The following is a 72089-nucleotide window of genomic DNA, read 5'->3' on the forward strand; positions in this document are numbered from 1 at the left end:
AGACATGGAACTTGAAGAGGTAGATCCCTATCCCACAACACACAAAGAAAATTCAAGCTCCAATGCACTCTCCCTGTCTCTCTCTCAAAATGCCAACAGCAACTGTCTCTCCCTCTCTGTCTGCAAAACCAGAACTGGGAGCCCCCTTCCCCCATGGTCTTTGCTTCCTTGTAACAAATTTGGAGCTCCACACTTGAAAGGAAGACCTGCCTATCAAGCTAAATTGGGCTTAGATTGGGGTTTCCAGGGCCACAGCAGGAGTTCAGACAGAGTTCAGGCAGTACCTGCCTCCAGTTTCCAAGGGAATTGATTGCAGGAGCCAGATTGTCTGGCTTGACGAATAGCAATGAACAGCAACGAATGAGGCTTGCAACGACCACCTGTTCGTTTAGAATGGGGCCTCACGAACACCTTGTTCGCGAACAGCAGATTGGACTGTTTGTGGGGTTTTTTTAGTTCGTATTGCTGTTTGTGCCCATCTCTATTCCTGACACAGCTTAGTAAAAGATAAGTTTATTAATTAAGGAGTGTCTCCAAAACCATGAAGCATACTTACTCAGGCAACAAGCATTAAACGAAGAAATCTTTACTGTTGCTTTATTCTAAAACTGCCTATCTGAAACGTGAGAGCTAGCTACCTAAACATCTCTAAGTGGTTTCCATTGTTGCATATCTCATCCATCCATTAGAAAGTGAGCCTTCTCTCATGCCTAGTTGGTTTGGCATAAGGACATGCTGATGTGATAGAATAGCATGCCACTTCCAGCTTCTCTCTGGCATGCTCTCATCATAATGAAAAACTAGTCGAGGGGACTGAGTGAGCTGAGAAGCCATCTTTCCAGGTCTTAATCACCCAGCAACCCCAAAACCAATCAGGCCTAAGCTGTTAATTGGCATTATAGCCGTATGAATCAACACAGAGATCTCTGAGAACAGTCTCTCCAAGGTCGACTATCTGGGGAGCTTACAGACTGCTCCACAGTGTTTCCAATCAGCTCTGTAAACACATTTCTGAGCTAGGCCGCACCTATAGTCCTGAACCTAAATTCAGCAATTTTCTCTCAATGACCTAATCTCAGGTTAGCAACTTTCATACAGGCAGTACTCACTGAAGGTATGATCTTTGTGCGCACACTCTCCCGGGCCCCAGCATGAAGACATAACTTCTGGAAGTGATGTCATTGAGTTGCCTCAGGAAGTACTCTTGCAGCCAGTGGTAATGACGTCACTTCAGGAACTGATGTTGCACCTTACTAGGAACGTGCCCACTGTGTGGTTGTCCAGGTTGTCTTCCAGTGGTGGGCAATTGCCAAGTGGTGTGACACCTCCCACCAATCACCAGCAATCAGCAGGCAATTTGCCCACCAGGCACCTAGCAACCCTGCTGGTGTAAGTGTTAGGGTTGTCCACCCAGTTATTACACCCTGAAGGAGATTGGGGGGAGACTTCCTGATTGGCATCTCGCCAAAACCACACTACTTTTGGTTTGCACTGGAAGTGACATCTTCACTTTGGCATAATGCTCAAGGATTTATTTGGGGTGAATTCTAGAGTGTCACAGCAACACAATAATATTAGTTCTAGTTCACATTGGAAATGATATTGCAGCAGCAGCAGCAGGATGCCGCCACCACCCCGCCAAAAAAAAAATTTCCCCACCATCCTATCAAGCAATGTCGGGGAATGTGGGAGCTGTATGTACCCCTTTGCTCCTATCTCTTAAGCAATAAGCAAAGGCAACATCTATGGGTCTTCTCCTCCTTACTCAACATGCCTATATCATTACACATAACATATCTGCATAAGTGACAGGGCATATAATTTTCCATTTTTTGAGGTGGAGGATGTCTGAACTATCTGCATGTATCATTCAACTCTGCAAGTCCTGTTCTGTACTGAAAGGTGGAACTACTAATTATGAGGGATATAATTGGGCTCCTAATGCTGTTGTCCTTATAAGGTAAATGCTGATGTGGGGTAAGGACTGTTAGGGAGAATTGCTTGAAGGGGTTCTTAACCTTTCTCCAATATAAATACCCAGCCAGCCATTCGAACTGTTTGCTTTACTCCAGCTGGTTCTAAAATGGGAAGCAAATCCAGCTGAACGAGAACCTGGTGGTCCAGGTTTGAATCTCCACTTTGCCATCGAAGCTTGCTGGGTGACCTTGAGCCAGTCACCTACTCTCAGCATGACCGACCTTGCAGGATTGTTGTAAGGAAATATGGAGGAGAGGAGCTGCTTTGAGTCCTCATTGGGAAGTAAAGTGGTCTATAAATGAAACCTTCGCCAACATGATCCAGACAACATGTCTGCTTTAGTTCCACCCTAATTCACACCACATTGTGTCAGATCTAGTCAGTTTTATCTCACAATCTTCCCCAGGTCCTCTCTTTATTACAATTTCTGCCTGTCATGCTAAAGGGGTATCAAACAGGCCTCCAGATATCAAGTTTTTTGACCAAGCCCTGGAAAAGGGGATCTCTTCTTAAGAAGAAGAGTGCCTTAAAGCTGGCAGAGTATAGCCATTTGCTCAAACTGTAACCCTGTGATGGAGAAATGGATGTTTTTGTAGTCTTTTTGTCCATCATAAAAAACAGCTCTGTGGTCTACATGCCAAGAGGGCAGCCTGGCCATAGAGTCTGGGGAAGCTGGTACTAACTCCCAAGGAGGAAGAGAGGCTACCCCTCTCTGAAGAGAGTGTTTAAAAGGCTCTGTAGTAGAGATGGGCACGAACTGGAAAAAAAACAAACCATGCGGTTCATGGTTTGTTGCATTTCACAAACCACGAACCGGTTTGTTTGGTTTGTGAAAATGTCACATTCATGTCAGAAAATCATCACTTCCAGGTCAGTATAAGGTCACTTCTGGGACAGGAGAAGGCCACTTCCAGATCAGCAGAAAGTCTGCAGGAAGCCCATCCCCTGTTGCCTAGGAAACTGATTGATCAGCGCCAGGCTGTCTGCAGTGACGAACCAAAAAATGAACCAAACGAACCAGCCTAAAGTTCATGGTGGTTCATCAGAAATGAGCTCTGATGAACTGCCAGTTTGCAAACCACGAACCAACCCGGTTCATCATGAACTTTGGTTTGTATTTCGGTTTGTGCCCATCTCTACTCTACAGCCTTGTGTGTGTGTGGCTCATCTGTCTTGGCAAAAGGGGGGAGGTAAAGGAAGATTGTCTCTACCCCTGGAGCCCCTAATCTGATGTGTACCTACCCTGAAGGAATGCTAAGGTTTCTCTGTAACTCTCTAGTGCTTTAGGTAGACATTAGTAACTGCTAGCCTAGTGTGATATATCTTCCTACATACTGTGTGCTCTCTGTATTTTATATTCTCCTGTAGTACAATAAAGGTCTTTCTTTGGTTAAGAACAAGCTGCATCCAAAACGTGTTCTCACCTATGGGTTTAATGCTCAGCCGTTTGCTAGTACTTTGTGCATGTTTAGAGGTTCACAAGTATCCAAACAGCTGGTGAGAGTAGGAACCTAAAGATGTTTGATAGTGGCAGGGGAAACAAAAGGTCTATGACTGGGGGAGACTAATAACAACAACAACATTCTATTTATATACCACCCTTCAGGACAACTTAATGTCACACACAGAGTGGTTTGTAAAATATGTCATTTTATCTTCACCACAATTACCTGTGAGGTGGGTGGGGCTGAAAGAGCACCAAAGAGCTGTGACTGATTCAAGGTCACCCAGCTGGCTTCAAGTGGAAGAGTGGGGAATCAAACCCCCTTCTCCAGATTAGAGTCCTGCTGCTCTTAACCACTACACCACACTGGCTAAGCCCCCCTCTTGGTCGTAATACTGCCCCATGTAGCTTTTCACCTGTGGAAGAAGAGCTGGCTGGATCCAACCCATAATTCACTGATATAAAAAATTAGGGATCCCCAATGTGGCACTCATAGGCACCATGACGCCTGCCAACACCCTTCTTGGTGCATACCAATTTTTTAGAGTGGTCTCTGGGGGCAGGTCGGGCTTTTGCAGGACTTCTGATTAGTCATTGGAGATCTGATTGACTGTGAAGATTTTTTAAAAGTTGCTTTGGCAGCAGCTGCCAGCACAGCACAAAGATCTTCACTGTGTGAATGAAGATAAACAATGCGTATACAAGGAAATAAGAACATGGTCATTTTAAAGGCATCCTGTTAAACAGAACTGCAAATGTCCTGGAGTTACTTTCATAGTTATGCATGACCTCTTTCCCTGACTAGAGGTGTGCACAGCCTGGAAAATGGACCAAAATTTTACATGGACCAGCCTGGTTCAGTGTTTGTGAACCGGCGGGTCACAGAGATGCCATTTTCCATGGACCTCATGACTTTTGGGTAGGTCCGTGGTCCATTGCTCTGTAATTCCAGATATCCCGGAGCCCTCCCCGGGGGAAGCTTCTAACCCCCCCTTGTGGCACGGGGAGTACTTTAAAGTTTAAATCCCCCCTTGCTCCAGCTGACTGGTGGAGCCCCGTGAACTGGGGTGGGTCTGTAAAAAATCTGTGGTCCATGGTCCATATAACATGATGAACCATGGAGCAACAGCCCGTGGGTTTTTCCCGGTCCATGGCTGTCAGATCTGTGGCTAAATAATAGTTGTATCCAGACTACCTTCTGCAATCAGACAAGAGTCCATTGTTTTCAAAAGATTTACTGAAAAAAGCAACCATTATAGTCCACTAACCCAGATGCAATATCTGGGCTGGTACACGTGTATTGTTACAAATGAGAGGCAAAGAACAAGGTACAAAGTATCAAGACCCAGCAGGCCCAACCTCCCCACATAGTTCTCAAAACAATCCTTTTGAAGCTGAGAAAGTGAAAGTTTCCCAGGGCTGGAAAAGCTGTAGTCAAAACATTCCTCTTCTGTGAGATAGCTGCTAGGGAACTTCTTGGCACCTGTGAAGAAAGCACTCAGAACACTAAAAGAATTAAAATGGAGTCTCTTTGGTTATAGCATACAGGGAAGCATTCTGAACCTGACATTTCTGCTCCCTCTAAAACACTCCTCCCCCTGGTTTATGCGGATAGCGGGTATGGAATGCTTTCACTAATCTAGGAGCATGAACATGCACAGAGTTCACCCATTCATCAAACCCAGAGTCAAAGTCCTTCCATCTGATAAGATAAAACAGCTGATTTCTTTTAAGTTTAGAGTCCAAAATTTGTTGCACTTCATAATGGGTCTGATCATCAATCAAAGTTGGGATAGGAGGGGCATGGGTGTGCCATTGATTTGCTGGGGGAACCTTTTTTAAGAGGCTGACATGGAATGTATCATGTACATGGCGCAGGTTTTTTGGTAAATCCAGGGCTACAGTCACTTTATTGATTATTTTACGAATAGGAAAAGGTCCCAGAAATTTCAATGTTAGTTTTCGGCTGGTTTGAGTAACTTTCAAATTTTTTGTGGATAGATAAACAAGGTCTCCAGGTTGTAAGTCCCATTCGGCCACACGATGGCGATCAGCATATTTTTTGTAGTCCTGTTTGGTTTTGTCGAGATGCTTTTTAATTAGAGTCCATTGCTGAGCTGCTTCCCCCCACCATTCTGAAACATCTCTGGACGCCGAAGTAGGAGGGGGGAGCGCTTCAAACGGGAAGGGTTTGAAGTGGAAGCCATATACTACTTTGAAGGGAGTTTCTCCAGTGGAGGCATGCACGCTGTTATTGTACGTAAATTCCACTAAGGGAAGCAAATCGATCCAGTTGTCTTGTTGAAAATTGATATAACAGCGGAGGAATTGTTCCAATATTTGATTAGTTTTTTCGGACTGCCCGTCGGTTTGAGGATGATGACTGGAACTTAAACCTTGCTCAATTCCCATAATTTGTAGAAGCTCCAGCCAGACGTTGGCAACAAACTGTCCGCCACGGTCCGAAATCACCTTTGACGGAAAAGAATGCAGTTTAACAATGTGTTTTAGGAAGATATCTGCTAGTTTTCGGGCCGAAGGTATAGTGGTGCAAGGTATGAAATGAGCTTGTTTGGAGAACAGATCCACTACGACCAAAATGCAAGTGTGGCCCTTGGAGGGGGGGAGGTCTGTAATAAAATCCATGGATATGGTTTCCCATGGTCTGCTTGGCGTTTCTAAAGGTTGTAAAAGTCCGGGTGGCTTGCCTTTGCGTGACTTGGCACTGAGACAGATGGGGCATGACGCTATATACTGGGAAATGTCTTTGCGCATGCCTTGCCACCAAAATTGCCGTTGTACTAGATGGAGTGTTTTTAAGTACCCATAGTGGCCAGCCGTAGGGGCGTCGTGACAGCATTGTAACACACAAGATCACAAGATCTATTTGTTCTTCTTCAGATTCTGAATAAATTAAAATGTCATCTAGATGCACCACTACTCCTTTGTACAAAAAGTCATGCAATACTTCATTGATCATGGACATGAAAACAGAAGGTGCCCCGGCCAAGCCAAAAGGCATGACTAAGTATTCGTACTGGCCGAGGGGCATATTGAATGCGGTTTTCCATTCATTGCCTTCCCTTATACGAACGTGGAAGTAAGCATCTTTTAAATCCAATTTCGTAAAGATCTTACCTTGTGCCACGACATTGAGTAGATCCCGGATAAGTGGGATGGAGTAGGCGTTGCTGGAGGAGACTGCATTAAGTCATCTAAAGTCTGTGCAAGGTCTCAATCCCCCATCCTTTTTTTTTGACAAATAGCACTGGAGCAGCATGCGGGCTATTTGCGGGTCGGATGAATCCTCTTTGAAGATTAGTGTCAATGAATTTGCGGAGCTCCTCCCGCTCATTTGGGCTCATGGGATACAGTCTGCCTTTGGGTAAAGATGCACCCGGTAAAATTTCCACGGCACAGTCCATCCTCCGGTGGGGAGGTAGGGAGTTGGCTTCTTCTTCGGTGAAGGCTTGGACATAGGCTCTGTACTGTTTAGGTATTTGGTTAAGTTCCTCTTGAGTTAACAGGGCTTGTTCAATGAGGGTAGGGTTGTTACCCCAGTTTTGATTCCAACGATGATTTTAACATTTATCATGGGAAAAGGTAATGCTTCCTACTGTCCGGTCTATATAGGGGTTGTGATCCCACAATCATCTGCTTCCCAAGATTAAAGGGTACTTTGCTGTAGTACTAATTACGAATGATCTTGTCTCCCAATGTTGTCCCATACCTGTGATGACAGGTATTGTTTTGGTAGTGACAGGATTCATATTAGTGCCATCCATTTGTTCAAAAATGACTGGAGTTTCCAGTTCTTTTATAGGGAGTACTAATCCATTTACTAAGGCTGGTGCAATAATGTCTCTAGAGCAGCCAGAGTCTATGAGGGCTTGCACACGAATATGTGTTTTTCTTTCTGGATTAACTAACGTTACTGGTATGAATAGTATGGACCCATGAGGTCTTTCCGGAATTGGAACTGACTGATTTTTGATCTGCCGCTTGGGTCCTTTTACGACAGATCCATCTCGTTTCCCGAGGCAGGACTTTCGGGGTTTTCCTCACCGATTAGAGCTGTTGAATCATAGTCCATAATTTCTTCAAGCTCTAAGCCCTTTTCAGGAGGATTTCTGTGGAAAGTCCCTCTGCCTCTCGACGCTCTGGGAGCGGGTGTCGGGCGGGCTGGCATGGGCTGAGAGGTGGGGGCTGGATGCCTTGGTAGGAACGGATTTCTTTGCATAGGCCGGAACGGACATTGTGCCGCAAAGTGACCGCTTTGGCCACACTGTAGACACAATCCTTGTTGCCATCTAGCATCTCTCGCTCCTCTAGTTGCATATCCAGCACCCCTGCTCCCTCTCACAAGTACAGATGAGCGCCGGTGCCCAGTGGTTTGTTGCTGTTCGACCAAGCGTACTTCTTGCATACGATTTTCCACTTCACAAGCTAATTGAATCCACCCCAAGAGTGTGGGGGGATTATCTTGCATAAGGGCCCTGTCCAATAGTCTGGGATTCATGCCCTGTTTGAACAGAATTATTTTGGTGGACTCCTCACACCTTGGACATTTGGCGGCCAGCTGTCGGAATTTTGTAACATAGTCTCTAGCCGACATGCTGCCTTGTCTAATAGATTGTAATTCGGTTCAAGCTCTACTTTCTTCCAAAGGGTCTTCGTATTGGGCGCGAAGCGCATCTACAAGACCTTGTAATGTGTTTAATTCAGGGGCCCCCAATTCATAAAGGGCTACATACCATTCTGCTGCTTTTCCTTGTAGGCGAGACCCCAAGTGTTCGATCTGGCTGGCTTCATCTCCGAACAAATGTCCCCAACGGTTAAAGAATTGTAAAGCTTGTACTAGGAAAAATCCTAATTTGGAAAGGTCTCCATCAAACGTGGCTTCCAGTTTTACCCACCCCATCAGCAATTCCTGGGGTCTGGCGACCGGCCCAGGCAGTGGGTAATATTCTATAGGCACTTGTTGAGGTCTCCCATCAGGGTACTGCGGAGGAGGTTGTACAGGAGGAGGTTGTATCGGAGGTTGCTGGGGCCTCGGTTGAGGTTGTAATGGAGGAGGGGGTCCTCTCGGCACTGGCTGAACTGGCGGAGGGGGTCCTCTTGGTACTGGTTGGGCTGGCGGAGGGGGTCCTCTCGGCACTGGCTGTAGTGGCGGAGGAGGTCCCCTCGGAACTGGTTGTAGCGGCGGCGGAGGTCCTCTCGGAACAGGCTGTATAGGTGGAGGGGGTCCCCTCGGTCCTGGCTGCAGTAGCAGCTGGGGTGTGGTGCCCCATCCTATCGATCCCATCAGCGGGTATTGCCGAGGAGTGGTGCCCCGTGTAATCGGTGCTACAAGTCTTGGCAGAAACGGCTGTCCTTGCTGCACGGTCATGGTTGGGGGGGGGGGAGCTGGTTGTCCTTGCGGCAGAAGTGGTGTAGGCGTGAGGACCAGAGCTTCCCCCTGTGGTGTACCCCCGGGTTGTGGCGGAGTTCTCATCGGCTCCTCTCGCGGTTGCCCCCCTCCTCCTGCTTCTTCTTCTTCTTCTTCTTCTTCTTCTTCTTCTTCTTCTTCTTCTTCTTCGGTGTCGTTCGATTTCTCATTGACTGGCCCTGGTGTGGGGTTCAGTGGCTATACAGGTTGTTGCGAATCGTCAGCTAACAGAAGTTGCAGATCTTGTACCACGGTTTCTGTCCGCGGAATAATTCTTTGTAAAGTTGACAAGCTCTGACTAATACTCTGTACGCCTGAAGCCGTCTCTTGGTTCCCATCTGATCCTCCGACCACCAACACGGAGAGCAAATGGACTGCATGGGCCAAACTCTCTTCCATACTAGACAGTCTCTCCTCTAGGACTTGTACCCGACTCGAGTCCACCGTGGCGGTTTCGGTTTCTGCATACTTCTGGGGAGGTTTATTAGGGACTTGTGTAGTCTCTAAGTACTCTGCATAGGATTCTGCGTAGGCTGCCCCAGGCCAAGGTCTTATTTCTCCCATGCCCTGGGCCCCGGTACCTTGCTCTTCATGCGATCTCCCTGCCAGGATTCCTTTTGCTAATCCTGTAACCGCCGAAATTCCGGCATCTACTGCTATGGTTCGGCTTTGTAATTGTATCCATGTGTGCTCATTCGGATCTTGTTGCCCCGTCCACGGAGCAACTTCCGCATAATCCCAACTCATCACATCGCGGCGGGACATTTCCCATGTTTGGGTACTCTCCAAACCTCTTCGATCCCATTCCAACTGGTCGGCCTCACGGTTCCAATAATACCAAGGTTGGCTACTGGAATGCTCCGCAATCACACCTAAGCTCCGTTGGCCTTCCATTGGGGGCTGCACGAACACAGTACTCGCTCTCCTTTCCCTCGCATCTCTAGGCCTCGATCCCCACTGTGTCGGCATCGGTAAGGATATCAGTGGGTCAGCTACTACTGTGGGCTGGGTATCCGTTCTGCTTGGAGTGAGGGTATATATCGTAGTAACGGAAGACCCTGTTCCCCTTTGAATGGGTCCTTGAGGTTCCAGTCCTTCCGAACCGGGAGAGGCATAGGGATCGAACAAAGGGTCCCTGTCGGGATCGACTTTGGTATCCGGCTGCCCCGGCTTAGGCATTGGAACAGATGTGATTCGTAACAAAATGTCAGATCTGTGGCTAAATAATAGTTGTATCCAGACTACCTTCTGCAATCAGACAAGAGTCCATTGTTTTCAAAAGATTTACTGAAAAAAGCAACCATTATAGTCCACTGACCCAGATGCAATATCTGGGCTGGTACACGTGTATTGTTACGAATGAGAGGCAAAGAACAAGGTACAAAGTATCAAGACCAAGCAGGCCCAACCTCCCCCCATAGTTCTCAAAACAATCCTTTTGAAGCTGAGAAAGTGGAAGTTTCCCAGGGCTGAAAAAGCTGTAGTCAAAACATTCCTCTTCTGTGAGATAGCTGCTAGGGAACTTCTTGGCACCTGTGAAGAAAGCACTCAGAACACTAAAAGAATTAAAATGGAGTCTCTTTGGTTATAGCATACAGGGAAGCATTCTGAACCTGACACATGCCCACCTCTATCCCTGACATTTTGTGGTTGGTTCCACCTCTTAAGACAGCCATTTTGTTACTGATTTCACCTCCTATGGAATGTGTTTTGTTGTTACTTCCAGCACCATGTATCAGAATTCCAAAAGTACCCATGGGCTCAAAAAGTTTGATGACCTCTGTAATAGATTACATAGTGAAATGCAATGATACATGCGGTTGAAAGACATAGTGACTGACTGACTGTATTATGAGATGTGAGCATGCTTAGCTACAGCACACATCAGGTTATATGAGCAAGGATATTGACTTAGAATCTTTTAAGGTAAAGTAACCAATGCCAATCTTCTTTATTACAGGATGGGGGAGAATGTCCCTCCAGCAAGGCAAAATGGACTCTAGGTGTGATATATATTCATAATTAATTGGAAACAACCTCAATATAAATGTGAGCTAGTTTAGCAGAAGTAACGATTCTGCATAAAGTAGTCTCCTAGATAATTGATAGCACAGCCTTTCTGTACCCCTGGGTATGCAACTGAAGGAATTCTCCTAAAAGAAGGAATAAAAAGGTGATCATTTCTCTCTAGAGCTAATGCATTAGGCTTGCATAATGAATGGAGAAAGGAACTTAGGGAAAAAAAGTTCGTCTTTTAAGAGAGTAGGTATGTTTTTTGATGTGCTTATAACAATAACAGCTAACGGATGAAGGTATTCTCTGTTTTTTAATGCACCTGCTTATTCTTCTGTTAATTAAAATCTGTGTTAGCCACGACAATCTTTGCATAACAGATATATGCTGCTTCAGAAGTGGCACCATTTCAAAGAAACTGTGCACAAACTATACAAGTTATTAAAAGTAAGTTTGAAAAGGAATCACACATATATTTGTGACTTGCTGCTTCTAAAAAAGCTTGTTTGTTGGTACAGATGCACCTAGAGGGGTTCAAGATAAACCCTTCCATATTGTTCCTGTGCCTTTTCATTCTGGAAATGAATTAATAATTACATTGTGAGAGTCACTGCCACTGGATGTAGTGAGGGCTTCAAGCATAGATGGCTTTGGAAGGGGATTAGGCAGATCCATGGAGAAAAGGTCCATCAAAGTCTTCGAGCCATGGTGAGTAGAGAGAATTTTTATATACAGAGGCTGCAAACCTCTGGCCTCAAGGGAAGCTTTTATGCCCTGTTTGTTGGTTCTCCAAGGTAACTGGTGGCACTTTGAGACACAGGAGGCCAGCCGAGATGGACCATGGTTCTGATCCAGCAGGGTACCTCATTTATTCTAATGGATTAAAGGGCAGCCCAGGAGAGCAGCTAGCTGTGTATCTTTTACTTAGCTGGAGACAAAGCCAAGAAGCGGTCAGAATAATTGCTCAAATAACAGCTTATAATACAAAAACACTTCAATACCCAAAGTAATATACACAGTCTGGTGCTTTTATTGGTCATTGGGTTTCAGTTAAAGTCCTCCCCCACTACTGGTAGCCTTTTTGAAAAAGTCTTGCAGGGTAACAAGATTATTGTATGTATACAAGCCATTTCATTGGCCATTGGGAAGACTAAGAACAAGTTGGTGTCGTGGTTAAGAGCACGGGAGTCTAATCTGGAGAACAAGGTTGGATTTCCCACTCCTCCACTTGAAGCCATCTGGGTTACCTTGGATCAGTCACAGCTCTCTGGAGGTCTCTCAGTCCCACCTACCTCACAGGGTGATTGTTGTGGGGATAATAATGACATACTTTGTACACCACTCTGAGTGGGTGCTAAGTTGTCCTGAAAGGCGGAATATAAATCGAATGTTGTTGTTTTTGTTATATTTAAATAGCACACTAGTCCCTATATTGTCCTGTCCTATGGTACATTTCTACAAGAGCCTAATCGTTTACTCAGTCTAGGGACCAAACTCCTTTAGAAACCTTTGGATCCCACCACCGTCAGTCTTCGCACCCAAAAGTTAATACCTTATACTTTCTCTAGGTGCCTTTCTAGATATTTTTCATTTAATGGCAGTACTGGCAGCATTCTCTGTTTGTTGTCATGTGGGATTTTTCATTATAAACTGGTGAGTGCTGTCAAGTCATAGCTGACTTATGGCAACCTCTGGTGGGTTTTTCATGGCAGGAGACTAACAGATTTAGTTTGCCATTGCAACGTGGGTGTTCTTTGTAGGTCTCTCAACCAATTACTAATCAAGGGTGATCCTGCTTAGCTTCTGATATCTGAAGAGACAGGACTTGCCTGGGCTATCCAGGTCACTGAGAAGGCATTAAGGCTGAGAAAGTTAGCCAGAACAGCAGCCAGTACATAAAAGCCAGAAGGTCACATAACAAGTAGCAGTGAGAATTAGGAACAAAGAATGGGCTGTCCGATAAAAGAGATGCTGCTCTCTGAAAGATACTGGGGTTAGGTCATTTGGGTAAAAGTGTGTGAACTGTCTGTACCATCATGTCCATATATTGCTGATTCACCTGGTTGGGTAGCTCTTTCTTATTCACCAAGTTCACACACGAGTGAAAGAAATTGTAGAAGAATCCCATATATTCCAGAAGACTGACTTCACTACACCTTCTGACTTCACTGCTCTGCTAAGGGCAGTTTCTCCTCCTAAGGTCAGAAACCATTCCATAGGACTTCTAGTTTATTTTTCTCTGTATTATATAAAGCCTTCCGGTGGTGCCTTCTAGCAACATGGAATACATCCTTCTCATCTCCCCCAATGTCCTTTCAATTTCTGCCCCCCCTTTCCTTCTGGTTCTGCTCCTTCTTGAACTTCCCGTTCATTCACTAATGCATTCAGATATGTACTATTTTCCCAGGTTTGGGTGGGGAAGGGGGATCCTTTAACCATTCTTTTCCTTTAACTGATTTCTACCCTTTGCCACTTTGTCCAACTCTCTCCTCCTGGCTTCTACTCTACACACTATACAAAAGCCATTACTACAACCCTCTCTTCACTGCAATCTCTGTTCTATTCTCATCTACCTTTGAAACCCTCACCTTATCATGCTTTATTCTCTAGACTCCCATGACCACCCATCTATTTGATTGCTGATTCAATATTTTCACAAATGACAACTCCACTTCTGATTCTCTGTTTCCAATTACAGCCCCTCCAAAACTGTTCTTGGCCATCTGCTATATTTTCTCTACAAGTCTGTCCATGTATGGTATCTTCAAAGCAATGTGACTTATACACTCATGATTCTCAACTTTGTCTTTCTAACTCAGAACATTCTACCTTCATACCAAACCTGCATCTCCTTAGACTATCAGAGGTTTCTACTTAGACATTTCATCACCATCTCAGATTCAACATATCCAAGACCAGGCTTCTTATCTTTTGCTCTAAACCTTCTTTTATCATGATTCACCTGGTCAGGTAGCTCTTTTGTATTCACCAAGTCCACGTACAAGTGAAAGAAATTGTAGAAGAATCCCATAAATTCCAGAAGACTGACTTCACTACACCTTTTGACTCCACTGCTCTGCCAAGGGCAGTTTCTCCTCCTAAGGTCAGAAACCATTCCCTAGGACTTCTAGTCTATGTCATGTCTGTACCCATACATCCATGCCATTGTCTAATGTTGGCCTGATATTTTTAACCATTACTGTTGCTGTACCCCAATATCATATCGCTAACGCCATAGCTTGCTTTCACGGGGCCTCTGCAGCTGCAGCTGTCTTATCTAACGCTTTGAAGTTCTGAGTGCTTGTGACCTTGTACACTGCTCACTCCCATGAATTACTGTGTTTCAGTTTTAATCTTATGCCTTTTTATGTCTAGACTCAATAGGTAAAATATGTGAAAAGTTCTCAGGACTGGTTTACTATTGGGAGGGGGAAAGGAGTAATTGTGTTCTATAATAGAAAGATTTTCACACATCTTGAGTATTCTTGTCAACCTGCTGTTACTGCTTAGTTGTTTACCTTGCTTCTAAGTAATCCTATGGACATATATGTGGAAATGATCTGATTCCAGAATAAAACCTTTTAACCAAGAACCTGGATTTCTTGCTTTAACGGTACAGGGGTCTCTCTGCCATAGCCTGTCATCATAGCCTGACACTTTTTAGATATTTTCAATGTGATCATCTACCAAGGTTGTTCAGATACAATGCATTAATTGTGCCTTTGATTCTTTCATCAAGGCCTGCTACTTTTTTTCCTCTGTGACTTTCCTTCTCTCCATCCCTTAATGATAACTCTAGCTCACACTTAGGGCATCTCCCATTTGGTTACAGAAACTTCTCTGGCTTACTGTTACCATATCTTAGGCTGCTCACCTTTACCCACAACTCAGACACCCAAAATCATTCATTCTCTTATAACTTAGACCTTGTGATGCCCCTGATTTAATATCTACTCTGGCTTCCTACTTTCATATTCAGCAGAAACTTTTCATCCTTCTTTTCAAAGCCATCTACGGCCATAGCTCTGGCCTCATCTGATATATCTCTGAGATTCTAATATATCCCTGCTCCCTTGCTACACTGGATCCAACCCTGAAAATAGTATACAAATTTGAATAGTGTTATTCCATTGCTGCTTTTGTGATTGTATCCACTTCCAAGTAAGGATGCACAAGATCATAGCACTGGAGTTTTGTTTTTCCCACCTTTGCTAATCAAATTTGGTATTTCATGTTATATTGGCAGATTTCTGAACATATTACAGAACATAAAGAATTACCATAAAATATTAATGACTATAGGAAAATAATAACATTGTAGAATTGGCTGGTTTAAATTTCAATGTGAATTTGTGATGATCATAAAGTGCACCCTTATTAATGAAAAATCAGGAGGAAAGAAATATTGGGAAGCACATAAATGAGGTGATTTTCCTCCCCTGCAGCTTTGCATTAGTAAATTCGTATATAAACCCTGCACCACACTTTAGAATGTGTGAATGTTGTCAAAGCAACACATTTTAAAAAATGAAATAACTTCCTATTTAAACAATTTATGAACTACATTTCAGTAAACGTACGCATTTTGTTGTTTGGTCAAATGTTAATGAACCCTACCTTGAATTCAGAAAGCTGGGAAATACTGAATTAGCTTCTCATAGCCAATTGAAAAACACAGAGGTCCCCGTCCATCAAAAGTGATTCAAGCACAGAAATAAACTTCTGTACACATCATTTCAGGTCATGGTCTAGGTACAAAAATACATCCAACATCCAGAGATGTAGGTATGATGGAGGTTGGTCCTGCCAGCTGTGATACCTTTAATTTACTGTTGCAGAGCAGGATAGAAAAACTGCCTTCAGCACCTTGGCTTTTTTCCTCCACCTCCACAACTCCATTGAGTATCAGCTGTCAAAAATGGTGTAGTGGTTAAGAGGGCAGGACTCTGGAGTAGACTTAGGCATGAATAAAAAAAAATGAACCACGTGATTCTTGGTTCATCACGTTCTACCCCATGCCAGCTTCAGGTGATTGGCTGAACCCAGCATGGGGTGTGTGAAAGTGACAGCCCCCTTTTCCTGCTGCTTGTGGGCAGCAGGAGAACAAGGCTGTCAGTTTCACACACCCCATGTGGGAATTAATGGATCAGCGGCGCCAGCCTGTCTGGCTTCACAAGCTGCTCACAACTCTCACGAACCGGGGCAAAAAAGTCGCAGAGTTCGTGGAAAATGCGGCCCCATGAGCTGCATATTCATGAACCATGAACCACCCCGGTTCATGCTTTTTTAAAATTTGTATTATGATTCGTGCCCACCTCTACTCTGGAGAACCGGGTTTGATTCCCCACTCCTCTGCTTGAAGCCAGCTTGGGTCAGTCACAGCTCCTAGGAGCTCTCTCTGCCCCACCCACCTCACAGGGTGTTTGTTGTTGTGGGGATAATAATAACATACTTTGTAAACCGCTTTGAGTGGGTGTTAAGTCATCCTGAAGGGTGGTATATAAATCGAATGTTGTTATTATGATTTTTCTAGTGTGAAGGCTATAGCTTGCTCCTGCCTTCCCATTACAAATGGTGAAAATCTGCCATTCGAATGTTAATTTAAATGTCTCACTCCTCTTCTTTTCATTCAGTTAGGCTGACTGCATTTTTTAAACATATGAACTAATAATTTAAATGGACATCCACTTAAAAAATCAGTAGAAAATCTCCAGGAAATGGATGGGACCTTCTGACATCAGAGAAGGCAGCCAATCACTGCTCTGCATCAAACAATAAGAAATATGAACCATTTTCTCTTGAGCTTGATTGTGAGGGAAAGAATCCACATCCCTTATTAAAAAACAAAAAACAAATGGGCTTCCATGGCAGGCTTACCACTCAGATTATGCCTGGTATGCATTCTTTCAGTATACATTCTTTCTATCTTATATACACAGTTATTTACAGAGAAACATATTTCAGGCTCCTCACTAAGAATTCTAATATTTCTGTGTTCCCAAAAGTCTGTTAAAATCATCGCGTCTCTTTTACCATTCCCATTTGAGCCAGTGCCAGGAGTTCTTCAGCCCATGCGCTCCATCCTGATCCTGGGATCATGTTCGATGTGAAGCCATATTGGCCATTTTCACATATCTTACTGGCTGTGCAAAATTGCGTAAAACTCCTAGAACAATGGCGTCTTCCTGGCATGAATTCCCATCATGACTCTGGTTTGTGATGTGATTCGTGCCACAAACTGGAGTCATGGCGGGAAATTATGTCAGAATGACGCTGTCATTCCAGGAGTTTTGCGCAATTTTGTTGGATTCACAGGGCCAAACTAGACTATATGTTTGACGCAAGTTGTGTTGTAGTTGCGCTCATACATGCTGTCAGGGAACGAACGTTCCCAAGCATACCAGGGTCTAATTCTGCTCCGGGGACTTCAACCTTCCCTCCTATGCCATTTTCCTCTTTGTCTTGCTTTGGGGCTCCACATGTTCAGTCAGTACACATGCAGCTCTACAGCAGGACAAACTGGGCACCATGGCCATTTCTGCTTAGCTAAACGTCAAGCCCCCTGCCCCAAACCATGCTCCCAAGCCAAAGTGGGTTCCAGTGCACTTGGGAATCATAGTTCCATGATGGCATTTATGGCTGCAAATTGGGTTGGAGGAACTGGGAAAACCCAACTCAACTCATGACAAATATATTATCAAGTTTGGCCTGCAGGATAGGGCTGATCTGTTGACTCCTACCACAATTACGCAGGTATCAGGGGGTTGACAAATGGGGGCATCTTCCTAAATGGCAAAAACCCGTTAACAAAATCATGGATATCTCAGAACCAATTTTCAGATAAAGGAAAATATGTGAGTGCTCCCCTGCCCCCCGCACATTTCATGACATATCCATGTCATATCAAATGATTTTTCCGGTAAATTTTAGCAGTGGAGAAGTCAACTAGGGGAAGGCCAGAAAGAGAAAGGTGAGGGGAAAATGGGATGAAGCGGGTCTGATTCTTGGAAAGGACAATTCACGATCTGCCTCACAGTATCAGAGGGCAAGGTATAGTTTCTGTGGTGGATCAAATAAAAGCTTTTAGAGCTAGGCTTTGCTGGATGTCCTGTTTCATAATAGACAAGACTGGTAAATTGGCCTAATCAGTCAAATTAAAGAGCTGTGCTCCTTCCTTGTTGAATCTCCCCTAATGCTCCTGAATTTTCTAAGGAAAAAATTAATAAAAATGGCTTATCATAGATCAATACTTGAAAGTGATGGACTTACCAGCCGTGAATTTAAATGAGCCTGCAAGTCTGGAATCAAACATTCTCTTCTAGGCTTTGGGATTAGCTTGGTTTTCTGTCTGTTATCTCTAGTGATTATTTTAAAGTATTGTGTTTAAGTTCATTAACCTGCAAAATTATCTTTAAAGTGAAATGACACAGGCAGGGGATACATCAGACAAGGAAGGCAGATTTTCTGTGGTATGAACCTGTGCGAAATAAGAAACACACACATACACAGAAAAGTCCCCAGTTAAGGAGAGCTGCCCATCAAAATTGGGATAATCTCCTGGTGTAACCCCTCCTTACAAAAAAAGCTTGCAAATAGATGCAAGATGGAAGCAATTTCCATTAATATACAGACCTGTTTTAGGAACACAATGCAAACATTGTGTCCATGGCTATATCCCATATTACCCAGGGAGCCAACTTCAAAAGAATGCGACTCTCTACCATCTGCACCAAATGTATTCTTGCACAGAGTGCAAAGAGCCAAGAATGGAATCCACTTTGCACAAATGCAACTTCTGAAAAGCAGCTTATTAAACCAATTACTGTGTCCCTTGTTAACTATTTAATGCCTTGTTTTTAATTAGAGTGAGGGTAAAAGAAACAGTTCAGAAGCACCACTTAAAATTCAGGTTGGCGAGCCTTTTTCCCCCTTTTGGATACATTCTTCTTCCCTACACAAATACCCTTCTGTAGTCATTGGTGACCTCTTGCAAAGAAAGGACTGAGTTTATTAATTCCTGAAGTAGTTGTGTCTGACAAAGGTGGTGCTGGGGGGAGACCCTCAACTGGCTTTAATGAAAGAAGCTCTGGTTAGGGTTAGCTTTGAACAGAGACTAACAGTTTGAACATCTGGTAGAGATTTGAATAGATACGTTGCAGTGAATGTCCAGAACAGAGTAAATGTAGATATTCCAATTTGAATGTGGATAACTCCAGACACATTTCGTGTGTCCAAAATTTGAGAGAGACACCAAAGAGAGGTAAGAGCAGTCACTTAAAGTGATGGTCAGCATTTGTGTCTAAAAAGCAGAGAATTTTGTGGGACGTTCACACATTTAAGCAGGAATTGTCTGAACTTGTTTGTGAATGCCAAAACGTACCAGATTTTTAATATTCAATGTAACACATTAAAAACATAAAGCTGGAAGGGACCCTAGATGTCATCTAGTCCAACCGCTTGTACCATGCAGGGAATTCACAGCTACATCAGTTGAAGACCATTACAGCACAATCCTACGGACACTTTTGCACAAGTAAGGCCCACTGAATAGATCTGAGTAGGATCCTGAGCAGACTAGCTTTAGGACTGAAAACATTTGCGCACAGTTGTTTCTCAACTACCAAGATTAATGCCCATATGGAATCCTAGCCATAAACTGATGCACACCTGCATATTGGGGAATAGGACCTGGCATAATTTTGTGCCTTGCATTTATACATTGATAATGATATATATTTAATGATGATCATAAAGTGCACTTCCAGATTTCTGTGACATAAATTGCAAATAGGCTGTGCTTAGCATGAAAGTTTTATCACTTCATTTAATCCCTGCATTACTTGGGTAGATCTCTCTCCCACCAGGCTAGGTATGGAACTGAGTGAACCAGGCTCCAAGCAAACACCATGGAAATTAGTGGTAGAAAATCTTCCACCAGCATCGTTTGGAACTGGTCTTGGTAAAACCTGTTATTTTCCCATCGATAGATGGAGAGAGATTTCTACAAGCCCAATTCTGAAATCTGGAAATTCTACCAGGCTCCCAGATGGTGTGTCCTTAATGCTACATATCAGAATAAGGAACCAGCAGCATTTTAAATGGCAGCACACTTTTAATAACTCAGGTTCTTTCTCTGTGCAGAGCTGCAGTAACAGCAACTTCCTTTCCCCTCTCTTCCTGCCCACACTGATTCCTGAGACAGGTTCCCTGCATTTTAATCCTATGTCTGCTGACTCCATTTTTAACTGATTTGTATTTTTTTTAACATAGAGCCACAATGCCTTCCTCCAGAATAGGCGTGCAGCAAGTAGTGTTGCCATTCTGCAGGTAGGATCTGGAGCTCATCAACAGATCTCTAGGCCATAGAGATCAGCTCCCCTTGAGAAAATGGATGCCTTGGAGGGTGGACTCTGTCGCATTATATCCTGCTGAGTTCCCTTCCTAAAACTGCCTTCCCCAAGTATCACTCCCTAGATCTCCAGAAATTTCCCAACATGGAGCTTTCAACCCTAGCAGCAGGGCAGCCCTAATCTCATAGGTGTGCTTTCATCTTGCTCTGGCCTCCTGGCTGGCATCTCCCTGCTGTTAACTATACCCACCAAACACAGGGTTCCCAGGTGCCCACCAGTGGCAGGCAATCTCTTGGGGGTTTGTCCCTTTGCCGCTAATTGTTGGAAAATGCCCCCCCCCCCCAAAAGCAGGCACCTCAAGAACATGCATAGTGTGTGTGCTCCCAGCAAGCATGACATTTTCAAGCCACCCATGGGAGTGCTGCTGGGCTTTGTGCTGGGAGCATGCACATGCATGTGAAAAAGATCCATGCCAGAAGCATGAGGTAAGTGCCAGCCCCCCCCCTCCTTCCGCCAGGAGGGTATAGAGATATGACAACACTAAAATGTGTTCAAGGAGCAAGAGACTGCCAGGCCCTTCACTGTGCCTGGGGATGTTACTTGGCAATCCTCACTGTGTACACAAATGAACATATTTTGTATTATGAGCTGCCTTGTATTTCTTTCTTTTGAAAGGCAGGGTCAAAGTGTTCCTTGGGAATAGCACAGAGTGATTCATGAACACTTAACTGTCCTGGAGAGGGTGGGGTACCTTGTAGAATTGCCCAGAAGGAAGTACGGATTCTGCCCAGCATACAGGCCCTGCACAGGGTGTTAGCAATAGATTTAGGGAAATTCCAAACTGGAAAGAGCCAGGATGAGCGGGGGGAGGGGGGAGGAAATAGATGCCTCCAGTTCCTTGTGCCTGCTGAAGTCCAGCATGCCTGCCCTGCTCTCCCTGTCTCTGTCCCCTTTGCAAAGAAGCATCACTGAAGCTGAGTCCTAGCCTTCTCCTCTCTCCATGCTAGGCTGAGAAAGTGGGGGGCAAGGCAGGCAGGATCTGTCTAAGAGCCCTTGCTTCTCTCTCCCCCACCCTTTTAAAAAATTAATTTATTAAGAAGAACTGCACAGCATGGAGTCAAAACCACTCAATGCAAACAACAACAACAACATGCACAACCCCCGAATCCCCTCAAACCCTCATTATTGCTAAATAAACATTGGACAGGCATTTAGGGAAATCCCAGATGTCAGAAAACATCACCTCTCAAAAGTATGATTTTGCTCGTTCATGGAATACAGAATGTTAGCATGAAGTATGGCAGGAAGGGCAGTTTTGTTAAAGCAGTAATATGGACCATGACACCCTGAGAAAATTGCATTTCCCATAATTCATAATGCCTGGGATGATGATGTTCCAGTAACATCAGGGTGGGACATTGTCATCAGTGCAAATTATTGTCCAAAATGGAAAAGGCAGGTGCTCAGTTTGGAATATTGTTGAGGGTTACGAACTGTGGAATCCAAATTTTGTGATAAAGCAAATTGAAATTGGGTGGGGTGGGGTGAGCATCAACATCAGTGGTCCAGATCTGGGACCCACAAAGCATGAAACAGGAAGTCTCATGACAGGAAGATGGGATACAGGGTTATGACATTAGCAATGTCAGGGCCAGGACTATGGGAAGTTGACCAAGAGAACTGAGGACAGGAAACAAAAGGAGGTGTAACACAATAAGGAATGAGTCAACAGTCAGTGCCATTAAGGAATCCACTCCACTGTCCTGGCCTTGTTGTCCTGTTGATATTTTCAATATGCAAGCAAAGTAACAGAAGCTGGCACCCTCAGTCTCTGTTCATGCTTGTTAGCAGCAGGTGCTTCCGAAGGAAACAAAAAAGTTCTGTATGGGAGTGTAACCCAGAAGATAGGCCTCCACAGTTCACCTGAGAGCATAGTCACATGGACTGAAGATTAATGGTCTACATGAATTCAAACATAGTGAACTATGAGTAAAAATATCTACTGCTGTAAAATATGAACTGAAACAAGTTGGGCTTATTCACTGTGCAATCTTATAGGGAGTTTCTAGTGCTTCTTCCAGAATAGTCTCATTGTATTCTATAGGATTACTCTAAAAACCAATTCTAAAAACCATTCTAGTGCTAGTATATGGGGGAATCACCACAGAGCTCATAGGGCTGTCACCTCCACTCTTCCCATTGATTATCAGGAATGGGGCATTCACCAACCCCATGTAGCAAATTAACTTGTGAGTGAATACAACAAACTTCTATTTGTCCATATGCACGCGGATGCACGCTGTCCATAGCAGGTTAGATGATGACATAATAAATACTTTAAAACATTTTGAAATACTTTTTAAAAACTGGTTTTTAAAGAATGTTGACTGTCAACATTTTAATTTTTCCCATATCAAAACTGATCTGTTTCCCAAAGATAATATGAGTATGCAGGTTAGCAGAAAAATAGTATTAACTGTTTAGGAATCGGAAGTTTCATTAGATACGGACTTTAGAGAAGATACCTCACAACGGGCTGATCAAACTTTTAACTCTACAGAAGAAGACTTTAAAGTCCAATATATTTCTGCATGCTAAAATGGCACGTCCCAATAGATTACGTTTTATTTATTCATTGATAATTCTGAAAAAATCTCCGACTTTGAGTCTGGTTATAAGTTCCTCATAGTTACCAGGGAAGTCTCTATTTTTCTGATACTTTGATGAATTCCTGTCCCTATTTTGCTCTTGGATCAGATTTTCAGAATGGTGTAGTGGTTTGAGTATTGGACTGTGAGTGGGGGAGAGCCAGTTTCCAAACTCCCATGCAGTCAACAATCTCACTGGGTGACCAGCCGCATTCTTTCAGCCTTGTTGACTTCACACAGTTGTTCCAACTCCCAACTCCTATCCGTTTACCCTGGACTCCTTAGATAAAGAGTGGGATAAAATATGGTAGAGTTCAGGGTGTCTTGCTCATTCCATAAGTGCACCACCCATTGTGAGACTGAGCAGGCATTAGACAACTTAACCCCCTGTTTTTTAAAAAAGCAGAGGCATCAATGCAAATATAACTAAATAAAAAGGAAATAATGGCAGTTGGTTTATTTGTGTACCTACCTCGGGCAAGAGCAGCTTGTAGCTTGTACCCTTCCACTGTTTAGAGTATTTGGTGTAGCTTGGGCACAGATTCTTAGTATGAAAACAGGACACAGATAAATACCCAGAAGTGTTCCTACTTCCATCTGTGGAAAGTTCAAGGTGATTATTTACTGTTCTCTTGGCAACAGCACAACCTTGGGAAACACTGTTCATGCTAAATACGGATACTAGAAAGGGTTAAGCACCACTTAGAATGTAATCGGCAGTCCTTTCGGAAACTGAATGAAGTGTATTGCTTTATTTCCCTGCCGATGGTTCTTTCTGCTTTCCTAACAATGACATATTCTTTTCCCTCACACAGGGAGAAATCTCCACTGAGTTAAAGTCTGGTCGAATCAACAGTGAGAAGATTACCACAATTCCTTGTGGGTTTTCTTCGTGTGACCAAATGTGCTGGGCTCATTCAGAACACCCCCAACACTTTCCTAAAGAACAAGCCCATATTGATGAGAATATTTTCCCTTGTATTGGGAGAGGGAAAAGCAGCCGTGACAGGCAGCAAGTACCAGGTCTGGAATTGCATCCGTGATTAAAACCCACAAAAGCACAGGCACAAGGCTACAGAAACATGGCACACAGTGACACAGGTTGTCCTTTAAGGAAAACATTTAATGTCTTCAGGAGAGATGGGAACGAAAAGCTGCCAGAGCATCAAATTTTCTGAAAGAGATGGTTGAAGTGTCAGCATTTCTGTCCTTCCCTTGCGTTCTTTTTCTCTGTCATTTTTAATGTAGTTTTTTTCCCTCTTTTGTTTTGACTGGAATAATAAAAAAGGCCAAGAGGATATATTTACACTGCAAACATCCAAGCACTCTCTGTGCTTAACGGGCATTTGTGGATATAGATCCCAAAAGCTGACAATGCAAATGAAAAGCTGAATCCCATTTTTCTGCAAGAATATGAATGAATTGTTGTTGTTGCTATACACTTTACACTTAACAAATTAAAGAGCCCTGCCAATATCCTGGCTCAGTATGAAGGTGCTTCGGGTTGCTTTCATGAGTTGTGTAGTCACATGCTTCTTAAGTTTGGAGGGGTGCAGTCCTAAGCAGAGTTATTCCCTTCAAAGTTCATTGAATCCAATTGTCTTAGAAGGGTACAACTTTGCATAGGATTACACTATTAGGCAGTTACTCTCAAATCCCAATTTTCACATGGCTAAGAGCTCTTTCCCATATTATGTTTTTATTATACGTTATTATAAAGATATAAAATATTAAGATGTAAAAATTTCCCCGACATTTCAAAAGATTAAGAAATGAATTAATCCATTTAAACCTTTGACTTTATCATTCCGAGCTGTTATAAACAGGGAGGATTTAATCACGGGATGGTGGCCACATCAAGTGATGGCTTTCATGGGGAGAAGAGAGGATAACTGATACAATGTCACAGTTAGAACGTGCCTGTCTTCTCAAATATCATCTTTTCCCAGTGGAATCAGTTCACACATTCAGCAGATAGTCACTCAGGCTGCTTTAAGACTCGTTGAATAAAATGAGACTTACTTCACGGTGGACCTAGTAGGACTGTACCATAAGTTACTTTAATCAAATAAAGAAAAGTGAAATACCTGCACATGTGAACCAATCCCAGCTCTAGGCATTTGATCTAAAACCACGTCACAAATAGTAGGCAGCCTTATGACAAGTATTAGGTAGCAATATCCAGCGGCGTAGCATAGGTTAAGAGTGCCCTGTGTAAAGCAAGTATCCTGCCTTTTCTTTTTTGATCTCCCTTGTGTGTGCAAAGCGGATGCATGCTCCCAGGCCTGTCCGACGATGTCACTTCCGGTGATGTCATCGTGCAGGATGCAGGATGCAGAGACTTTGGCCATTTTCACACTGCTTACCGGCTACAGAACACCGTGCCAAGCTCCCAGAACAACAGCGTCTTCCTGGCACAATTTTGCGCAAAATCTCACCAGGAAGATGCTACCGTTCCAGGATCTCGGTGAGATGTTCCGTGGCCTGTAAGCAGTGTGAAAACGGCCACTTAAGGAAGGGAAAGAGAAAATAGTAAAGGAGGGGAAATGAGATTTCCATCCACCCCCTGCAAGTCCTTCTGGGTCCCCACTTGTTTCTTTATATTTGTTGACAGTTCTCCACATTTCATTGTGGGTTTGTAGAGCTGTTTGACTACTGTTTGCATATTGTACAGTTTTTTGATAATATACCGTATAATTTGTATCCCACTGTTTCTCCTAGGAGGTAAAATCTGTTCACATAGTCATCTGCTTCCACTCTTACTTTCACAACAGCCCTGTGAAGGAAGCTAGGCTGAAAGAGGGAGGGAGTGATCTAAGAGAGGTCACCCAGTGAGCTTCATGGCAGAATGGAGATTTGAATCTAGGTCTTCCCAGATGTACTGCAGCAATTCCAGCACTCTGATCCTAACCACACTGTCATTCTTGTATGTGTTAATGTATGTACTGTAGCTTCTTACACTTACAAGGAACATTATTTATACATATTGTATAAGGTCTATTCTTATATTATGTTGCTTTAGGGAGACATAAATAATGTTTAAAAAAACTGATAGTTGTACAGGAAAAAAATCAGTACAGGAAACAGAAAATGTGTAAATAAAGAGACGAAAGGGGGGAAAAACACTTGAGATGGGAATTTTCAGAGAGGCTAGTGAAGAGGAACTTCCATGTTCAGTAGCTGAACACTTCAGAATACCAGATCATGGAGACAAAGAATATTCCCAAGTAATACACATAAGATAGTGCCCCATTATAGCTAAGGCTGGCACAGTGCTCAATTGACTTGTCAAACATTTTCAATCACCTTGTTGCTTGCCCACCAATTCTTTGATACATGAATGCCACTGAATGGTAGCTTATCCATTTTATTTCACAACTAGCTTGATACCTGTGCTTCGCTACAGTATTTAACTACTTTAAATCCAGTTAAATCCAGAAGAGATTTTTAAAGGGAAAAGATCGTAGTGCAATAAATAAAGTGAAAAGTATGTAAAACCGGGTTTTTTCTACTAAAGGACCTCTTTGTAGACCACATTGGTGGTTTCCCCCTCAGGTGCTAGGATCACCAAGCTGCTGGGTGAGCTCACTCTGCATCAGGCCACATAGAACTGCCCATGTGAGAAGCTGTCTTCCCTCAAGCCAATTCCTTCCACCTTCAGTGTCTGACCCTGGGACTTGTTCATCATCATAGCAAAGCAGACCTTGAGGTGAAACTGCAGTCTCTTGAACTATAAGAGATTATCTGAAGGTATGAATGGTATGCATGGTATGAACACCAACTCCCCACCAAGCACTGCTGGTGAACAATGTATCCCTGATGATGTGCCTATGGAAGGCTTTCACTCATATTCTGGTGCCATTGCAGAGTTTAGGTGGGCTGAGGTTCTGGAGCAGCATCACTGGAGCCCCCACTTTGAGGAGAAACTTGTGGGCTGGGAAGCCAGGAGAGTTGAGCGTGTTCAGGAACTCCATGGGGTAGTGGACCCCATCATCCATTTGCACCACTGAGTCCACAGATCTGTACTTCATTTCTGCTCCTTCAAGGGAGTTAAGTTGTGTTTCATTAATGCTGGCAGCCTTGTGATTCTTGGGGGTCAGAATGGTATGCTTGCACAGCAGTCCATGGACTTCTCCATGATAGTGACGATATCAGGGTCTATCTTGGCTGTTAGATCTGCTAGGGTCGTCACTACTGTGCCCATCGTACTCCTGCTCAGTGCACTGCAGGAGTACGATGTGCATATTTCTTTGCCACATCTCTAAGTTGCTTCCTACTTTTAGCATTGGTGTATCTTGCACAATGTCTGCCAGGAGGCTTCTTGGGGGCAGTAAGAGGTGATGGCTGCAAGAGGTGTGAGGTGGAGTTGGACTGAGGGAGAGGTGGTGAGGTGGGCGCTTCGGCAAGTTCATGTGAGAAGTTCACATTGAAATGGCCCCTAGATTAGATCAAATGGTACTACAGGGCTGAACACAGCAGGCAGGAGTTCAGTATTACAGAAGACAGCAAACCAGGGTCCAGGAGTCAGGCCAGGTGTCAGGGTCAGGCTATCAGTCAGAGAGAGAGGGGGGCAGGCAGAAGAGTAGTCAGTAGGCAGGCCAAGGTCAAAGTCCAAGCAAGCAGTAGAGCAGGGTACACAAACGTCCAGGTAGCAAGGAGTGGCGAGCTGAGTTGCTTCCATGCTTGGTTTCTTCAGCGTCTTCCTTTATTGCTGTCCTAATGAGGGATAGCTGTTGCCTCTCCCTCGAACAGCTCAGCTCGGCGTTGTGCTTGCAGACGGCCACTCCTACGCCTCTCCAGCAGCGCTGCCTTATCTCTAAGTTTCCTCCTTTCAGCTGGCCCCAGAGGCGCAGATTTCGCTCTTGCCCTGGGGGATTCTTTGTCTCTTACAGCCTCTGTGGAGGTTTCTGGCTGTTCCTCGTCCCTGACAGTCTCTGCAGAAGCTCCAGGCTGTTCTTGCTGAATTCCCTCAGGAGCAGCAGCAGTGGTTTCTGACTGCTCCTCCTCTCCCATAGCTTCTGCAGGGGCTTCCGACTCTAGAGGAGATCCTGCTGGCCCTTCCTGCTCATCTTCTGAGGAGAACTCTGAGGAGGACTCTGAGGCACTAGGTAAGGTGGCCAGTCGGGGCTGGGGCTGACTCATGACAGGGAGATTGGAAAACCAGAGGGGAAGACTGGGAGGTGTATTTTTACCTCAGGACACATTCAATGACTCCCACAGCAACCACATACTCTTTAGAATGTCGGGGTGATCACCAATCAGGCCCCATATGCAAATGACCTCAGGGAAGAGTGGCTGAACTGGCCATTGGTGGGGGGAGGGGAAGAGAAGCCTGCTAGCCACACAGGGAAGCTGTATCCCTATATGGAAAACAAATTTTACCCCTTTTTACCCCCTTAGGGGATGGATTTGTTAAAATACCTTCTTAGTGAGCCTCTACATCATGAAAGGAATGTTCTCTCCCAAATTTCATGTTTCTAGGTCCAGGGGTTTGGACTGGGCATTGATGAGTCAGTCAGGACACTTATCTTTATAGATAATCAGAAGCTGACTAACCATTGAACTTATAGGGAAATTTCCTGGTGGGCTGCTGCCCTGAATCGCCACTGGCAGCCAAGAGCAAGCAAAATCAAGGCTCTGCCAGTGCCACAGGGCCACTCAGCTCGGAATCTCTGGTAGCCAAATTGATTAGTGGCAGTTCACCAATTATCTTGTAGAATTGCCTTCTACTGCACTACTAGTAGTTTGTGGGAAGAAATAATGGATCAGCCAATACTCGTTGGTGCCATAGGGGCTGATCAACTTGGTTTGCCCTTGACCCATTTGATGTTCCCAGTCCACCCTGAAGTATTCAGATTTGCAGAAACTTGGACCCAACTATGATGACTCAGAACCACAGGTAATTTCTGCATGCAGAATGGATTTCCATCTGCAGAGAGTGACTTCCTTATTCCCCTCACCTGCTGCATTTCAAAATGCCCCGCAAATGCTACTTCTGAGGGACATGGGAACCCCCCAGGGACAGCTTCAGGGCTGCTTCATTAGAAGACTGCAGTTGAAGGATGAAGTCTGAAAAAACTGTCCTCTCCTTCCATCTGTGGAACCCAATCCATTGTCATTGCCGCATAAGCTAACTAATTAGCTAAGCAGCAAATCTATTGATGATGAAAATATTTTTTTTGCTAAAAACAATTCTTTTTAAAAGACTTAAGCATCATTTGATTGACCAATATTTGTTTAACTCATTCTTTTTAATCAGTCAAATGCCCAACCCTAATTGTATCACACAATTTCTTCCCTCTTTCAGGATAGCAAAAAATGTTTGCACATTCTAGCAGGTGGTCTTGCAATTTCAAATAATTGCCAAAGTATAGAGGAGAATATGGATGGGTTTGCAATGCATGTGGAGCAGGAAATTATAGCAAAGGAAAAGACAGAATTTATAAAATAGATTGAAGCACAAATCTTGTTCTAGAACTAGGATATAGATTTTCTTTCATGAGGCAATATTCTGACACCGTTTGCAATGATTTACCATCTGTTTCCTGGAAGCTGTTTTTAAAATGTCCTTGGTGTTACCACTACAAAACTACAAAACAGAGGTCTGCACAAATAATTATATGGAATGGAAAAGGGTAAGGAAAAAAAATACCGAGCGATAGGGAGTCGGTTAAAATAATTCAGGAAAAAATGACATTGTAAAATCAATCACACACACATTTAGAGTGGAAAGCTCCTGCAATCAACTCATAGAAACAGGAAAATAGCTACAGATTTAAAATGCTGAACTTCTCCATTCTGTATAACTATCTTGTGCCACATACTAGAAGAGCAACCGAGGGGGTTTTCCACACATTTTTTTTTTTACATCAGTTCCACCCCGTACTGCTTCAGTTTATCCCCTGATTTCTGCACACATTTTTGCTTGGGCTTTTTTGGGTTTTCCTCATTTTTTTTATTCTTTTGAGACCACTTTTACTGCAATCTTTTTTTCTGGAAGCTGAATTTGAGTTGCCTTTTTCCTCGTTTGTCCTGCCCACTCCCATCCACCTCCAACCCACATTTGGAGGATCGGCAGTTCATCATAAGTGAACCGCTCCCCCGCCACCTTCCTTTCCCTCCCTCCTGGTTTTGTTTTCTTTTTTAACCACCATTTTCATAGCATTATATCAACCTACTATTGTAACAATACATGCTACAGATTCTCTGAATTCCCAGCTTTCATTTTTTAAAAATTCTCTAGCTAGTTCCATTGTTGGAAATTCAGAAAATCTGCTGTATGTATAGTTAAAATGGCAGGTCGATATAATGTGATGAGAATGATTGTTTTAAAAAGATGCAAAAGCCCTGGGGGCCCAAGGTGTGTGTGTGGGGGGGGAGGAGAATGGCCACTTCTGGTGCCAGTGGTATGGGTGGCAGAGCTGCTCCCTCTTTTAGGCTTCCCCATGCAAAGAGTTGCCCATATGTTTAATTTCAATTTTTTAAAAAATTCAGCTCTTATATTTATATAATGTTATAAACATGCATAAAAAATAAAAAGGGAGGATGTTGTGATGTCACCAGTGATGCCACTGATGACGACAGTACCCTCGCTTGAAAAGCCTGATTATTTAAAGCATGTACAGAACAAAGTAAACCAACTCCACAACTGTAAAAATGGAAGGGGGGCAGATGTGTGGAAGATCTGTACCCAAACTGATTCCAATGCTTGAGGATTGACTAAGAAAATCAGGAATAATTGAGTGTGCGGAAAATCCCTAAGAATGATACTGGGAGCAAATCAGTCTTCCCAAGCTGCCAAAAGACATCCTGCATTGTCATTCAAAGAAGAGTTACACCCTTGTATGTACATCGAAGTCAATGGGCTTAGACCTCTGTTTAAGGTTGCACTATCAGGCACCATTCACCTGCACAGTAAGCAGTATAAAGACCACCTTCACATGATGCAATCCCATTTTTAAATGGTGTACATGTAAATGATATCAACAAGGCAGAGTAGATCTCAGGGAGGTATCTATTGAGGCAAATCATTGGCTCATTTAGACCCATATTGTTTGGTAGGAGTTCTCTAGCCGAACTCTAGCCAAACTACTGGCATAGAGGGAAAAGGCAAGTCCAAACACTTGTACTTGTGATTTCTGACAGTATGTTAATTGTAGTTGGGGAGGGGGGGCATCTGAAATCATGGAAGAGGCATAGGAGGAAAGGATTAAATACACTCTCACCTTGTATCCCTTCTCTAGTCTTCAAAGAGGCTAGGTATTTAAGTATCTGCGGAGGGAGAATTAATCAGGGATGTTTTGTGCTTTTCTAGTTTGGCCCTAAGATCACTGGCAGAGATCCATGCTACCCAGAACCCTACAGATCATGAAATCAAGGCACCTGATAGTTACAAATCATGCACACAATACACATGCAATGTGCTAGTTAACTGTGTGCTGCTGATGGACAGCTAGTGTTATATCTTTCTGGAAGTGTTGTCAATAGAAAACTGCCTAACAAATTGCACAGAAAGATAAAAATATACCAGAAATGAAATTCAGATAGGTGGGTATGTGTCAGGCTATGTCATTACAGACCTGGTAGTCTGCCTCACTCCCTTCTGCAAGAAGACAAGGTCTTTTGATTTCATAAGGTTTATTGTGAAAGACAGCATTCAAGTCCAGATGTACATAATCCAGGATTAGAGATCCTGGCCGACCAAAGTGTTGATAGGAATGAATCATAAAACGAAAGTGGTTACATTTCACACTCCCCAAGCCCAGCCTCCCTCCTGAGTTCGCACAGCAAAGCTTTTCAGAGGAACGTGGAGCTGGCCAAGGTTGAGCAGATAGATAAGGCAGCTTCCTTGCCCATGGATTCGGCTCCTTGCAGGTGCTGGGGCCTAGAGGGAAAGAAGACTAAATACTACAGGATTAAACATGGCTGTACACAGGTTAAACAGACTTTGACATTTTGCTCCCCTTAAGACCCCTCTCCCCCTGTTTGTTCGGATAGGCTTGATGGAATTGTTTGAGCAGTTGGGGGGCTTTCACGTGGATTGATTCTACTCATTCCCAGTATCCTTCCTCAAAGTCTTTCCAGCGAATTAAGTAAAAAAGCTTATTAGACCTGACCTTAGAGTCCAATATTTCTTCAATTTCATAGTGAACTTGATCATTGATCATGGTGGGAATGGGAGTGGTTGGAGACAGATGCCACTTGTTTGGTGCAGGGGCTTTCTTTAGTAGACTGACATGGAATGTTGGGTGGACATGACGTAGGTTCTTTGGTAGAGTAATTTCTACAGTCACTTGGTTAATTACTCTCTTGACAGGAAACGGCCCCAAATATTTTAACGCGAGTTTTTTACTGGCTTGATCCATTCTAAGGTTTTTTGTCGAGATATATACTTTGTCTCCTGGGTGCAATTCCCATTGTTTCGCACGGTGGCAATCTGCATATTTCTTGTAGTCTGCTTTTGCTTTGTTTAGGGTGATTTGTATAGCTGTCCATTGATTGCTCAGAGCGGTCCACCATTGCTGAAGGTCTCTCACGGGTTGTTTTCCCTGAGGTAGTTCAAAGGGAAATGCTTTACCAGCGTATCCATGTACAATTTTAAAGGGGGTTTCACCTGTTGAACTGTGCACTGCGTTGTTATATGCGTACTCTGTGAAATGAAGAAGCTCCACCCAGTTGTCTTGTTGAAAATTGATATAACAGCGGAGGAACTGTTCTAATATTTGATTAGTTTTTTCTGATTGCCCGTCACTTTGTGGGTGGAATGTGGAACTGATTCCTTGTTCCATTCCAGTCAATTGTAGTAGCTCCTTCCAAAAATTGGCAATAAATTGTCCGCCGCAATCCGATATTAACTTGGAAGGAAAAGAGTGTAACTTGACAATGTGTTTCATAAATATATCCGCTAGTTTCTTGGCGGTGGGTATGGTTATGCAAGGGATGAAGTGTGCTTGTTTGAAAAACAAATCCACAACCACTAAAATACAAGAACAACTCTTAGAGGGCGGTAAGTCTGTAATAAAGTCCAGAGAAATCACTTCCCAAGGTCTATTGGGAGTTTCTAACGGCTGCAAAAGTCCCGGAGGTTTTCCCTTCCTGGTTTTGGCACTTATACAGGTTGGGCATGATGACACATATTGGGATACATCTTTTTGAATTCCAGGCCACCAAAATTGTCTCTGTACTAGGTGGAGGGTTTTAAGATAGGCGAAATGACCCGTGGTACAGGCATCGTGACAACATTGTAGAATTTCTTTTCTCAGACTGGCTGGTATATACAATCGATCATCTTTAACCCAGTCTCCCTCCGCCGTCTGAGACATTTTTGCTTTGGGCACTCCCTCCCCTTCTTTTTCCACCTCGCTCTTTACTGTTGCTCTCCACCCCTTTTCCTCTGCTCGAGTCTGCGCAGTTTGACTTCGAGTTGTAACTATGCCTCCTAGTTGGTTTGGAGTAAACACTGTGTCAATAGTCTCCTCCTCTTGCTCTGATGTTGGGGCATGCGTGATAGAGCATCCACTAGGAAGTTAGTTTTTCCTGGTAAAAAGTTGAGGGTGAAGTTAAATTTGGAAAAGAATTCTGCCCATCTGAGTTGTTTGGCGTTAAGGCATCTCGGGCTTTTTAGTGCTTCTAAGTTTTTATGATCTGTCCAAACTTCAAAAGGGTATCGGGCCCCTTCAAGCCAGTGACGCCATACCGTGAGAGCTATTTTGACGGCAAAGGCTTCTTTTCCCCATACATTCCAATGCCGTTCAGTCTCGGAGAATTTTCTAGAGAGGTATGCACATGGTTTGGCCTTTCCGTCTTCCCCCTTTTGTAGCAGCACCCCCCCCCCCCGTAGAAGTAGACGGTGTGTCTTACATCGATCATCGACTGGGAAAACATGGTCCTTGCTCTCCTCCCCCTCGCTTCTCTAGGTTGGGAGCCCCACTGCCATGGTGTTGGCAGCGAAATTAACTGGTTCTGTTGTTTAGGTTCGCGCACCTTCAGTCGGGTGCCAGCTATACCTGGGTCGGCCTGCTCCTGCGGCACGACTCCTGTCTGGATGGCGGGAACAGTTGCTGCTCCTTCCTCAGGAATCTCAGAGGGTGCTTCGGTGGGTACCTCCCCCGGCCCATTGAATGGTACCAACGGTATAGAGTCATCCTCCTCCTGTCCAGGGGCGGTTAGATCGATCAAGGAGCCCTCGGTATCCATCCTCCCTGGGTGAGGGGTTGTAGACTTCAAAGTAGATTCCTGTCAAAATGTCAGGCTATGTCATTACAGACCTGGTAGTCTGCCTCACTCCCTTCTGCAAGAAGACAAGGTCTTTTGATTTCAAAAGGTTTGTTGTGAAAGACAGCATTCAAGTCCAGATGTACATAATCCAGGATTAGAGATCCTGGCCAACCAAAGTATTGATAGGAATGAATCATAAAACGAAAGTGGTTACATTTCATACTCCCCAAGCCCAGCCTCTCCCCTGAGTTCGCACTGCAAAGCTTCTCAGAGGAACGTGGAGCTGGCCAAGGTCGAGCAGATAGATGAGGCAGCTTCCTTTCCCATGGATTCGGCTCCTTGCAGGTGCTGGGGCCTAGAGGGAAAGAAGACTAAATACTACAGGATTAAACATGGCTGTACACAGGTTAAACAGACTCTGACAGGTATGAACGTGGACACAAATTAGGGGGAGCCTTTGATCCTTAAAACAACAATAAAACAATCATGCTTGGAGACAAAGGATCAGTTGACAAATGATTATTTGCTTAAAAAGCAAAGCTATTGTTAGCATTTATGAAGCTCATGCAGGATTTGTAGGAAACAATGGCTGAGTTCTTAAATTAGCTATCCATTTCTTTTCAGCATTTTTTAAAAAATCCTGCAACCTGCTACAGAGCCTTCTTTTTTCTACAAAGGCTGTGAACTGTTTGAGAGAAATTCCTTTGTAGAGAAACAGAAAGCACTGATTAATTAGAGAGGTAGCATTACTATTAAGGCTGCAACATTTGGTTGTTCAGATTCATCAATTTTAAATATATATATATATATACTAATTATTAAAAGGGTGCATTGTCAACTGGGCAACAGATTTGAATGTATTTAACTATTTTAAACATATGCAATCATTTGAGGGTTGTCAACCTTCAGGTGTAGTCTGGAGGTCATCAAAATCACAACTGATCTCCAGATGATAGAAACCAGTTCCTCCTGGAAAAAATGGCTGCTTTGGAAGTTGGACTCTACGATAAGGATGGGCACGAACCGAAATACGAACCAAAGTTCGTGCTGAACCAGTCCAGTTTGTGGTTCACAAACCAGCAGTTCATCAGACCCCATTTCTGACAAACCACCATGAACTTTAGGCTGGTTTGTTTGGTTCGTTTTTTGGTTTGTCACTGCAGACAGCCTGGCGCCAATCAGTTTCCTAGGCAACAGGGCATGGACTTCCTGAAGACCTTCTGCTGACCCAGAAGTGATGATTTGCTGACCTGGACATTTTCATGAACCAAACGAACCAGTTTGTGAACCAGGGCAAGTTCGTGAAAGTTCATGGTTCATGGTTTGTGAAATGCAACGAACCATGAACCGCATGGTTTGTTTGTTTTTCTGGTTCGTGCCCATCTCTACTCTACAACATTATACCCTGCTGAGGATCCTTCCCTCCCCAAACTCCAACCTCCCTGGCTGTACCCTGAAATCTAGAGGAATTTCCCAAGAGCTAGCAGCACTTCATGTCCCCTTGATGGACAATTCATACACCTTGCCCAGCTTGGTTGAGGCTTTGATACTGAAATGGCAGGCTGGTAGTGGCCTCATGACTTGCCCAGGCAGCAGCCCTCCCTCCACTCAGTGCCATCTGGTACTTACCTGGTCCAGTCCCTGCTCCCTCTGGACAGCTGAACCCAGGCAGAGGGCCTCAGGAGAAATATGCTCCCCCCCCATAATGGCAAATCTGCCCCTGCTTGTACTTACAAAATCTGCAGGTGGTAGGCACCATCTTAGAAGAGGCACACACTTCCCATCTATCTCACACAGGAAGGAATGCCACTTTCAGGACACTGCCTGCAGCAACATGCATTATTTCAAAGCAGATTTTAAAAAAAAATCTGTACAATTGTTTTTACTCAAATGGTGTTTGTTGATGTAATCAATTCATTAATCAATTCAAACTTATATATGTAGTCAGATGTCTTTTGTTAGGTGACAACCCTCCTCATTATTATCTGAATGAGACAAAAGAGAATAAAGGTTTGGGCTCAAGAAGAGCAATTAAACATGATGCGACACTCTCCATTCCAATATTATCAGTAGCATGGCATTCAACTCCAAAAGAAGTAACATAAAGAAAGCTTTCACTCTTCATATTCAGAAGCTAAGGAAGAATGTGAAGTGTTGGCAGAATTCTTTGGTAGGACAAGGTAATAACATTATCTGGAACAACTACAGGTCTCTTTTCTCTTAGGTAATCCTAGTCCCGATGCCTAATGTTTCTGTGCAATCTGTCCTCTTGGATGATCACAATTGGCCATGAGCATCCAGATGTTTCCATAGACCTGCAGACTCCAATCACATGTCTGCCATCCCAAACTAATCAGATGAAATGAAGTTCTAGTAGGAACCTATGAATTCACCTAGGCTGGCATCTGCAGAAAGAGGGAGAGAATTCATCACCTAGGTGAGCATTTGAGATGCCCTGAAGCCAGGAGTACGAGATGCAAATTGAGAAGTCCCTGTTCAGACCTAATCTCAGCTGTTAACTCACAAGTCAGCCTTAATACTGATCTACCTTATCAGATTGTAAAGGTCACTAAGATAATGTATGTGAAGCTTTCTGAACTCTAAACAGTGCTATAGAAATGCTGTGTGCAGCATTAAGCCAGAAACACCCACAGAATGCAGCAATGATCTTAATTCTTATTTTAAAAAATAAATAATGACATTGCAGATAAGGGTACAATAATCACTTCTATTTTATTTATAATTCCAGAATTCATAGCTGTTGTTCCAGTTTATGACTACACGAATCTACCTACATAGTCACTATTTCCCAAAGTTCTGTCTCTTTTTCATGCTCTGAGCTTATCAAGAGATACAGATCTAATAGTATGATCAATGGACTTAGGAAGGTATAACTTTGTTTAGGACAAACTGTAAGAACCGGTGCCTTGTATTCCAAAGTGGAGTCCATAACATTTCAAATTAAAGAATCTCAGAAAACAATGGTTAGGATTCACTCTGAGACGCTGCAAATCAGAATAGACAATACTGGACTGGATAGGCCAAAGGTGTAACTTAGTATAAGGTATATAGATTTTGTAAATTAAAAAACCCCACCATTAATCTGACTTTTGGAGGAAACTATGGAGTGGCTACACACGGAGGCGTCCATGTGGAAGTTTCACCTGCAGCCAATACGGGAAGAGGATGAAGCAAAACACCTTCATAATGAAAAAGCTGTAGCCTCATAGCATGGCCTAGCTTGGAAAGTGGAAGGGAGGGGAAAAGGGGGTTCCACGTGATTATTTTCACATCAGTGCTTCTGAGTGAGGATGAAGTGGAACTGCTGCCATGGCAGTGAGCATTTTTGGATCCAGCCATGATTAGAACTCAGCCATGCCATGAAAAATCCAGGAGTTGAATTATTTCAAATTGCACACTATCTCCATGTGAATCCTCCCCTCCCTGAACCCTGGTCTCCCCAGGCTCCACCCACAAATCTCCAGAAATTTCCCAACCCAGAGTTGGCAACCCTAGTTTCATGGTAGAGGACTGTTCCAGCTATGGCAAAGAGCACAATGCAATAAAATGCAAAGCTTTGGACCCAAGCCCAGAGTCTCAGCATCACATACTCTTATATGACAATTTGAATAAGGGTAGCTTAAATAAGTTTGATGGAACTTACTTTCTAGTAAGTGTGCCTAGGCTGGCAGCCTTAATTTGCCACGTTTATGGTCTTATAGTAAATCTCTCTTATTCAATACACATATTCTTGGCAGCAACCATCGGCAGTCACAGTAACGTTATGCAAAATTTAAAGTTATGCAGAATATTTAAAATTTATTGAAGCATAAGAAAAAATGCACTTTCATGTTTTTATGGATGAATTTTTAATAACTTAATTACATCACAAAAGAAGAATCATTACTCAGTTACCCATTCTGAAGTCCTTCCATACTCACTGCACATCTCTGAAAATTGCCCCATATGTGTATATTAATGATACTATCAGAAGTTTAAAAGACATGACCTGAATAATACATGCAAGTTAAATTAACTCCCGTTCTTAATGTTCGTAGTGAAAAGTGAATGCAATCAAATTGGTAAGTAAGGTTTTCTAGCAATCACCGTCATTATTTATGTGAGATTATTTATTATGAATACAAAAAATTCCAGCCAGAACATATTTATTAACAATCTCTGCAAGTATTCTAAAGCACTAGCCCTTAACAAAAAACGGGTGAAGCCCAGAGCTGGCCTACGGTGCCGGGGCACCAAATTAAACAGAAATTTATTTTATCTCCCTCCGCAACACACATTCTATGTTTAATTTCTACTAAATGTGGGGGGCGCCAAAGTCACAGTTTGTATAAGATATAGAACCCTTGGGCTGGACTTGGTGAAATCATTTATGTCCATCTTTCTGCACACTGACACTGGATATTTGGGATACTTATCCACAAACGCAGATATGCAGTTTTTGTAATGCAGATCAAAATAATTGTCATACATCACATACATATTATTATCCACAGTTGGCTAAATTGTTCATAGTGTTTCCCATGAAAAGAACACAGCATAATGGAAATCTGGCGTTGTCCATATTACAGATTTAGAGTGCAAATTTGCTAATCATTGGGATTGGATCTAACCAGTTTTTCCACTGAAAAATGAGGAAGAATTCCCCGATCATCAAAAAGGTTATGCTGGGATTCATGGAGCCTTCATAGATAAAATCCATACATGATAGGAGCTGTACTAAAGAAGTGAATTGGAAGAGAGTGAGTGAAAAAGTTGGATGGATCCAACACTTCTTCTGCTTTCCAGGCAGTAGGTGGCATGGCTGCGTCTAGTCCTTTGAGCAGCTGAACTGCCTTGTGTAGACTGGCCAACAGAGTCACAAGCAAAGTATGCCTTCCCTCAGCTCAATAGATACTTTCCTCATCTCTGGATACTCATATACATGCTCAGGAATATAGTTTATATATACCTAGGAGAAAGGAGCTCTTGCTCTCAAAAGTTTACACCTTGAAAATCTTGTTGGTTTCTAAGGTGCAAATGGACTCAAATCCTACAGAAAACTACAACTCCCATGAACCCCAGAAATAAAAGATGTTCCTGAGCATGTTCCGGAGCAATAGAGGAAATGCTTATATAACCTCTGCCTGTGTGAGTTCTGTGGAGCTAAATTGGAGGCAGTACTTGCAAGACAATTGAAGTTAAATATAATTTCAAAATGCTGCAACATACAGTACAACAAGATTTATATAGATAAATAAACAATTGTAACAGTGAACAGAAATAATAATAATAATATGTGCTTCTATACTGCCCCTTGGGACAGATTAGGGCCACACACAGAGCAGTGAACAAAGTCAGTGTTATTATTACCCCCCACAATACAACTAGGGAGCTGGGGTTGAGAAGGGTGGCTTACCCAAGGCTATCTGAAGAGTTCATGGCTGTTGTGGGAGTCAAACTAGCAGAGTGCTGATTTGCAACTCAATAACCAATATTCTACAGCAGATATTTGAAACAGATAGTTTCTGTGACATCATTTAAGCAACATAGATCCAGAGGAGTTAGCCATGTTTGTAGTAGCAAAATAGAAAAGAGTCCAGTAGCACCTTTAAGACTAATCAACTTTACTGTAGCATAAGCTTTCGAGAATCACAGTTCTCTCTGTCAGAAGCAACAGAGGGCCTTTCTGCACGGTCATTTTGCAATGATTCAGATTCTGCTGTGCTTCCCATGATCTCCAGAGCTCCACATGTGTAAGGGAGACATGGGATGCAGAATCGAATTTTGTCTGTCTTTCCCCCGAGTTTTCCCCCTACGATCATACCACAACTTTTTCTTGTAGCTACCACTGAGTTGCTACTGATGTGTCTTATATGTGTGTGGAATTCTTAGTTCCTAATTGAGTCTCTCCTCCCCCCTTTCCTTCCCTTGGTTGACCACCCACCAGTATCCACTCCCACCCTCCTCAGCTCTCTGAACTCCTTTTCCACCATTTTTTAAGCAAGGAAAGAGACATAATACTGATGCTTTGTTCTCTCCCTCCCTCCCGGCTATCCACACACTCTCATTTATTTTTTTTAAAGCAAGGGAAGGGTTGTAACATTGCTGCTTTGTTCACTTCCTCCCTCTTCGGCTATTCACAAACATCTTTTTTTTTTCTTCTCAAGGGTTACGAGAAGCCTGAAACAACCCTCAAGCAACTAAGCACCCATTCCTCTCCCCTTTTTTAAAAAATTAAAGGAGTCTTACAGTACTGTAACTCCGTCAACCACAATGTCCATCCTATTCCCTGATTGCAATCTACATTCCTCGCTGATCACTTCTTGGGTTTACTTAGCGAAACAAGCACCAAAAGTATATGTTTTCCCCCATAACTCCAAATACCAAAAAAAAAAAAAACCAAAAAAGCATGGGCCAGCCCAATCAGCAAATACAGGGATGGGGTGGGTGGGAATGAGCTCCAACATTGAAATGTTATAACGCGTGTGCAATTTTTTTTAAAAAAGTGACATCAGCTCCAGCCCCCACAAAAGGAAGGTTCAAACAGACACATCTCAACTTGTCAACAGACACCAAATCACCTTGAGTTCGTACACTGCAGAATGCCAGGAGCCCAAGCCAATTTAGAGCTGATTGGTGTGAATATGTAGAGGCACTGGCTTAAAATGTGTCATGTGGAAGAAGCCAGATTCTTATTTGAAGTAACTTTGTGGTGAACCAAGTCCAACTTCACCAAGTGCTAGATTTCTCCAATGCACTTTTCTTGCAAAAAGAAACAAACGGGAGATAAAAACCAGGCTACATCTTCAGCTTGACAAAGATAGCCCTACAATAGCAATATAAATAAAATACTAATATCAATTATAATAAATTTAACCCTCTCTTTTCCAATGAACTTTTAACATATATAACTTTACCTCATATGAGGTGATAAGAATGCAGGGAGGGGGAACACACCTTACCCAGATCCCCAGCAGAGATTTTCCCTCTGCTGCTAACTTCCATTCACTGACTGAGTGGTTAAAGATGTCAGGTCCAGAATGCTGTCTTGTATGCCTTTGCTTAACTGACTCCATTTTTAATCCTCTCAGTGTTTAAGTGCTCTCTTCACAGGTGCCAAGGTTCCCAGGCAGCTATCTCACAGAAAAGGATTGTTTTGGCTACCGATGTTCCACCAAGAACCAGCCTTGGGAAACTCTCGCTCTCCTAACTTCAAAGGGGTTGTTTTGAGAACTGTGGGGGGAGGATGGGCCTGCTGTGATCTGTTACTTTGTACCTCATGCTTTGCTTGTCATTGGTAACAATGCATATGTACCATCCTGAATATTGTATTCAGGCTAGTGGACTATAATGAACTAATTCGTCAGTAAAAGCCTTTTGGAAACAATGGACTGTTGTCTAATTGCAGAAGGTAGTCTGGAGTAGGGACATTATCTAGCCACAGTTCTGACATTTTGTTACCAATCAACTTTTCCAATGCCTAAGCCGGATCAGACGGGCTCCAAAGCTGTCCCAGTCAGGGATCCTTTGTTTGACCCATATGCCTCTCCCGGCTCTCAAGGTTTGGAACCTCAGGATCCTGTGCCGCGAGGAGACAGCTCCTCGGTTACAACGCTTTATACCCTCGCTCCCAGCAGTGCTGATACTCGGCCTAGGGCTACAGCCGAACCACTGTTCTCCTTGCCCACCCCGATGCAGTAGGGTGCAAGACCAAGGGAGACGAGGGAACGGAGGGCCAGCACGATGTTCACGCAAACGCAGCTGGATAGCCGGTGCAGTTTGGAATCTATACCCGAGCATGCCAGTGGCCGGCCATGGCTGTTCTGGAACAGGACGACTGAACAAACGGAATGGGAGACGTCCCGCCGTGGCGCCCTGAGTTGGGATTATGCGGAAGTCACCCCGTGGTCGGGGCAACAAGATGTAAGTGAGCACCAATGGGTGCAGCTTCAAAGCCGAACGATTGCAATTGACTCAGGCATATCAGCAATCACCAGTCTGACAAAAGGAGTTTTAGCCGCGAGATCGCAAGAGGAACAAGGAGTGGAGATACCCTTGCCGTGGCGACAGACGCAAACCACGAGACCGCAAGCTGAAACTATGCAGACCTCGCAGACTACCGGAGCTATGGGGTATACAGAACAAGAGGAGGAAACCACGGATAGAGTGCAAGTGTTGGAGGACAGACTAGCAAGCATGGAAGAAAGTTTAGCAAACGCTGTTCACCTGCTTTCAGTGCTCATGGCGGGGGACGGAGGTCGTGAACCGCCAGCTGGTCTACCAGACATCAGCCAAAGTCTGTCTAACCTGCAAAGTCTTCTGCCTCGTCCGGAGGGCCCTATCCAACCGTGGCCGCAACAGCCACCAGAAACGGGAGACGAGGATTCTGTCCCCGGGGAAGGACCCTGCCCAGAAGACCCGTGTCCAGGAGAACCCCGTCCCGAACAACCGGTCATACCAGATGAAGCCGGAGCCAGTGGGGGAGCTGGGGAACCGAGTCCAGAGGACCCCCGTCCCGATCGCCCAAGCACTCCCGCTGGCAGTGGGACTGGAGGAGGAGGAGGGGAACCAGGACAACAGCTGGAGCCCGCTTCCCCGGTAGTGCCTCCACCCACGACCCAAGCAAACCAGCCCCCAAACCTCCCGAGAGGAACTACACCACGAGTCATCCCCGGGACGGGCACGCCGGGGCCGCGAGCGGGTGCGGCTCCTCTCCAACCCATCTCTCCTCATCCATCTCCAAATTGGGATTCTTCCTTGTTCAAGTAGTACAATTTTTCAATCGATGGGGGCATCTATTCGGGAGTGAAGCCAGTCAAATCGAGCACCTGGGATCACGTCTCCAAGGCAAGGCAGCTGACTGGTATGTAGGACTTTACGAGATTGGGGCCCCTGAGTTGGATACACTCCAAGGGCTAGTGGATGCTATTCGAGCCCAATATGAGGACCCCCTAGAAGAAACCAGAGCCCGAACTGAGTTGCAGGCTATTAGGCAAGGCAGCATGTCGGCTAGAGACTATGCCACAAAATTCCGACAACTCGCTGCCAAATGCCCAAGGTGCGAAGAATCCACCAAAATCATTTTATTCAAACAGGGCTTAAACCCCAAATTGTTGGACAGAGCTCTCATGCAAGATAACCCTCCTACGCTGTTAGGGTGGATCCAATTAATCTGCGAAGTGGAAAATCGCCTGCTGGAAGTTTGGTTGGTGGAACAACACCAACAACCCACGGGCCAAAGACGCTCCTCCACTCCCGCTCGAGGAAGTCGGGGGGCTGGATATGCTACTCGTGGAGCAAGAGACGCTAGATGGCAACAAGGGCTGTGTCTGCAGTGTGGCCAAAGTGGTCATTTTGCGGCGCAATGCCCATACTGGCCTGTGCAAAGACCTCTGCTCCAACTAAGATGCCCAGCCCCCGCAGCCTACCCGGCGCCACCGCGCCCTATGCCAGCTCCCAGAACAGGGAGAGGTAGAGGAGCTTCTCAAAAAAACCCTCCCGAAAGAGGATTAGAACTGGAAGAAGTTATGGAATATGATCCAACAGCCCTAACGGGGGGGGGGAGAATCCAGAGAGTCCCTCCTTGGGAAACAAAATGGATCTGTCGTAAAAGGACCCAAACGGCAGATCAAACCTCAGTCAGGTCCGGTCTCGAACCGACCCCACGGGTCCATACTTTTCATACCAGTAACTTTGGTGAACCCTGACAAGAAAATGCACATCCGCGTTCAAGCCTTAATAGACTCGGGCTGCTCCAGAGACATTATTGCACCAGCTCTTGTAAATGGGCTAGTACTTCCGGTAAAAGAATTACAAATACCCATCATTTTTGAGCGAATGGATGGCACTAATATGAATCCAGTCACCACTGAGACCACTCCGCTCATAACAGGCATGGGACAGCATTGGGAAGTAAGATCATTCGTTATAAGTGCCACTGCCAAATACCCCTTGATCCTGGGAAGCCGATGGCTATGCGATCACAACCCTTACATCAACTGGGCAGAGGGAAGCATTACGTTCACCCAAGAGTCTTGCAGAAATCATCGTTGGTACCAAAACTGGGGTAAAAACCCTACTATCACTGAGCCTGCTCTCCTCACCCAGGAAGAAATCAACCAAATACCTAAGCAATACAGAGCGTACACCCAAGCCTTTACAGAAGAAGAAGCTAATACTTTACCTCCTCACAGGAGGACGGACTGTGCCGTGGAAATTCTACCGGGCGCCGCACTGCCCAAAGGCCGTCTATATCCTATGAGTCCTAACGAAAGGGAAGAGCTCCGCAAGTTCATTGACCTCAATCTTCAAAGAGGATTCATTCGTCCTGCTAACAGCCCCCATGCTGCGCCAGTTCTTTTCGTCAAAAAGAAGGACGGGGGCTTAAGACTGTGCACAGATTTTCGGGGACTTAACGCTGTCTCTTCCAGCAACGCCTACCCCATCCCGCTCATCAGAGATCTACTCAACGTCGTGGCTCAAGGTAAGGTCTTTACAAAATTAGATTTTAAAGACGCTTACTTCCATGTTCGTATCAGAGAGGAGGATGAATGGAAAACATCTTTTAACACGCCCCTCGGCCAGTATGAATATCTGGTTATGCCATTTGGCCTGGCTGGGGCCCCCTCGGTTTTCATGTCCATGATCAATGAAGTACTGCATGAATTCTTATATAAAGGTGTTGTGGTGTACCTAGATGATGTTTTAATCTATTCGGAGACTGAAGAGGAACACGTGGACCTTGTAAAAAGGGTCTTAACCACTCTCATGAATAACAAACTGCCCATTAAGCTCTCCAAATGCGAGTTCCACAAAACAGAACTCACTTACTTAGGTTACTGCATTTCCCAAGAGGGCTTGAAAATGGATCCCGGCAAAATTCAAGCAGTCCTGAATTGGCAAACCCCGGCGACCCGCAAAGAACTACAATCCTTTTTGGGCTTTGCCAACTTTTATAGAGAATTTATTGCAAATTTTGCTCAAATTACACTCCCCCTAACCGAACTGTTAAAAACCAAAGACAAGGGGGAGCAAGCCAAGAAACCAAGGGCAAGGTTGTCTTGGACACCTGAATGCCAAAGGGCATTCGATCACCTCAAAACGCAGTTTATTTCGGAGCCCTTTCTACAACACCCCGATGAAAACCGCCCCTTCATAGTGCAAGTCGACGCCAGCGATACTGCAATTGGGGGCGTACTGCTGCAGCGGGGGGAGGACGGGAAGCTCAAACCCTGCGCCTTCCTTTCTAGAAAGTTTTCAGAAGCTGAAAGGAATTGGAATGTTTGGGAAAAGGAGGCCTTTGCCGTAAAAGCTGCTCTCACCACATGGAGACATTGGCTAGAAGGAGCCCATCACCCGTTCGAGGTGTGGACGGACCATAAAAATTTAGAGGCCCTACGCAGCCCCCGTAGACTAAACGCCAAGCAACTACGGTGGGCGGAATACTTCTCCAAGTTCAATTTCACATTAAACTTTCTGCCGGGCAAAACTAACTTTTTGGCCGACGCTCTGTCACGCATGCCCCAGCACAAAAGCAGAAGGGAGGAAACAATTGACACAGTCTTTTCGCCTACGCAATTAGGAGGTGTGGTAACTACACGCAGCCGCACAACCCAACCCCCTCAACCCGATCAGGGATGGAGACAAAAACTGAAAGCTGAAGTGGAAAAGGAGGGGGGGACGTGCCCAAAGACAAGCTGCAACAATCCGATCAAGGGGAATGGCTTTGGGGAGATCGCTTCTATGTACCCAAAAGTTTAAGAAAAGAAGTTTTGCAACGCTGTCACGATGCTCCCACAGCAGGGCACTACGGATACTTAAAAACGCTTCACTTAGTGCAACGACAATTTTGGTGGCCAGGCATGCGCAAAGACATTTCCCAATATGTGGCATCTTGTCCTATTTGTCTCAGCGTCAAATCCCGAAAGGGCAAACCTCCAGGACTCTTACAGCCTTTAGAAACGCCAAATCGACCATGGGAAATAATTTCTATGGACTTTATCACTGACTTACCCCCCTCAAAGGGGCACACTTGCATTTTAGTCGTAGTTGATTTGTTCTCCAAGCAAGCTCATTTTATACCTTGCACCACTATTCCTTCTGCGAAAAAACTAGCTGACATCTTTATAAAAAACATTGTAAAAATACATTCTTTTCCATCAAAGGTGATTTCGGATCGCGGCGGACAATTCGTTGCCAACTTCTGGCGGGAGCTTTTGCAACTACTGGGCATTGAACAAGGGTTAAGTTCAAGCCATCATCCAGAAACCGACGGACAGTCAGAAAAGACTAATCAGATATTGGAACAATTTCTACGTTGTTATATTAATTTCCAGCAGGATAATTGGTTTGATTTACTCCTCTTGGCAGAGTTCTCGTACAACAACAGTGTACACGCTTCCACAGGACAAACTCCCTTTAAAGTCGTCTATGGCTTCCACTTCAAACCATTCCCGTTTGAAGCGCTTCCCCCTCCTACTGCCGTTTCCAAGGACGTTTCCGAATGGTGGGGGGAAGCAGCTCAACAATGGACTCAAATAAGAAAACACCTTGTCAAAGCCAAGCAGGATTACAAAAAGTACGCCGACCGCCACCGTGCGGCGGAATGGGATTTACAACCGGGTGATCTTGTCTATCTTTCTACAAAAAATCTGAAAGTAACCCAAACCAGCCGCAAGCTAGCATTAAAGTTCCTAGGACCTTTTCCTGTTCGCAAAGTAATCAACAAAGTGACTGTTGCCTTAGATTTACCAAAGAACTTACGCCACGTCCATGATACCTTCCATGTCAGCTTGCTTAAAAAAGCTCCCTCTGCAGACCAGTGGCACACCCGTGCCCCTCCAATCCCAACCTTAATAGATGATCAAACCCACTATGAAGTTCAACAAATATTGGACTCTAAAATAAAAAGAAATCAGTTGTTTTACCTCATTAGATGGAAGGACTTCGATTCTGGGTTTGATGAGTGGGTGAATTCTGTACATGTTCATGCTCCTAGATTAGTTAACGCCTTCCACTCTCGCTACCCACATAAACCTGGGGGGGGAGCATCTTAGGGGGGGCAGAATGTCAGGTCCAGAATGCTGTCTTGTATGCCTTTGCTTAACCGACTCCATTTTTAATCCTCTCAGTGTTTAAGTGCTCTCTTCACAGGTGCCAAGGTTCCCAGGCAGCTATCTCACAGAAAAGGATTGTTTTGGCTACCGATGTTCCACCAAGAACCAGCCTTGGGAAACTCTCGCTCTCCTAACTTCAAAGGGGTTGTTTTGAGAACTGTGGGGGGAGGATGGGCCTGCTGTGATCTGTTACTTTGTACCTCATGCTTTGCTTGTCATTGGTAACAATGCATATGTACCATCCTGAATATTGTATTCAGGCTAGTGGACTATAATGAACTAATTCTTCAGTAAAAGCCTTTTGGAAACATTAGTAGGGACATTATCTAGCCACAGTTCTGACAAAAGAAACCAGTGGTTTTTTGGGCGGGGGGATTAAGAACATAAAAAGAATCTTGCTGGATCAAACTACTGGGTCGCCTGGTACCGTATACTGTTCCACACAGCAGCCAACTAGTTGCTCTGGAGTGCAAATAAACAGAGGCTGAGGCTCCCCTTTGCTGCTGCTTCCTAGCTAAGGTTGTCAACACTGGATTGGGAAAATCCTGGAGATTTGGGGGTGGAGCAAGGTAATGGTGAGGTTTGGGGAAGGGAAGGACTTCAGTAGGGTATAATGCCATACAGTCCACCCTTCAGAGCAGCCATTTTCTCCAGGGGAATTACTCTCTGTGGTAGGGTTGCCAGGGGGCCAAGAGCCCAAGCAGGGGTATAGGAGGTGCAAAGGCCCAAGCTGGGGGGTGAGGTACAGCAGGATACTTACATACTGTTTTTGTGCACGTGCTCCTGCGCTTTTCCTTCTCAGAGGAATCCCAGTGTGATATGATACGGAGCTGAGTGAAAACCGCCCCTTTGGAGGCAGTTTTCACTTTCAGCAACTCCGCATTGGAAAATGAGCATGGCAGAGGAGGCAGAGCGACTCCTCCCTCCTCTGACCTGCTCATTTTCCAATGGGATGAAGGAAAGAGTCACAGTGTGTGCATGCTGAAAATGAAAAATGCCTCTAAAGGGGCAGTTTTCACTCAGCTCATCAGGATTTCTCTGTGAAAGGGGAACACGGGAACACATATCCATGCTTCTTGTACCCCACTGGGTTCCCCCCTCCAGGCCAGGTGAGCAGGGCTGGGGGGGTGAAAGGTGGGGATGAAGGGAGATGGCAAGCCTGCCCTGTAGCCTAGAGATCAATTGTCATTCCAGGAGATCTCCAGGGGCCCATCTGAAAGCTGGTAGCCCTACTCACAACACTGGTATTCAAGTGCTCTGTAGATGGAGGCTGCCCTCAGCCACCATTGATGGATGTCTCCTCCATGAATCTGTCTAACTCCATTTCTAACCTACCTCCTGGCTCTTACAGCCCCTGGTTTACTCTGCCTTTTGCAATGATAACTTTACTTGGAAGGTAAGAGTATTTGCAAGGAAAGTCCAGCAAGTGTCAGGAGCAAATCCTGTTTCAAGCTAGGGCTGAGAATATCCTGGGGTACCGATTTCCAAAGAGTGAAGTTTGACATTCACCACCCACATCACTAATTATGAAGACAAAAATTTAAGAAACAAGCAACAACAACAGATATGGCCATTAATCTTACATGCAGTATGAAAAAAAAACAGAAAAAGAAAGAAGACCCAGATACCAAACAAAATCACACAATGCCACAATGAAGCCCAGGTTTTTGAGGCTACATGTTTGCGCATGTCAAAACCAGAAAAAACCAAATGTTAACATATTCATACAAAATGGGGACTGCTCATATTGGGAACATTGTGGCTAGCATGGTTTCATGTTACATGAGGTCAGGATACCAAAACAGCAATGACTGAACAGGGCTTCTGAGATTGGCTCCTTGAAGCCATTCCCAGGGATTTGCATGAGCTGGTTAATTTTTGATAAGAAAAGTGGCTGAGGACAGGGGAAGCTCTCTATAGGCTGCCACTACTCTGGTACACATTTCCTCGGAAGGGCCTAGAGCACCCAGCTGATCCCTTTTGTTTAGTCTTTCCCACTAGGTTTTACTTTGTGTGGCAAATGAGACATGAGGACCCAGGCAGAATAATAAACAACTGTATTCAAAAGGTTTAGTAATAACTAGTGTTCCAAACTTTGTAGATTAAAAAGGAAGTAAAGGTTGGTGAACAAACAAAATAAAACATCCTAACGCATCTAACTAGATTGTTCCTAGCTGTCTCTTGGTGACTGGCTTCAAACTGTCTCACCGCTTCTGGATACGGGATCCCTCCATCTACAGTAGCCTCTACTCAGTTCTGTTCCCAAGGAGTGAACACCCTCACAATGAAGTTAATTCCTGTTATTCCATTTACTATTGATTGGTAACTACGGACTGGCAAATAGCCTAAAAGAAGCAGACATTCCTCTATCCTTGCCCCAAGGGCAAAAAGCTGTTGTATTTTACCTTTCTTACATAAACATGTAATGTAAAGCCATGTTGTTACACTCTGAGAAATTTATATCCAAAAAATTCTGATCAATATCCAGTGTACAATGAGACAATATGATGATAACATTACCCAAATATAATCACATTAATATTCTATGAAGGAAACAATATATTATACGGCTGTGCTTCAAATTTCCACAGTGTTTGTTCACTGCTTCAACTATTATGTGCCATGTTTGTTTCAAAACAGGCTCATAAAAGCCCCTTCGCATCTTGCTTGGTTTCCCATTGTGAGTTAACTTTCCTCACTTTTTAAAACAATTTCTTTCCCTTGTTATTAATCTGACTGCACATTTCTTTTGCTGACCTTGTGGATAAGTGATTCCTAAGTGTTAAGCTGCAGAGGAGCTGTTATATCAATATGCCTCATGCCTCAATATTTTCCAGGTCATCTTTCACCTCCGGGGCGTTACCAAGACACTGGATGTTGTTTGTCTCTGAACTGCTGCACTCTTCACTCCTTTCTGACAGGATCAATTACCAGGTTTGCCTGTACAATGCTGGGTCAGGTGGTGTGGCTGCTTCACCCTCTCCCTGGTGACCTACAAGAAGGCACTCTGGCTTGATAAGAAAGCAAAAACAATATGGTGGGCAGGTGGAGTAATTAACAGCTCCAAGGAGCTTGGGAGTTACACAAGTGTCACAAAGCAAGAAGAGACTTCCAAGAAGGGGATAGCTTTGTTATCATCGAGGGCCAGAGATGGCTTAGCAGTAGCACACATACCTAGTTTAGTTAGGAACCTCCGATTTCCCCCCTCCCTCACAACAATTTTCTTGTATTTCTTATACAGCAAAAGTGAAACAGGGCTCTTTCTTTGCCCAAAAGCTTAAAGATGGATCTGTGAATTTTTCCCCCTGCTGTTTTTTCTTTTCAACTCTGGCAGCAAAGGTTTTAGAACCTGCATCATTGATGAGGGAAACACAAGCTGCCGAGAAAAAGACAAGGCTGCACTTCAAATGATGTCAAGGGGGTCTGATTATTTTTCTCCTTTGTTTTGGGGCATCGTGAAGGGAAAGCTTCGGATTTGTTGCACAACCGTGGAAATAATCATTTCCTTTAACTTGCAGGCAGACCTAAGAAGAGTTACATCCTTCTAAGCCCACTAACTTTAGTGCACTGCGTAACTCTGCTCAGGATTGCACTGTTAAAGAAGGAATATAGGTTTTGATATTGAAGAATAACTATTCCCACCCTTGCAGAGATAATCTTGCTTTTCTAATATTCTACAATTTACATCTGTCATGTAATTTGCAGTTATTCGCTTTCCTTCATTAAGCTGTATGCAGATAAAAAAAATATTGGAGTGAAAAAAAAGAGAGAGATGGTGCCAAATTGATTTACGTCGGCTGGAAGCTACAATCATGTTATTTTAGATATGTCCTATTGGAAGTGCTCCAGACCAGAACTGACTTTTCCACTAGATAGCTCATGGATGTTATCACATTAAAAAGAATCAGATAGCTGACCCACCCAAAGACTTCTAAGTTTTACGGAGCCCGATCCCACCTTTAGCAGCATTTCATGGCATGGAACCTACATTATTATCGTTATTTTTATTTTTACATTTAGAAAAATTTTATCGGTCCTAGGTCAAAAAATTCATCTTACCCATATTTCTTTCCAAGTTACAAATTGCTTTAATTTTTTTCCTGAAATGTAACTGCTTTACAAATCCTATATTGCTTTTTTTTTTTTAAGTCTGTATGGTATAAAAAAGAATGTGCATTCACATGCCACAACTTAGAGTTCCTCTTTTCACATGTTCTTCCCCCCCCCCCTTTTCGGTACCAAAATCAATTTTGAAATGATTGTGTGTATTTTAGCTCTATTGGGGTGGTGTTTCACCAATGCACAGAACACATGTACATGTTAGGAAGTTACTGCACTAAAATGTTGATGGAGTCCGTCATACAAATGAATTAGATTTTTTTTTTTGGCCTTATTTTATCAATGTTCATATATGCTTTGGTAATGTAGATGATTGGGGGCAGAGAAGTGAAGGAAGAGATAACTATATAGAACCAGGGCTTTTTTTCTGGGAAAAGAGGTGGTGGAACTCAGTGGGTTGCCCTCAGAGAAAATGGTCACATGGCTGGTGGCCCCACCCCCTGATCTCCAGACAGAGGGGAGTTTAGATTGCCCTCTGCACCGCTCCGCGGCACGCTCCGCGGCACGGTGGGCCATCTCAACTCCCCTCTGTCTGGAGATCAGGGGGCGGGGCCACCAGCCATGTGACCATTTTCAAGAGGTTCCGGAACTCCATTCCCCCGCGTTCCCCTTGAAAAAAAGCCCTGTATAAAACTACAGACGTGTCGATGTTTGAATTAATTCCTGTATAACAAGAAGAATATCTAATATTGAGGGGGTAACATTCAGAGCAGATTGATCTTCCAAAACAATAGAACAATAAAGAATGAAAAAGAGGAAAATCTGTTATTCCCATCTTACTAACTAGCTATATAGCAAGTGTCATTTTTGCTGCAAATTATTTGTTAGGAAGCCTCAATTGAGTTTCAGATTTAAGGATAAATATCAGAATTTTCTGTCATTTCCCATTAGCTTCCTATATTAAGCAGCACACGTAAACATCATCCTCTTATCAAGACTCTGACACTGACTATAACAAATTTATCTTAAATGATTAATGGCTACATCCGTAAAGACGAGCTATTTTGCTGGACACCCTTTCTGTAGAGAGACTTTTCCAAAGTTTTCGGCTTCAGAGTTGGGCAGTATACCTCAGGGCAATTGACATTTTTATTTTCAAAACTGTCAAATGGCAACCCAAAAGTCCCTGTCCATCCAAAACAATTCCTCTGGGAAGCTATCAGTACCAAAAGCATAAGATTTCTTGACTATCTGGAGGAATACAGGAGAGAGGCCTCATTTCCAACTGTTACAGTAATGAAATCAGATTGGCCTCCATTTAGGTCCATTTCCCCCCCAAAAAAGATGCTTTTCAAATGGGTTGCGAAAGACTTTTCTTCTGTCATAGGTGACAGAAGCCCTCAATGCACTGGGGGATAGCCTTCTTCAATGAAAGCTATTTGCTTTTTCTTTCTTTTTTCAGAATTATTTGCTCTAATAATTTTACAGACAAGAGCCTTAAAAGCCATCTCCCCCCCACCCAAGGTAACATAAGAACTTTACAGAGATTCTGATTAGTAGGAAGAGCTGAAGGAGGTTCGTTCATGTGAAAAAGCGTTCAGGTGCAGACTTTTCACCAGACTAGCAGGAGTGACTGAGAATCTCTCTGCAAATTGTCATTTAAACAGATGGAAATTATGTTAATCCGATAACAGACAATCCGACTCAGTGATTTAACACTCCTATTGAAACAGAGGGATTTTTTTCTTTATCAGATTTTTCCGTCACTTTTCCACTTCTACGCTAGAGTCTGCAAAGCAATCTATGAAGTTAAATCCATTTTTTAAAAAAACCCTAACCTGTAAACAGCAACAGATTAAAACAAGGGGTGTATATTCAGAAGGCAACTACTGAAAATCCAAGCACAACTAGTCCTCATGATTGATGTTGAAGGGATAAGTAACCCAAAAAGCACTGACTTTTGAAGCAAAACCAGCTAGGCTATATCTGGCCATCTTCGGCAGCATCATAATGTCTTTGGCTGCACGCTGATTTCATTTTCCATTTTATCTCATTGTCTTTACATTCCCATTCGTTGGTGAGAGAAGGGGGGAAAAGGAATCAAAGGGAGAAGGTGACTCAACAGATATGTACCTGACCAGCCTGCTAGCTAGCCAGAACATTTAGTCCATGTTCACATTGCACAGTGTTATCCCTGATTACTTGTTTGTGCACACAGTATTTCCCCCCGATCACATGGTTCTTGTATGAGCCATTCCAGCTACAGCTTAATTGTAGGAGCAGATAGTGAGCTGGGGAGGAGGGAGAGTGTCAAAGGGTTTCCACGTGAATCTGCCTTATACTGAATCAGAGTGCTGGTCGATCAGTGTCAGGATTGTTTACTCAGACTGGCACCGACTCTCCAGGAATTCTCGTAGAGATCTTTCAGATCACTTAGTACTTGCCCCTTTAACTGAGGATACCAGGGGTTGAATCTGGGACCTTTTGCATGCAAAGCACAGGCACTTCCCTGAGCCACAGCCCCTTCTGGCCTAAGCCACCTTTCCCATGGTAATCCCACTGTATGCCCGGTGCCTTCAGGGAAAGAAGTAAGGGTTTTGTGTTGGATAAATTTTGTTGTTGCAGAATAGAAAATTTGCACAGCAGATAAAGAATCACAGACACAATGTGTGTTCAGCTTCTAAAATATGGGTTTACTACATATAGGGTAAAATAATAAAGATTACATTGGAGATAAAATAAGAAAGAGCTAACTTAGTTCCTACATCCTTACATCCTGGAGATAATGGTCTAACTCACTGGAGAGCAATGGAGGCCTGAGTAAAGGAAAGAATGTTAATTGCCCCCCAATAAACCTGGTCAGCCAATAATCCATCCTAGATCTGTTCATTAAGCATGTAACTCCCCTTTACCCTGGCGGGAAGAACAACTTGACATCTAATTGGCCTTATGCTAACTAGCTGTGTCTAACTAAACACAAACAGATTAACTCTTTTCACGGCTGAAGAGAATGACACTTGTAAAATCCCATCATTTTGCTTGTAGAGTACCATATCTGAGAATTTCATCTTTACAGGGTGAAACAGGGGAAGTTTTCCAGTGGGCAGGGCTGGCTCCAGCGTCGCTGGCACCTGAGGCAGCTTAAGGCTGCTGCTGTACATGCATGCACGCGTGCACGCACCAGACTGCATGATGACATCACTGCATGTGACATCATCACACAGGGCGGATGAGCACACAGGGGGCCTTCCAGCCCTCCCGTTCAGTTGCTCTGTGGACCAGGTGCAGCCGGCCACCCTGGGCGCCAGCTGCGCCTGGCCCGCAAAGCAACTGAACGGGAGGTTGCCCGCTCAGCTGCCCCATGCTGCCACCGCCAGCACAAATTCCTGGCCGGGTGCAGCAGCTGTGGGCCAGGCGTGGCAGGCAGCCGGGGTGGTGCGCGGTGGCGTGCATCCTCCCAGCCCTCCAGCTCAGATGCGCTGCGTGCCACCCTGGCCGCCTGCCATGCCTAGCCTGCAGCTGTGTGCCGGTGGCAGCGGTGGCAGCAGCACAGATCAACTGAGCTCCGTGGTGTGCACCCCCACCCCCGGGCCAGCTGCTGGGCTAGCCTCAATGGGTGGGCTGGCCCTGCCAATGGGAGTGTGCTTCCCATTGAAACCAATGGAAATGTCACTTAAATGCAATAAAGACCCCAAGCACTTGATACAACGATATTGAAGAAACCAAGAGAAAAAAAAACCTGATGAACAGAACAAGCTGAGTTCAGCTCAACCTCTGAGCACATGCCTAATTAAAATGGCAAGAAACGTCCAAACATAAACCCAACTTTGTCTCATTCTTTTGAATGATGTTGGAGAATGAGTGGATTGTGCTCTTTTTTTGTAAATGATTCCTGGGCCAATTCTACACAGCTTACCTGAAGCCGGAACATTGCGGAACATTGCGGATCATGCCGGAAAAAACGCAGAAGATCGCATTTTTTCCAGCATGATCCGCAATGTTCCGCAACATCCCGGCTTCAGGTAAGCCGTGTGGAATTGGCCCTGGTTTGCTAAAATACAGGACTGATAGGTAAGTGCTGTAGCAACTGGAAAAACACCACCACCACTATGTTCATACTGAATGATTTACTGGCAGGAACATATAGTATCCATTGGAAATGCTATTATAGCATAAAAATTTGGCAAATAATGTCAAACTGCATAGTGATTAGTGGGTGATAAGCTAGACTGCATGTTATTCATGTGTGCAGTTATTCATGTGTGTAGTTATTCATGTGTGCAGAACTTTGCATATGCAGAAACTCCTTATTCCCTTCCATATCTAGAAGAGAATGAGTTTTTATATATATACAACATAGACAACAACAACAACTGCACTTATATACCTCTCTTTCAGAATTAGTATGCACTCAGAATGGAGAACAAAGTCAGTGTTATTACATCTGGGCTGCTGGGGCTGAGAGGATTGGCTTATTCAAGGCCTCCTGCTAAGCTCATGGCAGTAGTGGGAGTCAAACCAGCAGAGTGCTGCTTTGCAGTCCAACCACATAACCACGCTGTTACAGCAGCTCTTATCCTGAAATGGAGGATCTTCTACTCACAGAGAACCTCAGAGTTATATCAAAGATGCTGCATCCTGCCAAGACCATATTTCTCCTCAAAGCTGCTAAATACATATTATGTATAATTGCAACTGAGTAAATGCTCTGAGTAAATTTATTTTAGATTCGTGCTGAACCATTTGGCAATAGATACAAGTAAGTTGCTTATCTGTCTTAGTAATAGCTTTTTTAAAAAAAAATCAAAATTGTTCTTTTGGGACAAGGATGGATTATATTTTCAATAGAAAGACACACTGAAGAAGCAGGTATTCCCTCATGAGATGTTTTTACAATATCACAACTGAGTCAGAGTTAAGGACTTTTACAGTGATTTGAATGAAACTAAGGGCCAAGCTACACATGACGAATGACACTTGAACAGCAAGTGGATTGAGTGGAGGGCAAGTGAACAGGGAGAAATACACTTGCCGTTCAAGTGTCATTCGTCATGTGTAGCTTGGCCCTGAGTTAATCAGTTGGTTAGTTTTTGTTAACAGGACATTGAGTCTGCACCTGTTGCACAATGGCCTAATCTGGACTGTCTTTCCTCATATGTCCCCATACACTAGTTGTGGTTCTCAGGTTGCCACCTGCCAGTTGCCTACCCACTTAGGGTGGTTTGCCTGGAATTAACCAGTCATAATACTCACACTATAGAAAGGCTCCCTAAAGAGATACGAAGTATGTCACCTCTAGAGGTGTTCAGCAAATTTCAGTATCCTTAATATAATTGTGGGTATCCATATGAGCAGATAAATAGCAGTTCTAATTCCCTAACATTCATCATTTAAAAAAAAAAATGGGATCCTATTTGAGTTGATTCAGAGCTGAGAGCCATAACATGTTATGTATGTTGTAACTGAATTATGACAAACCCAGCAAGGGGTTTGCCATTGCCTTCCTCTGCAGAGTCTTATTATTATCGTCATCGTCATCGTCATCGTCATCGTCATCATCATTAAGTCTTCCTGACCCTGCTTAGCTTCTGAGATCTGGTGAGATCAGGCTATACAACACCGCTTTCCCTCAAGAGCCATAATAGGCTACGTTAAAATTAAAGTTCTTTTTCTGTTTGTCCACACATTTCCTTTTAAATATGGCCAAATCCACACATCCATTGTTTTGCACATTTTTTCGCCACTGTGGCGCTAAACTCACCACTGCTCACACATTTTGCAAAACTTCCGCCATCAACACGCCATAATTGCGCTTCCAAGCTGTCCTGCTTGAAAAGTCCAGAAATGCTTTTTCTGCACCTACTTTTTTAAAAAATAAAAATCACTTTCATTGCGCTATTGTGAAGTTGTGTTCTGAAAAAGAAGCCAGCGACAACCACTATGAGCAAAGGAGTATCTGGTGGAGGTTTTACTTGGCCAATTTATTTCAAATTTTCCCACCATAACAATGAATCAATTGATCTTGAGTCTACTGTCACAAGTGAAGAGTAGGCCAATCACAGACACAAAGGGGGAGTTGCTATTTCCAATTTTAAAGCAGTGAAACATGGATATAGCGCAAATCTTGGATTTTTTTTTTAAGGGAAAGGAACGGAATGTGTTTCATCAATGCTGATGAAAGTAAAAGGCTCTGCCCAATATCACGCTTTCCTCACAGGCATGTGGAGAACAGATAGTGCCACGAAGACGCTCTAATTGTGTGAATGTGAATGTCCAATTCATAATAGCAGAATCTACCTGATTGCCATGAATGCGCAAGAAAAGCAGAAGGTGAGTGCGTGTGGATTCAGCTATGTTTTGTGGAGAAATCAAATTTTTAAAAATAGCTTTTTTTCAAAGCTATTTCAGTTTCCTACTAACACAAAACAAAATGTTTTAAAATTCTGTTAATTTCCTTTCAAGTTTAAAGTAAGAGAGATGGTTAAGAGCGTTAAATGTCAGGAGAAATTATAAGCATCGTTTTATGGTATAATAAACTGTCAAGAGACACCGCAGAGAAGAATGGTGTTAAAGAAAGGGTTGAGAGGCATCTGGTAAAAATGTTTTGGGTATACAGTATCTTGTCTTAATAAAAGGGGTTGAAATGGTTGGTTTCCACTCTAATGATTCTACGAAACAGCTAAATCAGTTATAGGGGCAGCATTCTGTAGCAAATGTAATATCCACACTATTATCAACAGTTCATTGGTCTGTAAAGAGATTTTCCATTAACTGTTATTACAGAAGATTAATTGTGGACAAGTAGAGTTAAGCAACTTAAGAATTTTCAGCTACTTAAAGGTAGGACAAATAAATCTGACGGAAACTAATGCTCTTTATTGTATACTACTGGACTTAACTTTTCTTGGAAGGTTTTAGAGTTCCAGATTTATAAAGTTGGGATAATAAAGATTCCTCTAGAAGTGGGCATTAGTGGTGTCAACAATCACATGGGGAAACAGTACAAACTGGGAAAGTTCACGGATGCACATTCACCCCTTGAGGACTGCAGCATCAAGTCCTGTGTTGTATGTGTGAAAGAGCCATAATTCATAGGTGGGACCAACACAATTAATACTACTTTTCATATCAAGCTGTGAGCATGACATATAAAGAGAAACCACCAGACATACATGGATGTGTGAGCCAGGCATTTTCAAAACTGTGGTTGCATATTTTTCAGCTGTCGTGACCAGAATGCAGAACAGGAAGTATCTTCCTGGCTCACAAGCAGCAGCTGAATTCTATTGGAAATGAGTTTGTTTCTCCTCTATTTACAGGTATTTAGTATGGGTGCAGCCAGAGGCACAAAACAAAGGACTTGTAGCCCTTCGCTTTTATCCAGTGGTGCCATGGTTAGAGTGGTGGCAGAGAGTGCCCTCAAGTCATATAGCATTTATAGTGACCCCTGGCAGGATTTTCAAGGCAAGAGTCATTGCAGAGTCATTGCCTGACTCATTGCCTGACTCTGCAACCCTGGTCTTCGTTGGAGGTCTCCCATCCAATTACAACCAAGACTGACCCTGCTTAGCTTCTGAGATCTGACAAGATCAGGCTCACCTGGGCTATCCAGGTCAGGACAGTGCTTAGGGTGTTGGACTAGAATCCAGGAAACCCAGGTTCAAATTCCTAGTCTGCCATTGAAGCTTGCTTTATAAAGTCTCTTTGCCTTTAAAATGTTATTAGCCACTGAGTTTCAATTAATGAGTGGAATGAATGGAGACTGAAGAGTTAAAATCACTCTCCATTCATTACCTTTTTTTGCATTTATTCTCATAAAGGGAAACAGATTATGCAAGTTAGTCACCCTCCAAATATAATTGTAAATAGTCAAAATAATTTAGTTCTGAATTTTTATTTCCACCATGTGTGCAAATCAGCCCTTCGAGTTCTGGTTTAGCTTCCCCCACATGAGTATTTTTTTTCATCTGCTTCTTTTTGCTTCTCCAGATGAAAGAAGACATCTACTTCTCACTTGATTCACTTGGGAGGAAATAGTGTTTCCTCTCATCTACAAAGTACAAACAGATGCCTCCAGAGACTCAAGGTTTGACCCATTATGCCTTGTTATTTTTAGCTGTAGCGCATATTTTGACAAACATCATGCCACACAAAATGAGATTGACTTGTTTGCCTGTAAAAGTTCTCTCAGAACCAAGACACTACACATCTAGCTGGGAGATTACGTTGTACTGTGCATTCCAGTTTCCCTTGACAGAAAGTGAAATATAAAGCTCGGGTTCAAAAGTTTTGAGTAAAGCTATTATTCTCTCCACTTCAGTGCTCCAAAGGCAATATTTCTCTCAGGGTAGGGTTGGTGGGCACATGGTACAACAACTTCTCTGAAGCTAAGTGCTATTGGAAATAGTCAGGGTTTGGACAGGAGACCTCTTAAGAATTCTTAATAAGGAACCATGAATTGTATGATAAAAGGCAGAATATAAATGTAATAAGTAAGTGAACCAGATGAAGGACTTCTTCAGTGGTGGCATCACACATTTGGAATGCCCTCCCTCTTGAGGCATAGCTGCCACCTACTTTAGAGCTTCAGGTGCCAGACCACAGAATAAGGATTGTATTATAATGGGTAGGAGTGTGCACATACACAAAAAAATTGGATCAATATGGATCCAAGTATTATGGATAGCTTAATACTTGGATCCATATTGATCCATTTTGGGGGAGACAGCATAAAAATGTGATACCCCTAAAATCCAGGTCAGATTCTCTAATCTGGTTTGGAAAAATAGAAGAATCCCAAATTTATCTTGCCATTATTCCCTATGGGGAAAACTATTGGGAGGGGGGAGGCATTGTTCAAGCAAACAGCACTAAATTTGTAGGAAACTTCTTCCTGTCCACTATTCCCCACCCCCACCCCCCACACACACAAAGGTTCAGGAAGATTGGATCCAGGGGTCCAATTCTATGGGCTCCTGAACAAGCTACCCCCGGCCATTCTCAATTGTTTCCTAGGGGGAAAACATTTCCAAGGCTTTCTAGGCAAAGAGAAACCTTAAGCGAAGACAACTCCTGATCAAAAGCCAGTTCCAATACAAGTCCCACTCCCAATGCAAACTGAACCAACAAAGCTCAACAGAACAAAACTACAGCAAGGGAACTCATTTCGAACCAGAGAATCCTAAATTAAAGCAACAGGGGGTGAGGCTCACTAGACAAGCTGTGGAGTTTAAAAGGTGGCTGGCAGTGGCATGAAGGGCTGTTTTGGAGCTCAGGGATGGAGGCAAGATGGGAACCCATGGCCCTCATTTAAAAAGCAGGCAACAGAGATAGAGCAGCAAAGAGCAAGAGGACAGCAGTATGAAGTGGCTCAAAGCGCTGAAACAAGCTCCATGGCAGGAGAGTATCATGAGGCTGGTGGGGAACAGGAGGCAGCAGCCAAAGAGGCTGGGAGAGAAGGCACCGAGAAGCATGAGAGCACAGGCGGAGCGCCCCCCCCCCCATTCTTAGAAAGAAAAAAAAGACCGATTAAACCAAATAAATTCTGTTTAATCCAGCCAATAAGTATCCATCTTCCTGGATGTGATCTGGGATCCTCTATTGTGAACTAGCATAGCCAGATTTTGCTGGATTGGCATAAATCCGGTTAATTAACTGGTATACGAATGCCAGATTGCACACCCTAATAATGGGATGGAGGATACTTTTATTAAATGATCTGGGTTGTCGTTTATTTTATTTTATTTTATTTTATTTTATTTTATTTTATTTTATTTATAGCCTGCACTTTAGATGAGGGCCAAGCTACAAGTGACGAATGACACTTGAACGACAAGTGAATCAAGTGGAGAGCAAGTGGAGGGCAAGTGAACACTTGCCGTTCAAGTGTCATTCGTCACTTGTAGTTTAGCCCTGAGACTCAAGGTAGGTTACAAAATATAAAAAACTATTAAACGCCCTAGGACTTGGATTACTGCCCTGGAAAGCATGCAAATAAAGAACCAAAAAAACTAAAGCATGACATGCCACAGTACAGAAAGGTAGAAGACAATGTAGAGTTTTTTTTGGAGGATAAGCATAATAAATATATATCTTGGGGCCAAGCTACACATGACGAATGACACTTGAATGGCAAGTGTATTTCTCCCTGTTCACTTGCCCTCCACTCAATCCACTTGCCAGGCAAGTGTCTTTCGTCATGTGTAGCTTGGCCCTAAGATCATCGAAAAGGGGCAAGGCAACAGCACATTTCCAACTGTTTCAATTTCCCTGATAGAACAAGGGTATAAATACTCATGAAGAGGGACACCGTGGTATCTTCCTTTTAATAAAATGGATGGAAGATCGGATAACGGTATACTTCCTTTCTGCTAGCAGACCTTGAGCCACGATAGAGTTGCTAGATTCTGTGCAGGTGCCAGAGTCTACCGAGGCGCAGTGCTGATTTAGTGAACCATATTTATTTTCTTTTTTATGCTTCTTAATGTATTGGTTGTATACCTATTCTTGTAACTATTCTGTTAATGTATATTTTATTCTGCTGGTCTTTGACCGTAATAAGTGATTAAACACCAACGGCCGGGTTGGTTTGCCTCAGATTCAAACTCGAACCAAAAAAAGTATCCCTGTTCCTCTTTTTTCATTGCATTTCTTCTTCTCCTGCAATGTTCTTTGGGGCAGAAGCAACTCAAAGCTTGAGTGAGGTGCTGTGTTGGCAGGCATTCCAGCTTATTTGCAGCTCAGGACCTTTTTTCCCCCTCTTTTGCTTCGTTTTTTGTTCAAGCGCTGCCCAGGAGTGAGCCACTTAAGACACCCACCAGTTGCCGACTGTGGCACCATCCTACTGTGATGTTAATGAGATGAACAAGAGACCCACAGGGAGTTGCCGTAATTACAGGGTGAAGAGCTTGTCTTTTCCTGGACCTTCTCTCTGGGCTGTCTGTTCTTTAAAGCTTGGCTTTTTTTGTAACACTAATTACAAATGTTAATTAAACATTTCTTTGGAATTTTGCCCTCTATTAATAGGTCAGATAAACAGGGAATTGCAATGACAGGCACAAATCATTGCATGTGTGCTCCTGAGAGAAATATAATTTATCCTCTCCAAAATCCTGAGCCATCCAAAGATGTAGCTATTGTTCCAACTTCTGCTTTCATTCAATTGATGCTTCAACTCTCTGTATTATTAAAAAAAAAAAAAAACACCTTCCTTTTTAGTTCTGAAAAACAAGAAGATTCTGCTGCCTTAACTTGTACACTTAACTTGCCTGGCAATAAGCGTCCTTTCTCCACAGAACTCTTTAACACAGACTTTTTTCAGAAACAGAAGTCAGGTGCCCTCCTGACCCCTCAACCCACAATATGGATGTTGTTTTCTTATTAATCATTCCTATAGCTTTATTATTGCATTTTTCTAAAGAACTTCTTCAATATTCAGAAGGCTTAGCAATTCTTCTCCTTTGTGGTCTTTACAAGAGCTTCATGACATAGTCGCCTTTGTCACATTCTATTTCAGGTAAAAATAACATGTGCCTTAGATTCCATTATAGAGCCAACCTTTGATTCTTGTAAGAAGAATTTGTCATTTCCTTACATCCATGGTTCTCAGATTTTCACAGGGGAACTCGCTTGTATACTTAAAGTATACTTCTGTATGTATTGTCGAAGGCTTTCACGGCCGGAGAACGATGGTTGTTGGGGGTTTTCCGGGCTGTATTGCCGTGGTCTTGGCATTGTAGTTCCTGACGTTTCGCCAGCAGCTGTGGCTGGCATCTTCAGAGGTGTAGCACCAAAAGACAGAGATCTCTCAGTGTGAGATCTCTGTCTTTTGGTGCTACACCTCTGAAGATGCCAGCCACAGCTGCTGGCGAAACGTCAGGAACTACAATGCCAAGACCACGGCAATACAGCCCGGAAAACCCCCAACAACCATTATACTTCTGTATACTTACAGAATTTGTATGGATCTACCAGCACAATAACTCTTCTATGTTCTCCCTTCCAAAAACAAAATGCAGAAATCATATTAGTTATCTCATATTAACTAATCTCATATGAGTTAACACTGAAAAAATATATTTAATTTATTTCTCATGTACAGTATTTATAAGTATGTAGCGTTACTGAACTACAGGGTATATTTCATGATCATTTTGCAAATCAAATACTAGAAGGAGAAACCACATTATAAAGTTACCAAAACAGGGAATGCCAAAACACACAGTATGAATATGAGGACAATTCACTTGTGTTTCAAACTTTCTGAGTACAACAGTCTTTCTTCGTTCTCACATTACAAGCCAAAGCTGCATGCAGAGACTCAAATTACAAAAATCCTTGCACACAGATGCAGAAATTCTTGCATACCAGGTTGGGGTATGGATGGCAAATAATACAGAGACAAACCCAAATTTTTCACTGAGGATCCTACTGTCTCCCAGCTCACCATATGCCTCTTCCGCATTTTCCTTCCTCACAACTCACCTGAGACCCAGTTTCGAGTCCCCACAGTTTGAAATGTATGACTGCAGTAAGTTATCTTTACCACATTTTGATCTCATTCTTCTTTCAAGATGTTCAGGGCCTCATCCATGAAGCTGTGGAGAGTCATCACAGTACAGTGGTTAGGAGGATGTCAGACTAGATCCATTTCCATGCAAGTGATTTGCCCTGGGTTCAATTGTTTTGAGAAGGTGTTCCCCCCAGGGGCAGCGCAAGGGTTTGTGGCTCTCGCGGCCAGACGACTGTGCGGCCCCCCGTGCGTGCGCACACCGGCCTGCGTGATGATGTCACACGTGACATCATCATGGGAGCGCGCGCATGCACGCCGGTGCCGCCGCTGGCCCGATCGCTGCGGCGGGTGGCCTCTGAGCTCTCCCGCCCAGTTGCCTGTGCCACCGCAGATGCCTGCCTGCGGTGGCTGTGCCCAGCCAGGGGGCTTGTGCTGGCGGTGGCAGTGGCGGCACGGGGCGGGAGGGATAGAAGGCTGCTGCTTTGGGGGCATGCTCCCACCCCCCGCGCCTCCTCTGGCGCTCCCTCCGGCACCCCGCGCCTGGGGCCACCGCCTACCTGGCCTCTATGGGTGTGCCAGCCCTGGTTCCACCCTCCCTCGCCACTTCCATACAGTATCTTGGTGCATCTGTACACTACATCAGTTTCCCTCAACTCTTCTGCGATTTTCCCAAACCTGCTTTGCTGTAATGTTGGGGAAAGTGGCACTAAAACTGGGCTAGCTACTGTGTGGACAGGACGGTCTGGATTTTCTACTGTCCTGCCCATGCAGCAGGGTTTTTCTTGCCCCTCTCCTCTTGGCACTCATATCCCACCTGCCACCAAGGATTTTTCAAAAGTCCACAATTAGCATATTAATATAATGGTATATTATTATGCCAATTACTGTTTAAAAAAAGAATTTGGAAAACGTTTGGTGATTATTAATGGTGAAGAGAGGCAAACTCTGAATTTGGATCCATTTGTTCATGCATATTCTAATACTGCCTTTTTTTTTCAACATCTCCTCTCACATCCACCAATTTTTTGTTCCAACCTGTTTGTTTAACTAAAGAGGCATCTCAGAGCTATGTGGCTCGTTTTCTCCCGTATTCGTGGCTCAACATGTCCACATGGCCCAGTGCTTAATAATGGGATGGGCAGGCAAACTACTCAGGCCAGGAATAATTTGTGCATGTACATTCTCTAACCACGTCACGGACGTTGTACTTATTTTTCAGAGTGTGACCTATTGTTCCCCTTAACAAGCATGCGATTGTCATTGTGTGTCACGATGAAGAACCACTCGTTATGGTTGCCTTTGCATGCTCATGCTTCACTAGCATACAAAGGAACCTGTGCAGGGAAGCCTGTAGGAGCAGCGACTACATAGGCATAAAGCTATTCAACATGGTGTTCCATTCATAATTTGAATGAAAGCCTTAAAGCAACCTGGTAAGGGACTCAACATGCATATGAATGAACAGGCCAATCATAGTAAGGGTGAATGTCAATCATGTTCCTTTCTGCATCCCTGTAAATCCCACAGAGTATGTTTGGCTGGGTCCAGTGATCCATCAGCAGCGGGCACTGATGGTCACAGAGTGTTCTCACTTGCCCTTTCCCCCAACAGGCATTTCTGTCTCAGCGTTGCAAGGGCCGCATGGAGTAGGCTGCAAGGAGATGGGGATGATATTGCCCTTCTTGTTTCTTCGGTCAGTGGAGCTCAGATGGTAGAAGAGGAAGAGAGGAACAATTTCACCCTTTCTCCCTCCTTACTACAGCCCACTGACCCATGTGGCTTTTATTCCATGGGTGTTCCTATGAACCTGTGAATCAACTTTCCCAGGGTCGGCAATGGCTGCTGGGTAGAGAGGAAAGCATAGAAGATGGACAGTCCTTGTACATGCACATCACTGGATCCAAGCCATTATACTCTAGAAGCATGACAGTTTCCTGCCTCACATCTGAAGGGACAGTTTTAATGGAATGTGTGAATTAGGCCAGTGACTAACTGAAGGCTGCCCAGAGAGTTGAAAAACTGAACAGTGATTTGAACTCGGGCCCACACTCTACCAGCTACCTCACAGTGGCTCAATATGTCTGTTGCATTGCTACAGATCCTCCCTTCAATATGCAATGTGTGAAGCAGCCCGTGGTGTCATAAAGATTGCCATTATTCTGCTATTGATTACAGGTATTTTAGAAGTCCTGTTTTCAGCACTGATAATGCTGATGCATTGTAATGGGAATGTCACCAGAAAATCAACCCCACAGTTTGTGTAGTGCCAGTTGAGGGTGACCATTGTAGGTTCAATACCCTGGCACCCCCCAAATGAAAGCACTTTGCTATGCAACATTGATTTTAGAAGAGCGAGATTCAGGTCCAGTAGCACCCCAAATACCAACCAGATTTCCAGAGTATGAGCTTTCAAGAGTCAAAGTTCCCCTTCATTAGATGGGAGCTTTGACTCTCCAAACCTCATACCCTGGAAATTGCTCTTTTACTGTAGACTAACATGACTACCCATCTGAAACTACATTTTATTTGTTTGTTTTATTTAAACATGTATATGCCTCCTTTCCATGCAAATATGGTCCCCAGGGCATCAAACAACAGATATTAAAACATTTAAAACATTAAAATAACATTTAGAATGTATATATAAATAAAATAAAAATATATAGACATATAAACACACACAACCAGGGACAAGGGCCAATATGAGTTTACCGGGGGCATACCAAACGAAACCAAAAAGGCTTCACCTGCTGATGAAAGGTATGACAGAGGGAGACAGGTGAATCTCCTGTCCATTGACACTCATTCTAATAACTTAAAGGAGGCTTTGAAAACTGGAGAGCATAGTTAATTACAAAAATCAGACTCGCTCAAACCCAGGGCTTTTTTTTTCAGTGGGAATGCGGTGGAATGGAGTTCTGGCACCTCTTAAAAATGGTCACATGGCCGGTGGCCCCGCTCCCTGATCTCCAGACAGAGGGGAGTTTAGATTGCCCTCCGCGGCGCTCGGTGGCATGGAGGGCAATCTAAACTCCCCTCTGTCTGGAGATCAGGGGGCGGGGCCACCTGCCATGTGACCATTTTCACTGAGGGCGATTTAAACTTTAAAAAACTCCCCCCTTGTTCCAGCTGACCCAAAGTAATGTCATTGTGCAGTCTTGAGTTCCACCACTTCTTTTCCCAGAAAAAAAGCCCTGCTCAAACCTAATTCCACAGCCAGCAATAATACGCATCTATCTGTTCATAAGAGCAGATGCACTTGTTCCATATTTTCGTATTCTAACAACATAACACGACTCTCTTCTTTGCAGCCAAAGCTCTTTATTTATTCTTGACTTATTTCTCTTTTCAATTATAGACACACAACTTGCAATCCCAGGAATCTCAGGGTTGGTTTTTGTCCCTCAAGGGATATTCTACAAATTCCTTCCAGGAATCCACTCTTGAGAGCGTAAAACTCAGATTACTTGCACTGTGCTCAACAGCCACCGACTGTAATGACTTCTCTAAATAGCGGCAACTGGCGTCACATATTCTAGAAACAGCAGCTTCTTGCTGGTCTTCCCCCTCGCCCCCCACTGCTCTGCAATACAAAACTCTTCCCTCCTGATTCACTGGGGCACAATAGGCAGAAAGCATGACACTCAATGAGGTGATTGCCCTCACAGGGGGAAGAGGAGATAGAGCTCTTATTCAAATGGATTTACTTTTTGCCCTCTGATTCTATTTTGAACCATCATTGTTAGTATTTCAAAGCATTCCGGGAGATGTTGGCCATGTGACCCCCTTGTTAAAACCAGTGGGAGCCACGCAACTGAATTCCTTTTACAGTGTTTCAGAACATCTCCCCTTCTGTGTCAAGAAATTCCTGTCCCAGGGTCTCAGATCTAATTAATGAAATCTGCATGTTTCCTGTTTTAGAAGGGATATCAGTGAACAACACTGTTCCCAAGGTAAAGGGGGGGGGGAATAACTAGATTGCTATCATTGGAATAGTCCCACAGAAATCAATGGAACCTGTTGTGGGGATACTCCTGCTCCTACTCATGCCCATTGACACCTAGATTATGCACCTCGTAACCGGTAAGTTACTAATTAATAATGACTTTGGGCCTATTCAGTTTATAGCATTCAAGAAAAATGTTCTGCAGAATTCCCATACAAGAGAATGCTGAATTAAGAAAAGGAAATGGAGCATTGCAATAAATAAAAATCATGGTGGCAGGTCACTATTCCTCCACAGGCATCCTAGAGTCTGTGGAGCCCCTGACACTCTACTAACCATCATGTCCAAGTTCCATGGAGGAAGGCTAAGATACAAATGAATATTTGCATATGTGTGTGCTGTCAAGTCGCAACTGATTTATAGTGACCGCAGCAAGGTTCAAGTCGCAACTGACTTACGGCAACCCTAGCCAGCTGTTTTCAGTGTCGGTGAGGAGCAGGGGTAGTTTGCTATTGCCTTCCTCTGCACAGCAACCCCAGTCTTCCTTGGTGGTCTCCCATCCAAGTATTGACCCTTCTTTGCTTCAGAGGGCTTAAGCTACAAGTGACAAATGACACTTGAACGGCAAGTGAACAGACTTACGTGTATTCCTCCCTGGTCACTTGCACTCCACTTGAGTGGAGCACAACTGGAACACAAGTAAACAGGGAGGAATACACGTGAGTCTGTTCACTTGCTGTTCAAGTGCCATTCATCACTTGTAGCTTGGCCCTGAGATATGGCGAGATCAGGCTACATCACGCCATTACACCACCCGAATATTTGTTTCCTTGTGCATTATTAATTACTAGCAAAACACCCATCAATATGAAAAGTGAAACACATGTAAAGAGGTGGCTAGTAGACATGGGCACGAATGGGGGAAAAAACCCGAACAGGCTCTTTGGTGTTCGTTCCCGACGATGAACATGATCAGCTGACTGGACCCGAACATGTCCCATTCCCGAACGTGTTTGGTGTTCGGTGTTTGTCGGTGCCAGAGCCGCCCCCTTAGCACTTAGAGAGCCCATATTCACAGGGAATGTGCAGCAGGCTCTTCTCCAGCAACCAACCAAGTTTGATCAAGATTGCAGTATGGATCTCAGAGTTATACATTCCTGGAGGGAGGGGGTAGAGCCCTAGCCCAACACTCCCAGAGACCTGACCAGATCAGGCACTAATAATCAGGGTGAGCCCTCAGCTGAGGTGCCCACTGAGCTGGGCCCCAGGGCCTGGCAGCAGCCCTGGAACCAGAGGAGATAGCTCCCTATCCCACCCACCACACACAGGAAAAAGCCCAGCTCCAATGCTCTCTCCCTCTCTCTCCCCCAAAAGGCTATTGAGAGCTCTGTCCCACTCCACTGCTTGCTGAAAGTGAAACCAGAACTGGGAGCGCAGTGCCCTTTTATAAGCTGAGGACTGATTGAAAAACACAGGAGGCCTGGGGTTGGCAGTCAGAACTGCCTAACGGGGTTTGCAGGAATGAGATTGGAGTTCCCATGGCCACAGAACACCCACTCCTCCCTCCCTCCCCCCAGTGTCTGATCCCGTGTTACCAATTGTAACCCATTTGCAGCTCCACACTTGGAAGGAAGGCCTGCCTATCAAGCTAAGTTGGGCTTTGATTGGGGTGTCCGGGGTGACAGAGGGAGTGCAGACAGAGTTCGGGCACTCCCCCACCTCCATTGCCGAGGCAATTGACTGAAGGTGACTGAGTGTCTAGCTTCCCGAATGGTGGCCAAGTGCAATGAACGAGGCTTGCGCCGACCACCTGTTTGGGTGGAATGGTGCATCACGAACAGCCCATTCGTGAGCAGCTGAGCAGCCAGTTCGTGTTTTTTCCCCATTCATAATGCTGTTCGTGCCCATGTCTAGTGGCTAATGTATGGCAAGAAGTCTTTAAAGACTGCACCTCTGAGAGATGCTGCACACACAGTCACTGGATCCTTCCCCCTGTGGTTTCCCAGTTAGCCAGGGCTTGCCCATCCAGTGTCCATGATGGAGATCATTGTGGGTGGGGCTGTTGAATCAATGGCGGAGCACCTGCTTGGCATGCAGAGGTCACTGGTTTAATCCCCAGCATCTCTAATTATAAGGATAAGGTAATAGATAATGTGGAAGACCTTTACCTGAGACCCTGGAGAACAGCTGCCAGACTGAGCAGACAATACTGACCTTGGTGGAGCAATGGACTGATTCAGTATAAAGCAGGTTCATGTGTTCAGGTGTTGCTCTCACGGCATATCACATTTTAGTCCCCCTTCCCTTTATCTAAGCATATATTGTTCTTTCATCCATTTGTGGTATAGTGGTTAAGAGCGGCAGGACTCTAATCTGGAGAACCGGGTTTGATTCCTCACTCCTCCACTTGAAGCCAGCTGGGTGACCTTCAGATAGTTACAGTTCTCTGGAGCTCTCTCAGCCCCACCCACCTCACAGGGTATTTTGTTGTGGGGAAAACAACAACACACTTTGAAAACAGCTCTGAGTGGGCATTCAATTGTCCTGAAGGGTGGTATATAAATTGAATGTTGTTGTGTTGTTGTTGTCCCCATTTTATTGGCAAACTAGTGTTTAGTGCTTAGAACCAAACTGCAAACCTTTACGCTAACCAGATGATGAGGCATCAACAATACACTTTTACCATCAAACCATATCTTTTATGGGTTATTCATCCTAGCTAATCTTATTTGACCTGCTAGATTGAACTTCTGTAATTGTAGCCCATCTTAGCTTTGTTTTAACTGACAATAATATTGAGGTGGCTCCTGCTTTCATATGGAGAGTGTTTGTAGGTTCCTATCAAATGGTGTCTTGTCGGAGATACTCAACAAGGTGGTTGCTGGCAATCTGCAACTTGATGGAGATGGATGCCTCACAAGTCTTGGGAAATCAGATGTTTCCAAATCAAGCCCTTCAGCAGCTGCACAGAAGCTTAGCATATTCCCTCGAAGGCCACAGCGCAAAACACGTATTTTGTTGTTAGCAGACTCTACTGATTATGCGTCAGGAGTTGTTCAGATGTGGTAGCAGAAAGAGACAGGAAACCTTTCGTGTTTGATAGGAAAGGACCCTGAAGGAAACCAGAAGCCTGCTGGGTATTAAGGGCTTTGGAGTTACAGTTTCTCTGAGGTGGAATAAACATGAGAAATGTCCTGACATTTTTAGAGCCCTAGTAAATATGTTTGGAGCTGTGAACTAATACTGCATATATCAAGCCTCCTAAAGGCCCTTATTTCTATTATTCTGTATATTTCTCAAAAAGTTTGTTTTCTGGAGGTTTGGTTTCCAACAGTTCCTGCTGGTTCTTGTTTTATGCCCCTCATTATTTTTGTAAAAAAAATATATAGCATGATATTTATTGCAAATATGCTTAAATTAACAGCCTGGGCATATGTTTGTTTACTGGGAAGTCCATCTTTTCAAATTCACTGAGTGTTTCATGAGGCAGCAATTGGCTTCTTTGCTAAGCAGCAGCCAAGGGGGAGAAGATTCCATGTCCTAATCAGCCAATATCGCATGGCAGTGGTCAGTGAGGTCAGGACCATGCAGGAATGCAGATTTCTATTCATTCATTCATTCATTCATTCATTCATTCATTCATTTATATGCCACTTTCTCCACAAAGGGGACCCAAAGCAGCTTACAAAATTGTTCTATCCTCCTCTGTTTTATCCTCACAACAGTATTCCTGTGAGATAGTTTAGGCTGAGAGAGAATGACTTGCCCACAGCCACCCAGCAAACTTCCATGGAAGAGTAGGAAATCAAATCTGGGTCTCCCAGATCCTAGTCTGACATTTTGGAGAGCCAGTTTGGTGTAGTGGTTAAGAGCGATGAGACTCTTATCTGGAGAACCGGGTTTGATTCCTCACTCCTCCACTTGAAGCCAGCTGGGTGACCTGGGGTCAGTAACAGCTCTGTCAGAGCTATCTCAGCCCCACCCACCTCACAGGGTAACTGTTGCGGGAATAATAATAACTTACTTTCTAAACCACTCAGAGTGTAGGGTGATATATAAATCAAATGTTGTTGTTGTTGTTGTTGTTGTTGTTCTAACCACTACACCACACTAGGCCCCATGTTGTCATGTGGGGCATAGTTATCCATTCAGCAGTAGGAGAGCCAAGCCCTCAGTGGGGGCCAGGGATCCTGTACCCCAAGCTCTTGTTGCCCACTACCACTCCAAGAGGTGGCAAGAGCAATAAAAAAAAAACAATCAGGAATGTGGTGGCAGGTAGGTCTAGGAATTGTCAGAAACTCTATGGTTTTACTTAGAGTTACACACTTTCATTTCTAGGTTTTCCCTGGAAGTTATCACATGCACAACACCCACACACCTA

Source organism: Eublepharis macularius, chromosome 7 (assembly GCF_028583425.1).
Source record: "Eublepharis macularius isolate TG4126 chromosome 7, MPM_Emac_v1.0, whole genome shotgun sequence".
Classification (NCBI taxonomy): domain Eukaryota; kingdom Metazoa; phylum Chordata; class Lepidosauria; order Squamata; family Eublepharidae; genus Eublepharis; species Eublepharis macularius.